The sequence below is a fragment of the Anabrus simplex genome, chromosome 10 (assembly GCF_040414725.1).
Source record: "Anabrus simplex isolate iqAnaSimp1 chromosome 10, ASM4041472v1, whole genome shotgun sequence".
NCBI lineage: Eukaryota > Metazoa > Arthropoda > Insecta > Orthoptera > Tettigoniidae > Anabrus > Anabrus simplex.
The window spans coordinates 124,303,803-124,375,891 of record NC_090274.1 but is presented as its reverse complement, the minus strand read 5'-3'; the positions used below and the strand labels follow the sequence as shown (position 1 = coordinate 124,375,891).

The following is a 72,089-nucleotide window of genomic DNA, read 5'->3' as shown; positions in this document are numbered from 1 at the left end:
TCGCCCATCTTCCAGTTGCCGAAACACCAAGGTGGATTCAGGCCTGTCATGGATTACAGGGCTTTGAACCGCAAGGTGCTGTTACAATCCCTGCCCCTTCCGGATCTTCATTCTTGTTTTTCATGGTTTCGCAAAGCGAAATTCTTTACCATCATAGACCTTAACGAGGCATATAATCCAATTCCTCTAGTGGAAGAATTCAAGCATCTAACGGCTTTAGCCACGGATTATAATCTGTATGAATACAACCGCGTGTCCTTTGTGTTCCCCACGGGTGCAGCTATTTATACTAGACTGATAGATAGGGTCTTCTCTGACATCAAATGTGAATACCTGTATCACTACCTCGATGATCTCGTCGTGTTTTCAGAGACCTTCGAAGAGCACTTAGATTATCCGAAGGAAGTTCTCAATCGACTTCGTAAGGCTGGGTTAACTGTTGTTAAATTGTCTAAGGTAGCTTTTGCTAAGCCTTCTTTGTCTTTCTAAAGACATATTTTATCGCCCAATGGTTTTTCCATAGACCATTTCAGAACACAGGCTACCCGTGAATTCAAACCCCCTAAGGATATCAAAGTAATCGCTAGATTCATAGGCATGGTGAATTTCTTCAGGAAATTTATTCCAAAATTCGCTAACAGGGCAGCACCCCTGAACCTACTGGGCAGGCAAGGTGTCAAATTTAAATGGGGGTCGTCGCAGCAAGCCGCTTTTGAAGACCTTAAATTAGCTCTTTTTAATGCCCCTGTATTGGATATGTCTGATTTCTCCAAGAAATTCATTGTCCAAACTGACGCCTCTTCATCTGCTCTTACTGATGTCCTTCTTCAGGAAACGGAACTCGGAAGTTGGCCATCGCCTATGCGTCTAGGACTTTATTGGCTCAAGGAGCCAAGTATTCTATCTACGAATTAGAGGGTTTGGCGGTCTTGTTTGCTCTGGATAAGTTCCGCCTTTATCTGGAACATGTCCATTTTGAATTACTGATAGATAACCAAGCCTTAAGTTGGGTTTTAGCTAGGCCTCGTCGTACGGGATGCATCGCCCGCTGGGCTATCAGCATCTCTTCTTTCCAATTCAACGTGCGACACATTAGAGGAACAGAAAATGTATTCGCAGACGGACTAAGCCGCATGTTTTTCATTGAGGTTGAGACCAGTGAACAGGAAGTTAGTTCTTTTCTTCCCACGCCCATACTCTCGAGTATTAATGCTATTCTGACTGATGCCCCTACGTTATTTTGGGATATTGAGAAATATCAGCGTGAAGGTCCAATGCTGGCCGCAATAATGGAAACCCTTTCTTCTCGGGAACATGTTGTCCCTTATGCATTGAGGAACGGGGTTTGTGTTGCTCATCTAGGCACGATCAGAAGATGAAAGTTGTAGTTCCAGCTGTTCTTGTACCCATGATCTTCAAATAATATCATGAGGCCCCATTAGAAGGGCATCTACGTATGCACAAAACAAGGGAAAGATATCAGAGAGATGTTCATTTGGAAGAGTATGGACGGTGAAATCCGAGAAATAGTTAAAGCTTGTAAATATTGCTTGCTTAGTAAGCCCACCTTGTCTACTAAGCTAGGACTATTGTCATCCAACCAGACATCTCACCCCATGGAACGTTTATACATATACTACGTTGGATCCTTCCCCCATTTAAAAGGGAGCGCAAATAAATTTATTCTGTATGCGTAGATAGCTTCACTAGATTTTCATGTTTTTCCGACAAAGGTGACCACCGCTCAGTCTACAATTTCTTGTCTTCATACTATTTTCGCTTCTTTTGTTCCCTGTCAATATATTGTTCCTGATAATGCTAAGGCTTTCACATCTAACTTGTTCCGAAAATTCTGTCCATTTCACATGTTACAACTTCTGCTTATTACCCTCAACCATCTCTGGCTGAGCGGGTCAATCATAATCTTCGATCGGCGTTGATTGCTTTTCATCATGAAGATCATTCCAGGTGGGATACTTCGTTGCATAAGTTATATTTTCTTTAAATTCGGGTGTTCATGAGTCACACTAGTTCACTCCTGCCATTCCAGGTGGGACACTTCGTTACATAAGTTATATTTTCTTTAAATTCGGGTGTTCATGAGTCACACTAGTTCACTCCTGCCATTCCAGGTGGGATACTTCGTTGCATAAGTTATATTTTCTTTAAATTCGGGTGTTCATGAGTCACACTAGTTCACTCCTGCCATTCCAGGTGGGATACTTCGTTACATAAGTTATATTTTCTTTAAATTCGGGTGTTCATGAGTCACACTAGTTCACTCCTGCCATTCCAGGTGGGATACTTCGTTACATAAGTTATATTTTCTTTAAATTCGGGTGTTCATGAGTCACACTAGTTCACTCCTGCCTCTCTCACGCCGCTGTCTGATCTTTGGTCACTCAATGACATATTACCTGAGGCAAGAGATCCTGGTAATATCAGAGACCTAAGGAAGAAGGCGAGAAGTAATCTTAAATCTTCTCATGAAAAGGTTAGAGAGAGATATTAACGTGGACGGAGGTAGGAGATCAAGTTATAGTTAAGAACTTTGTTCCGGCAGGCAAGCTAGCCCCAGGTTTAATAGGCCATGTATTATTTTGAACTTTTTATCTCCTGTCAGTCTTCTGGTCAGCAACGCAGCCACAGGGAGAATATTGAGGGTGCATATCTGTCAAATTAAACCCGTTTTAATTTCTTAATTTGCTACATTGGCTACTAAATCATGGCAGTTATAAAAGGTTATATATAGTTTTTTAGCAGTCTTGAATGTAAATAGCTCATTAGGTAAAGTATAACGTTAAATATGGTGGCCTTCTGCCCAACTAGTAAATTTAATGTTTCACCTCTTATTGATTCTACCTATCAACAAATATTCCCCTCGAATTGGACTTATGTTCCTTTCTGCCATTACCTTACCCACCACCTCCAACACCAAGCCTGCAATCACACACTCATCCTTTATGCAGCCCGCCTTATCCGAAACGTAGAAATGCACAACTCTTACTCTCCACACAACAATTTCTGTCGTCAAATAAATTACTGTTCCAGTGCCCTCTCTGACATCGGCAGCCAAGTTGTAACATCAGGCGAGCTATGCCGGCGTGGGGTAAGGGCGCACTCCGCTCTGGCCAAGCTTCCTTCATAACGGCGTGCTGGAGCACCATCTTTTCCGGAGAGAGCTGAGGTGCGGTAATCCATCCGCCTACCCATCTTGGAACAGTACCTCTACATCTGGTCTGCGGCGAGCTTCATCATGGCTACCCCTCTCATGATTTCGGGAGATGTGTATCTGAGGGTACTTGCGGGGTCCGATGGATGCCACCCTGGTATCGGTCGTGATGGACGATCCTACTGTCGAATCTGAACTGTATATCCCAGATTTCCACGACTACAAGAAGACCTCAAGACTTGTTTTCAACGTAATTTCTTAACAATGAACTTTTCCAAAAAATGTCCGTCACAGCTTAATTTTTTCCTCTAACAAGTAAATTTCAACTTAAACTGTGAGCAGAGACCTTAGGGGAGGGGTCTGTACCGCGAGGGTACACTCCCCCCAATGCATTCAAACCAAGCGCCTTTTGAACTGACATCTTTCTCCTAAAACTTGAAACAACTAGTGCAAATAGTTGGGAAGTTGGTTAACAGGTGTCACTACTAAAGTTATAGAGTGATGTGTTATTTTATGGTTTCCTAAACTGACTGGATTTCTTTTGTTTTTGGTGTATCACAGTTGTCAACATCTCGATCTCTTTCCGCCAACATTCAAAGTAATAAATTAGAAATTATTTTGTATTTAGTTTCAAACAAATCACGGTTTTCACGTACATATTTAATTGGCCTAAAGAACTGGGGGTGCTTCGGGCATTAGTGCAGATCTCTCTCGAACCTTTCTCTCGGGTATAAAAGCTTGCAATTCTTGATCATCGTCGAGGGTACTGAGTGTGTGCCAATCGCAGAGGCGGTGGCGTTTCGCCCTTCATCGAGCAGTCCAGCGCAATAAGGTAATAGCAGCCATGTACTAACTAGGTGACAGCTTCTGAAAGCTAACCCGAGGGGAAAGTTTCCTGTCCTTCAGAATGTAACTTTAATTTCCAATCTTCAATAATGTAAATTTCATTTTCCAATGTAAATTTCAAAACCAGCCTAGAGCTTTGAGGCTCTTTCCATTGTTGTAGTAGTGTTATTTAAATTCTGTAAAAGGAAGTGGGAGATCTTTCTCCATGACACTTGAGTGTACGGAGCAATGGTGCTCCAGTAACTTTTGTAATAATCGTGAGCTTCAAGCTCAGAGGTTCTATTAACAAATTATGTTGGTTTTCTGATTTCTCCTACCTTGTACCTAAACTATGTTGGTTTTCTGATTTCTCCTACCTTGTACCTAAACTATTGTACCTGAAATCTTGTGCCGTGACTTAGCGACTTGCTTGTTCATGTTTTGACTTTTAAAAAGGAAGATAAAAGAAATGTAACTTTAATTCTGAAGCTATTTATAAATCTATTGGTTTTAGTAGATAGACCCATTCACACTCGCACCCTCCTTCACTTCCCTGTTCCACGAAAGTTCCGTAACATACAGTATTACAGGATTGCATATTGCCGGGAAGTAGGGAGGATTGCGAGTACTGTATTTCATTCACTTGTATACCTGGCAATATGATAATCTTCACTTTATTTATTTATTTATTTATTTATTTATTTATTTATTTATTTATTTATTTATTTATTTATTTATTTATTTATTTATTTATTTATTTATTTATTTATTCATTTATTTATTTATTTATTTATTTATTCACGAAGCACAAGATACAGCTACACTGAGCAAATTTCACTTGCACTGTCAACAGACTATTTAACAAACGTAAACTTTCATTATAAAATATAACAAACATAACAAAATATAACAAGATCAGGTACACATCCTGCTAATAACTGTCCAAATCGAAAACCATGAGAATGTCCATGTTCATAGCTAAGTCGTCGTGGGTCAAGATGGCGGTATAATCCCTTCACATCAACTTATCTTTAAGATACTATTTACACACCTCTCGAATACAGTTTTATTTGATGCTATAACAAGCTCTTGTCTCCTATTAATATTGTTAAAGTGTGTTGGGAGGCGGATTAGGAAAGATCGTTGAAGTATTGAGTGCTGAGTGTGGGGAATGTGGAGAAGGTCTTTGGTTCTGCTGGAGCGGGAAGGAACGCGGAGAGAGAAGAGTGAGACAAGATGTTCCGAGCGGTAATTTCCATTTAAGATCTCGTGGAGGAAACTCAGGTCAGCTACCTGTCGCCTGATGTGCAGCGGTGACACATTAATTGCCATCAATACCTGCTGCGTAGACAGATTTCTGAGCTTGGGGTTTCTGTTCCTTACAATTGCAGCAAAGAACTACACTGCTCTGTGTAACTGCTTAGTATTGGAGGGAGCGGCTGTTGTCCAAATCGGACAGCAGTAGTTTAAGAGAGGTTGAACGATCGTGAGGAAGAAGTGACGAAGAGAAGTGGGGTCAGAAATTTTTGTGAAGCGATAGAGAATGCCTAGTAATTTCATAGCCTTGGTGGTATATGTTTCTATATGGGTCTTAAATTGTAATCTTGTATCGAATATTACACCTAGGTCACGCTGTTGCGTAACCGCGGTGATGGGCTTGTCGAGTAGGTAATATGATGTCGGTAGAAGAGATTTACGTAGTGTTATGGTCATGTGGCTACATTTTTGTGGATTGGGGATACGTTTCCAAGTACAGCACCAGTTCGAGAGGGCATTAAGTGAGGACTGTAGCAGGGCTGCACCTGCTGGATTCCTGATCTCCCTAAATATCTTGCAGTCGTCAGCAAAGAGTAGGGTAGTCGCTGTTTCGTTGAGTTCGGACGGCAGATCGTCCATAAACAAAGAAAACAGCAAGGGGCCAAGAGTACTGCCTTGTGGGACACCGGAGGTGACTGGTAACCATGAGGATGAAGTGCCTGATATTACCACTCTCTGCCAACGGTTATATAGGAAGCCAGCAAGAAGGGTCAGAAGACTGCCATGTATATTAAATCGTTCGGAGAGTTTATGGAGCAACAGAGTATGGTCTACAGAATGGAAAGCTTTCGAAATGTCTACGTAGCAGATATCCAGCTGTGATTTAGCTGCAATGGCGTGTGATGCAAAGCTATGCAGAGTGGCGAGGTTTGTTAGACAAGAGCCACCTGGTAGAGTACCATGCTGCTTGGTTGAGGTATACGGCAAAGAGTATGGATAAACTTTCTTATGATATGGAATGACAGTTACGCCTCTATAGAAGAAAAATGACAGAGAGCCTAAAAAAAATGAGCAACCATGCCAGGATATTGCAGGATGTAGGGTACGGTACTGCAGGCAACCATTCGTATTAACATTGACAATCAAACCACTATGAGAATTAATAACTGAATGTAGTATTGGTTCCAAGCAGTTACGGAGGTTAGTAGAGTCTGTAATCTTTATGTGATGTGCGTTATAAACATGAACCAAGTGAGTGCCTATGCAGTTTGGGTCACTTGGCTGTCCGCTTCCGTTCGGGATATGGTGTATTTGAGCCCCATTCTCACCAGCTCTGAAGGTAGTTTTTCCGCAGTTTCCAATTCTTACGTGTGCCGATGACCTAGATGTTAGTCCCCTTTAAGCAAAAAAGTCATCATAATCATCATCATCATCGTCGTCATCCAGTTTCCACTCTAGACAAATGCTGGGCTGTTCCTTAATAAATGCCATGGTCTCATCCTTCACACTCTTAGACTTTTCCTATCCTAACTTCGTTATAAAGACCTGTTGTGTTGTAAAGTAAATTGTGGAAAAGTAAGTAATAATAATGTTGAGTCATTAAGTTTAGGCTATAAAATGACGGATGGATTGAGTTGAGTGAATATGTATGGAGCTTGCTTATTATTCCAATGATTTGTTCATTATGGTAGGTGGTTTGATTCTAATATCCTGGTGTTGGAGAAGAGATTCAGATAAAAGGTACAATCTAGTGTAACGTATTCACTATTGTGCTTGTCATTTTTAAAATTCTGAGCAATATTTTGATCACTGAAGTGGGGGAAGGCAGGAGCTGTGGCAGGAACACATATTGGGAAAAATAAAGTGGTAGGTCAGTGTGGCGGGAGGGAGGAACTGGAAGATGACACAAAAAGAAACTCAAGATCCTCATAATAATAGGCTCTCATGTTTTCCTTGTACTGTTACGTCCATTTCTTCCTGGATTCTGTATATGTGCGGTACCCAACATCATCAGGACATACAATCAGAGGAGACCATTTTCAAATATAATCAAAGGAAAGTAATGTCTTATATCAGAGATATTGTTGGGCATTTAATCTTTGACATGAATGCACACCATAAACTTCTAAGTAGTTGCTTGATGTTAAATAAGTTATCACTAAACTCTACCTGTAATTGGCAGTTACAAACTAGTTACAAATTGATCTTATCAGTCATGGATGGTCTAACTTTCCAACAGACTATATATTTTTATCATCTCTTTGAGTTCAGGAACATGTGTCGAGTTTTAATGAGATATAAGATGGACTCCATGCATCTAGATGCTGCGTTTTTAATCGTTTCAAATGGATGTTCTACTACCATTCGCCTCCTTTCATTACACGTTATATTACTTCAGGTAACGATATCGTTTATCCACCTTTTTTCTTTATGTTATCATGGTTATTGATATCTCTTGTTTACCCCACAGTATCCATGAAATATGATTCTCTGTGCTTAATGTGTTCGGGCTCCTTTTAAATCTACTCTGGAGTTTCTACGAATTGTTATTTCCTTTACTCTGACCTTTGATGCGTAGAAGTATAATTTTTTGAGGGTGAGTGACGGATTGTTGTAAAAATAAGGGATATAAAAGAAGAGAGGTGTGATGTACGGGAGTGGAGATGAGTTGAGTAGGTGAAATTAGTAACTTTTGGAAAATTAGACCACCTTTCAGTGAACTGTGTGGATTGTGTCGTGTTTGTTTGGGGATAATCTGAATGTAAGCGCACGCTTATAAGCGGTTCAACTGATTGTAATATAATTCGATTTGGAAGGATGGTATACCGTCGCAGTGACACTGTTGATACATCTCTGTGAAAGGGGAATTACGTATGTATAATTTTCATATTGATTATCTTTCCCTACTTTCAAATTCATTTACTTTCTCCATTTTTCATTTTATTAATTCAATAAATGTTTTCATTTGTAATATGTTGAATTTCTTGGAATTTTGTTATGAAAACTAGTCTCTTGATATTTCTCTCCCAAGGGGCTCATCTCAAGGTCAAGGCTTATAAATTGAGGCCTTTCCCAGTCGCGATCCGGGCCTCAGTTTTAGCTAATGATGTTATATTATGCACGGTGAACAGGACTTTGTGCTTGGGGGTGTGGCTAAAATGGTACGGTAGTAGTTGCGCGGTTAGACTGGGCAATCTCATTCGAATGAAATTCCGAAGAAGTAGAGCTGTGGATGGAAATGTATTCTGGGTATGTTAAATCACTCCCGATTAACTCCAATCTCCATGTGTGATGTTGTCACCTCCTAGTTTAAATTTTGGGTATGCCTACTGAGTTACGTAGTTCCGTTATCCTTTGCGTGTCTATTGCTACTGAAATTTCGTCCTAATTATGGAAGGAGATAATGGCTTGAATATGGGCGGTGAGAATGAAATTTTTGGTGGAGATATCTCCACAAAGGAAAATAAATGGGTCATGAATTAGATGAATTTAACACGTCTTCCGTATCTGGTAGTGAGAGTGCTAGATATCTTGAAGCGAGAGATACGATTGCCGGTGGTGAAAATACCCTCGTTGAAAAACGCGTTAACTCTGATTCACAAATTACTAGTCCATTTAGCGACCGTATTCCTAATATTAACCCAGTTTTGACATTGTCCGTAAATGGAAGCTGAATTTCTCGGGGGAAGGTAATAGTTCTAGCATTATTAAGTTCTTAGGACGGGTTGAAGATATTGCCGAATGTAGCTCCTTATCTCCTGCTCTGTTCGTAACGGTCATCCCTGGAATGCTGGATGGGCCGGCGTTGAAATGGTTCAGATTAGCAAAAGCGAATATCCAGTCCTGAGGAGATTTTGTTTGGGAAATAAAACTGAGATTTGGTTTGTCCTATATGGACTACTGCTTGAAACAGGAAATTTTCAGAAGAACTCAAGCAGGAGGAGAGAACATTGACGACTATACCACTGGAATTTTAACGCTATTCAACCGCTTGTGTATCAAGGCCTCCGAATCGGTAGTATTTAATCAGTTTCATCGAAACCTGGTCCCCGATAAAAAAACTTGACATAAAAAAATCACAGGTTGAGAGCGTGAAAGAAATCACTAGTTTGGATCGCGAGTTTGAGACAACCGTTTATGATAATAAATTGTAACGTCCGCCTCCCGCGCCCTCTGATTGTTCGTTACCCGACGTCATTGTCAAAAACTGTCTCCTTTGGTGCGATTCCTTCTTCAACCCGTTCTCCTGAAAGTTCCGATCGTAAGTTGAAATTCGTCCTCCTACTCGTCGCACTATTAATGCCGTCCAAAATTCTAATTTAATTGTTGATAAGAAGACTGATGTAGCGGAATGTTGGAATTGTGGGAAATTAGGTCACGTCTCTAAGTATAGTTGGTCTAAGTTTTCCTTAAATTGTTATAAATGTGGCCTAAATGGCGCCAAGCACAATGTATGTCCTAGGTGCAATTCTCAGCAGGGAATCTAAATCCAAGCAGGCGTGATGGCCCATCGTTAGCGCCTGATAGGGATGTGTGTAAAATATTTGGAATCTTCCCTCGTCTGCAACCTGGGGCAAATATCTTTGTGTATCGCTTTGTTAGGTACTGGATCTTATAGTTCCTTCATGAAGCAATCTATTGTGAGTGGTGTGAATTTGAAATACCTCCGAGATAGTGAGGACTCAGGGCAATTTATGTCAGCTAATGACCTTCACCTTTCCTTTTCCTTGTACTTCGTATTCGTGCTCCTTTTAAATCTACTCCGAAAGTTCTACGAATAATTATTTCCTTTAGTCTGCTCTTTGATGCGTAGGAGTATAGTTTTATTTGGGGGGGGGGGGGGTGACGAATTGTTGTACAAATAAGAGATATAGAAGAAGAGAGGTGTGACACATGGGAGTGGAGATCAATTGAGTAGGTGAAATTAACAACAGTTGGAAAATTAGACCACCTTTTAATGAACTGTGTGGATTGCGTCGTGTTTGTGTGGGGATAATCTGAATGTAATCGCCCGTTTATAAGCGTTTCAACTGATTGTAAAATAATTCGATTCTGAATGATGGTATACCGTCACAATGACACTGTTGCCACATCTCTGTAAAAGGGGAATTACGTATGTATAAATTTCATATTGATAATCTTTCCCTATTTTCAAATTCATTTACTTTCTCCATTTCGTCATTCTATTAATTCAATAAATGTTCCCTTGTTATTTGTTGAATTTCTTGATATTTTGTTTTGAAAGTTAGTCTCTTGGTATTTTCTGCCGAGAGGCCTCAGTTTTTAGCCAATGGTGTTATATTATGCACGGTGAACAGGAATTTGTGCGTGCGGGGTGTGGCTCAAAACTCACTTGTTCATGATGTAAACTACACGTTTGAAGCTCTGACAAAATAGGGTCTTGAGTCCACTTATGAGGCATATTATCCCAGATCTTCTTTACAACATTCGCAGCTATATTAACAAAAAATGCCTTTGGTAATGCATTCAAATCTTCTTGGGTAAAAGTGTTTAGTTTCTTTTTGCATGCATACAACGTTACGATAGCCCATTCAACTGCACGACATGCACTGCAACACAACCAATCAAAGAGCATGCACGCAATCCGTAAAGACTGTTTAATTGTTCCTCCACTATGCTCCTTGTAAAGAGTTTTCGATCATGAATGCCTATTTGTTAAGAGCAGATCTTGTTTTTTTTAAGGGTTATGAAAGAAGGAATGGTTGCGTGAGTATCTACCATCAACGTGTGAAATTATCGACTTGCATGAATCAGAATGTCCATGATTTAAGATAGGAAGCGATAAGGTATTCCTTTATCTTCCCACTTTTTCTTCTCATCTTCAAGTGCCATATCCGGTTGCCCAGACGCCGGCGATTACTCTGGAGAAAGTTTTTCTGTTTTCTGCTACACGGAAGAGTCCCTCATTTCTCTCAATACCGGTCCACTGCTTGATGTTGTGTAACGATGTTATCTCTGGTCTGCCAACTCGCCGTTTGCCCTCTATTTTACCTTGGAGAATGAGTTTTATGAGGCCATATTTTGTTTCCTCTTAATATGTGGCCTGGATAAGCTGGTTTGCGAACTTTTATAGTTGTTATTAGTTCTTGCTTCGCCCTAGCTCTCCTTAGGACTTCATCGTTTGTTATCATATCTATCCAGGGTATTCTAAGCATTCTTCTGTGCAACCACATTTCAAAGGCGGCAAGTGGTTTGATACTTGTTACTTTTAAGGTCCATGTTTCTGCTCCACTGCAGACCTAAATTTGGCGCCCACAACCCAGTGCAATCCAACACAGCCCTCTCTTTAAACACAAATTTGTTGCCGTTTATTTTGAAACCTTGTACATTAACTATGAATGTTCTTGGCATGATGGAATGAAGCGCTCTACTCTCTATCACAGTATCTCAGAGACTTTAAAAATTCACAGTCATACTATCTATAAAGGCTTGAGTTTACTAGAGAGTGGCCTTGATAAAGAACAAGTCTAAACATGCATAACCATGTCGACGTCATCGCTGCATGTTAAGAGCAGAATAATCTTAGTATCGCACGAGCTCAGTCCCGTAGGAGACGTAAAGCCTTAAGCACAAGATCACGTCGTCATGGTTATACATGTTTAGACTTGGTCGTTACTGTCAGATGGAGACATAATGCAATGACCTGACCTCTTAGGCCCCCTCCAAGATGGTATTGGGAAGGGTGTATGTCTAGAAGGGCAGTTAGCGTAAAAACTATAATACTCTGAGGTTAGGCCCCGTCTAAGGTAGTGTCGGGGAAGGGGGATGTCGCGAAGGGCTCTTGTTCAAAATCCGCGCCAAAGAAGTGCACGTGGCTAGGACCTGTCAAAATGGCAGCTGTCATCTTGACGGCTGTTTAAGATGTTATGATGGCAGCAGTGAGGTTAGGGCTTTTCAAGATGGCAGCAGTGAGTTTAGCCACGTTTACTTGTTCCAAATCCGCACCAAACAAGTGCACGTGGTTAGGACTTGTCATGATGGCAGCTGTCATCTTGACAGTTGTTACGAAGGCGGCAGTGAGGTACGTTCTTTTTTCCAAAAGTTAGGTTAGGTTCGGTCAAGATGAAAGCTGTCACCTTGACATCTGTTCAAATTCCGCTCCCAGGTTGTTATGATAGCAGCAATGAGGTCAGGACCGGTTAGGATTGCAGCAATGAGGTAAGGACCGGTTAGGATAGCAGCAGTGAGGTTAGGCACGTTTAAAATTCCGCACCAAACAAGTGCACGTGGTTAGGACCTGTCAAGATTGCAGCTCACATCTTGACAGCTGTTTAAACCCGCGTCTCACGTAGTTAAGATTGCAGCAGTGAGGTTAGTTCCGTTCACTTGTTCACAAAAAGTAAGGTTAGGACCTATCAAGGTGGCAGCATTGCGGATAGCGACGTTCTCTTGTCCAAAAAATTGGGGTTAGGGGCTGTCAAGATGACAGCCATCAAAAGCACGTGCTTTTGTTTACAAACAAGGCCACGTGCTCGTGATGTCACGGTTACGTGATCATGACGTCATTGGGTCACTGACCTCGGGTGCTGACCCAGCAGAAATAATGCTGGCGCCAATGAAGCGTAACAGCCAACTTGTATGCTAGACAACCTATGAGCGTAGTGGCAATAATTGGTGGTGTACGCTTCTGATTCCCATTCGTCTCCCGTCTCTCGGTACATAGGTACGCACACCATGTATATTTTGTCTTATGGTCTGAGTGTATTGGTTGGTGTTCGTTGCCCCAGATGACTTTTGATTTCTATCCATGTTCTGTAGTTAGTTGGAGATAAGTGAATTTTACCGGTTGTGTATGTATTCCATCAAAAAACGACGCACTGGTTATAAATTTGTGAGGAGACCTATTCGCTATTTCTGGTTCACTTTCGAAGTGGTTGGCTTGTTGTTATTTAATGTCCGAATCAATTTGTTTTGTTCTGTGCATATGGGACATAATTGCGGCTGTTTGTGCAGGTTTATTCTGTGGATTGTGCTGTATCTCTTAAGATTTTCTACATCGGGTAATTGCAGTTTCTTACGTTTTACGCCGTGTTCAAAGGATTCTAAGTCTTCTACATCTCCGTAAGTACTTTATATCGTACTTTACGTGACAGGAAATAAGGTACCTAAGCTGTATTGTTCAGTTCGCATTTAAACATAAAAGATTAGCGGCAGATAAATTTGTTTTTCAGCCGACTGTAGGCTGTCTACATTAAATATATCTCACCTACAATTCTTAGTGATAATACATGCAAATTTGTTCCAACATGGTACCGAATTGATTCTGAATAGCCTGCTCATGCGCAGTAGTATACACTGGCACCAAAAAGTATTGGCACACCTACCACTATATACAAATTCCTCACAAATAAAGGTGATGCTAAGACACCAACATATTTATTGAAATGTACAGTTCTAAATATAAGGTTCTTCGACTATAATTAGTTTCTCGCAACAAAAATAATTGTTTACAAAACAAAATCAGTTGCTCTACCCATCATAAAAGTATTGGCACACCTGTAAACAAATGAAGTTAAAGTCTGTGTAATTCACGTAACTCAAGTCTAGTAGCCTGTGTGCATACCGTTGACACTGATGACAGCTTGTAGACGTCTTGGCATGGAGGGAACCATGTTGCGAGTTATCTCTCCTGAGACCCAACAACTCGGTCTGAAATTCGTGCTTCCCTGTAGAATGACACTTTCAAAGTTTTGTCTCCAAGTGATTCCAATGATGCTCAATTGGGGTAAGTCAGGGCTCTGTGTGGAGTGAAAACTCTTCTTGGTGCATTATAATATACCATTCCTGCTTTCGTAGCGTGGTATGTTTCGGGTCGTCTTAATGAAAGTAAAAGATGCCATCAAGACCCAGTTTCTGTGCACTGCTACATAAGTGGCCTCGCAACACATCGGTATATATACGATGATACATGACACCTTCAATAATTGCCAAGTCACCAACACCACAAGTTCCCATGTATCCCCAAACCACTATGCTTCTTCCCACATGTTTTACTGTACGTAAGGGATTTTGTGATTGGAGCTCTGTATTTGGTTTGCACTACACTTTTACATCTCCATCAGATCCAAACAAGTTAAACTTGGATTCGTCAGAAAATGTCACACAATTTTAAAATTCGATTGACATATTCTTTGGCGAACTGGAGGTGTTTCCTATGGTTAACTTCCAAAATAAATGGTTTATTTCTGGAAGATCTCCCATAATATATCAGCTGCATTCAAAACATTCCTAATAGTTTGGGGACGGACCTGTTTGTTGGACGTTGACTGGATATCCGATACAATTGACACTGCATTTCAAAGGACGCTTTTTTTTGCGAGACGAACTATGCTTCGATGTTCCCTACATGTAAGAACACTTGGACATCAAGATCTGCGGTTATTATCTGTTGTACCAGTCTATTGGAACGTCTTGATGATTGCCCACACTGTTGAATAAGTAACAGAAAGTTCTTTACCAATTCCACGGTAACTTTTGACCTGCGAATGCAATAAAACAGCCTTTGTTTTAGACGACATGGAATGCTCCTTCGCCCTCGGATTCATCGTGATTAGTGAATGACCCATACACTGGCGTTACACAAGCGACTGAACTGCTTGTCAACTCCGGTTTCACAAATCTAGTAGATGCAGCGCTGTCTGTAAAGCTCAATAACGGATGACATACAGTGTGCCAATACTTTTTTTGAGCAGGAGAAAACCCTAATTTAATAGATTACATGTGTTTATGTTGTGTGTAGAAAAGAGTTTATACAAATTATTTCCTTTATTGAGTAAGGGTTAGTTGTGAAATGAAATGGCGTATGGTTTTTGGTGCCAGGAGTGTCCGAAGACAAGTTCGGCTCGCCAGATGCAGGTCTTTTGATATGACTCCCGTAGGCGACCTGCGCGTCATGATAAGGATGAAATGATGATGAAGACGGCACAAACACCCAGCCCCCGTGCCAGCGAAGTTAACCAATTAAGGTTAAAATTCCAGACCCTGCCGGGAATCAAACCAGGGACCCCTGTGACCAAAGGCCAGCATGCTAACCATTTAGCCATGGAGCCAGACAGGGTTAGTGGTACACATACAATGTTCCTAATATTTATACAATTGTGTTATGTGCCAAAAGGTGTCTGTGCCAATACTTTTTTGGTGCCAGTGTACATGCTGTTTAAAAAGAAATTCAGAACTGCTTCTGAACTGTGAGTTCTGAATTTATGCTGTTCTAACTAAATTCAGAACCATTTCAGGAGCCAATGCGCGTTGAATACCAGAGACTGCATGTTGTATACATGCACATTTGATTCGACCAGTAAATGGTGTAACTAAATGCAGTACTTCTCATTGGAATAGTGAGCTCTTCCATCATCCTTTGTTTAATGTTTTGTAACAATTCGTAGATGGCATTGATACAGTTCACAAATACCATTTACTGATTCCATCAAACCATTATTAACAGTCAGTTCTGGAAGCATTCTGATTCATGTATGCTCATTAAGATAATATTGAAGGTGTTCATAGCCAGTTCGGAATGTTTGGTTGTAACATAGTAGTTTATAGCCAGTTCGGGACTGTTGTAACAAAGGAGTTCATAACCAGTTCGAAACTGTTTGTTGTAATGGACATACAGTATATATTGTAGCATAATCAATAATGGTTGCAACTTTTTGGATAAAGTTGCCAATGAATACCTGGCTATCCTCTGTCAAGTAATTTGTTTTATCAGTAAGGAATCTGGCTAAACTGCTACTGAATACAACTTGTTGTATGGTAGCTGTTAAAGCGGCTGCTAGCCCAGGTGATTACTGTACGTCGAGAGACAAACTAAGGCTATATCTGTATAAGAAACTGGCTTATTAAAATACATAAGGCACAGGGATTACCCCCAATTGTTTTTAACATCCAGGATGATTTACATAATTTGTAAGTGTTATGAATAAGACTGGGCTCTCCACTTTCCATCCGAGTGTTTGTGGATTGAAAACAAAAATGAATGTACTATATCAGAACATTCCTAATGGTGACTTTCAAATTTTATATTGTGTCTGAATCACCGCTAGACTCTAGTGTAGAGAGAGTGAGGTTTATATTGAGCAGTACAAAATAGAGCTAGCGGGGGGCAGGGCGCGGGGATTGTGTCTTCACAGTGGCTAAAAGTGTATCACTTGCCCTGCAAATTCAGCAAGAAATGAATAGTTTGAATGTTTGTTTGTAGTATTTCTTTGTTTTTTTGTTACTTTTGTCTTTACGTTGCAATGACACAGATAAGACTTATGATAATGATGGGATAGAAAAGGGCGAGGAGTGTGAAGGAATAATTAAAAATAGGAGAGGATTTCCACCAATCAATACTTATTTATTGCATATATTAAACTACAGGACTGGTTTCGACCTCATATACAAGGTCATCTTCAGCTGAACCATACATATTTATATAATGAAGCTTTGATTAAGATTGTGTTGTTAAAGGAATGCTATATGATGATGATGTACATTTAGTCACATACAGATGGGGCACGTCTTAGCATGAACTGGCGAATATGTCATTCTGTACAATATTGCAACTGTATGTCTAAAATATTATGTTGAAGGTCTTAAAATTAGTGTATAAAATATGTCTTTACTTAAACTAAGTTAGTTTATGTTTAAGTAAAGACATATTTTATACGCTAATTTTAAGACCTTCAACATAATATTTTAGACATACAGTTGCAATATTGTACAGAATGACATATCCGCCAGTTCACGCTAAGACGTGCCCCATTTGTATGTGACTAAATGTACATCATCATCATATAGCATTCCTTTAACAACACAATCTTAATCAAAGCTTCATTATATAAATATGTATGGTTCAGCTGAAGATGACCTTGTATATGAGGTTGAAACCGGTCCTGTAGTTTAATATATGCAATAAATAAGTATTGATTGGAGGAAATCCTCTCCTATTTTTAATTGTGCAATTCGTCAATACGGAAATGAAGATTATAGATTACGAGTGTGAAGGAAGTCGCAGCTCTAGAGGCAGTTTTCTGTGTTTTCCCATTTTCACACCAAAGAAATGCTGGGACTCTACCTTACTCAAGGCCACAGTTACTTGCTTCCCATTCCTAGCCATAATGCCTTAAGTCCTATCTTGGTCAATGTGATGTAAACAAGTCATAAAATGGAAGGTAGGTTCATCAAACCAGTCATTAGACTCCCAGTGTAGTGGGCGATATGCAAGTTGCATAGCCACACTCTCTACATAAGGGGTGTGCAAGTTAATCCCATTGTGTGGGTGTGGGATGTTCTTTCAGTGAAAATGTTTATCCTTTGAGGTTCATTTTCCAGGTAAAACTGGAGGTCCTGTGTCTATGAACACAATATCAACAGTCACCTAAAACTACAGACTTGACTACAATATAGCAATAATAGTGTTTGTTGCTCATGTTTCTGTGCAAGGTCTGTGGAGATCATCTACATCCCAAAACCGTCTAAACCTTCTCACGCTATTTAAAATGGACTTGGAAGTAAAGATAAAAGAGGAACCAATTTGCTTAGAGGAAACTTCAAATACTTCATGCGTAAGTATAATTCCAGGTAACTTTATAGTGATTACAATTAAACCTTTAGCAGTCATCTGAGTTCAACTGGTTACATAACTCTACCTTTATCTGATGTTCAGGAGATACATGAGTATCTTGCTGTCTGTTCTAAAAGGCACATATATATTTGTTTACTGATCTCAGATTGACTAAGTATATTTTTTATGATTAAATAAAAGCAGAATTTACATGTATGCACCTTTTATTTGGCACAGCATGTTCTGAAAGCTGAAGAAGTGGGTTTCTCTTCATCTCTCTTTGCTTTGTAGCTTATGTCAGGAAAAATGGCAGTCTGAGTAGCTCAGGTTGTGGATGGCTCACCTGCTGGTTTCAACTTGGCATATTTAATCCTTTACCATCCTGATTGTATTAAAGGTGCTCAAATACATTAGCCTCTTGCAGGAACAATTTCTGTCATCTTAGTGTTTCAGAACCTTTAAGGCTAGTTTGCATGACATAGAATCAATAAGTGTTAGGCTGGTGAGCGGGTAGTCTTCGTACGCTTTGATAATTTACAGTAAGAAGAGCTAATAATAATTCCAGCCCTACACCAACATAGAAAGGTTCCATCTGACATGATATAATGAATTACACTTTTATTTCTTAGGAAGTGAAATAATTCAATGGTAAACCAGTTCATTCTAAAAAGTGTTCTGAGAATAACAAGGCAAAAATATAAACTTTGGCAGTATGATAATTAATTTTTTTACCGAGCTCGATAGCTGCAGTCGCTTAAGTGCGGCCAGTATCCAGTATTCGGGAGATAGTAGGTTCGAACCCCACTGTTGGCAGCCCTGAAAATGGTTTTTCGTGGTTTCCCATTTTCACACCAGGCAAATGCTGGAGCTGTACCTTAATTAAGGCCACGGCCGCTTCCTTCCCACTCCTAGCCCTTTCCTCTCCCATCGTCGCCATAAGACCTATCTGTGTCGGTGCGACGTAAAACAACTAGCAAAAAAAAAAGTTAATTTTTAATAGGCCTACGTTTAAGTGGGCAACAGAAAAAACAGTAGCAAGAAATATTTTATCACTGATCGATTTTTGTAAGGAAACAATCTTACATTTTAATACCTGTTTTAAAGTGTTACATAACATATGAATAACCAGTTGAACTTTCTATAAATGTTTTAAACCGGGCGAATTGGCCCTGCGGTTAGGGGCGCACGGCTGTGTGCTTGCATCTAAGAGATAATGGGTTTGAATCTCACTGTCGGATTCCTGAAGATGGTTTTCTGTGATTTTCCATTTTCATACCAGGAGAATGCTGGGGTTGTACCTTAATTAAGGCCATGGCCGCTTCCTTCCAACTCCTAGCCCTTTCCTATCCCATTATCGCCATAAGACCTATCTGTGCCAGTGCGATGTGAAGCCAATAGCAAAAAAAATTTCTAAAGTGTTCCATTACGACAAACATTATAAAAAATGGTCATTATGTGTGTATGTGTTATAAATAATAGTATATATTGATGATGTCTTTTGTGTAGATGAATTATGTTAGACCATAAAGTGTGGGGAATATTGATTTGTGTTGTAGAAATCGCTGATGAAGTGAGTTGTGTCTCTCGAAACATGTACTAGTGAAATAATTGTACAATATTAGAAACTGATTATATATTGACTGCGCAGACCAAATCGTCACCCGTAGTGGATGCTGGATGTCATTCATTGTTATTGGAAATATTGGATAGTTGTTGGTATTGGAACCTTGTATTCATTATTTTTCCCCACACTGATTATTTTCAGTGTAAATTAACTGAACAAGTCATATTCTGTAAAGAATGAGCCTCTTTATCTTACCTACAAGGCCCCAGTGAGATTTCCAATGAGTTTGAGTAATGAGTACCTGAAACATAGTGCTGATTCTGGATCCTATCAGTGGTACAGACATTTTTCTCATTAGGTAAAACTACTACGGTGACATTTAGGTTACCGTACTGTTTATGATAAAATTACTGATTGTGACTGGTTGCTTCTTTTTTGCCTAAAATCATGAAGGTATTGAGTCCATTAATGCAATATTGATAATTCTATATTGTCCTCTTTGGCACCAACAGATTTAAATTAACGTTTATATGGGGACATTGCTCAATATTGATTTTTACTCATCTTTTCTCCTGATTGAAAAGATTTTGTAACATTGATGGTCAACCTTGATAATTGGATTTTCCACTGTCACAATACTCTTAAGGCTTCCTAAAGTGTTGCTTTTGAGATTGCACAGAGGGAAAAATCTAGAAGAGAAGAATAATTATTCCCTGTTAGGGAAGGAATTTACAGCTCTCATGTGGATAATGAGATTTTGAGGTACTCCATTGAAATGAAAATTCACCTTAAACTGCACTGAAAAACCAATTAATGGCAAAAGAGTAGACCACCTCCTTTTCTTCCATGATATTACAACACTGGTATCACCTAACCTGATTGTGTGGCTGTAGGTACTGCAACAACTTTATTTATTATATTTTCTTAATACTCTTTGTTCGGGCCATTGACCTATAGAGATCTTTTGCCCCTTCTTGCAACATGTGATATGAACCTGTGCATAATTGGAATGGAGGAAGTGTACAGTGTTCAATGTGAGGTAAGGATGACACAAGCACCCAGTCCCCAGGCCAGGGATATTGATTGTACAAATAAAAACCCCTAACCCAGCTGGGAATCGAATCTGGGGCTGCCAGTTGACAGGTGGATGCGTTGCCCCCTAAACCACTGGGCCAGCTTTATTAATGTTCTGTGAAATCTAGCACAACTGAAGGAATGTTATAACAACCTTCTGATTGTTACCTTTTGAGAAACAAATTCCTGCAGGATTTCATTAATTTAGATTGGGATCAAGTCTAGAGGTTTATGTTCATGTGATAAAAGAATTGTAGTAAATATTAGTTCAACTACTGAGCTATCTCTAAGACCTCTTCATGGGTGAAGTGCCGTGGCATGGTTACAGACCACCCAGCTAACATAACCTAGTTATGCACTAATTACATACTGAAAAACTGTTAAGTTGAATGATCAATCATCATTTTCAGTATAATTACATCGGAGTTTAAATGTTTAGTGGTTTTGAATGATGTCACAAACCTGTATGGAACTCCACAGCAATGGAATAGTAATCCCTGGTATTGAGTGATTATGAATGAGAAGTAGAACACAAGAAGTTCAAAATCCTCTGTTGTTTTATTCAGTTTAAAAATACTAAAATATTTATATATTGCAGTTACTGTTACCCGTCTGTTAATATGAATGCCATGAGGGGAATAAATGACAATTTTTCATATCCATTATAGTGCACAGTATTCCGCACCTAGCCACTCATTCCTGGTACCTTGCTGACAAAATGTCTAGGGAAAACACTGCACTACTTAGAGAAAAACAGGCTCGTAGAACAGGATAAATTGACATGGAAAGCTGCATCATTCTAGTCCATGGACTGATAATCCATGCATATTAGTAATGACTGCAATAGTAATAACTGTAATAGTAATGACTGTAATCTATATGAAAAATTTGTAACAACTGTGTATCTGTATATTGATTATTTTGGCAGCATTCTCTTTTAATTATCCATTTCAAGTGTAGTAATGATCCCTAAATATTTTTTAGCTTAGGGGGTCTTGCCTTTATTTTTGTTGTCGTTTGAGCTCTTGTTACTGAAAAACTACCGGATGTATTTGAACACACATTTAGAGTCTTCTTATCCATGGATAGTTTTTAGGTTCAGTATTATTTTAACATCTGTGAATTGAATGGGGATTTATGTGAAGACTGAAACAGTGATTTTACACTCCCAATAATGTACGTGGCCAACTGTATTTGAAATCTACCAACCTCACTGGAAATCTATTTGTAAAACTTTCTGCTCATTCACACTATTTTGATAGGAGGATTCATGAGGGAGATATCTTTTCAGGCTGCCTTACAGTCTTAATTCCTAAAGCACAGAGCCTGTGAGAAACTTTCTTTCTACCTCAGAGGAACTTCACATTTCTTGTAAATTACTTAGATTTAATCAGTTTTTATATTCAAATGAAGCAGTAGACGTGCTGTCATAATACCACTCTGAGGAGTGATGAGTCAGACTGTTCATGAGAGTGAAAGCTACTGGGACAGTCGTCAGCATTCTCCTTCGCAGTTGCAGAAATCACTGATGTGGAGTAGTCACCTCACCTGACAATGTTTTCAACTACACAAATCTTCAAACTCTTTCGCACGATACACTCCCAGCACCCATGTTAATGGCCAGTCGATCCAGTTCTTCCCATCAGCTGCAACCAGCACCACATCCCCTTCTCCAGTGTTTATAGACATCTTATTCTGCATCAGGATCAACTGACTTAGGTCTCTTCTCAAAATCTTGTTGCAGCTGTAGTAAAAATCAAAATCTCCTTGATAAGTTCACAGAATCCAGTTGATCTAGATCTAGTATTGCCAAGCAGACATCGTCTTGCAAAATACTTGAAGTTGAAAGTTGGAGGAGATCATCGTGCTTCTCAGGCAACTAGGTAAGAGGACGGGAATTAACGACGGCATCACACTCGCACAGTATTGTCATCATCTCTTCGCAACACAGTGTAGCTGTCCCAAGGACACATCTCAAATTTCTCTTTACTATCTGAATCAGAATTTGCCACCAACCAACACACCAGCCTGCTGCATTGTGGATTATTTTTCTGTGTGGTTTTAGTTGACACTTCAAAACAAATTATCTGTAACAGTGAAATTTGTTCCATTGTTTTTGTAAACACTTTTGGTCTTTCTCATCGAGTGATGAACTGTCAAAAACTCAGTAAAAATTCATTCATTATGAAATTGATGCCCAGTTCCAAGTGCACTGCTCTATACACAGCAAATCTAAAGAGCATAATCCACCCCTTCCTCTTTACTTTCAGTATCAAGAGCATCTTTTGTTCTGTTTTCTGGTAGAGTTCCAGAATCAGCATCCACCTTCTTAGCTTTGTGCCATTTTTCATCTTGCACACCTTGACAGCATGATCTGGCCTATCCTTCGTCCTTGTATAACCGAAAATATTTCATGTAAGTTCAGCAGTAACATGTGAGTGCCAACATGTAATATTCTATCACCCACTGGCCTCTCAACCTGAACAGAACAGAGGGAATAAGTTCAATTAAGTTTGGACCTTTGTCATGCAGTCATTCAGTGACAACTCCCTTTTCCTTTTACTGGATACGTTGAATATGGGCCTAATTCACATCGTCGCACTGTCCCTAAATACACCCCGATGAGGTAGAATGTAACTTTTACCTCTAGACCCTTCATAATGTCTCTCTTCAACAATAAAATCTTTAGCCCATTCTGGCAGTACAGCATCACACTCATCAAATTAATTCTCACGAATATAGAACACAGTCCTTTTTCTGCAAAATTGCTGTGTCATATATTAATTGCAATCCCTATTGTTTCTCAACTCTTGTGTCAAGAAGGCAATGATGTTGGTGAAATTATTCTTAAGGAATTGGAAAGGATGGTAGATAAACTCCATTGTGGTAAAGCAGCAGGAATAAATGAAATTAGACCTGACATGGTGAAGTATATTGGGAAGGACGGGTTGAAATGCCTTCATAAAATAAGATTATCATGGAGTGTTAGTAAGGTACCTTCAGATTGGATGAAAGCTGTATTTGCACCTACCTATAAGCAAGCAAAGAAGAAGGATTGCAACAATTATCAAGGTATCTTAATAATCAAGTATGCCAGGCAAGATGTTTACTGGCATCTTGGAAGGGAGGTAAGGTCAGTAGTTCAGAGGAAGTAGGATGAAAAGCAGTGTGGTATCAGACCATAACGGGACTGTCAGGATCAGATTTTCTATATTTGCCAGAATTTTGAAAAATCTTTGTTGTTCGTACTCTACATAGATCATATGCTATAAGGTATAAATTGGCAGGAAGGGATTCAGTAAGGTGAAAAAGTAGTGAGCCACCTGGCATATGTTAATGGCAGGTGTTGCCTAAAGCCTTGGAACTTGAAAATAGGTGCAATGAGTATGGTATGAATGTTAGCTTTGCTAAGACTAAATTGATGTCAGTAGGTAAGATATCCACAGATTGGGGATACGAAGTTGGAACAGGTAGATAATTTAAAATATTTAGGATGTGTGTACTCCCAGGCTGGTAGTATAGTAAGTGAACTTGAATCAAGCTAATTCAGTCTGCTCACAGTTGCAATCAACAGTATTCTGGAATATTGAAGTCAGTTCCTGGACGAAACTATCTTTACATAGGTGTTTTTTCAGACCTACTTTGCTGTACGGGAGTGAAAGCTCGGTGGGCGCAATATAACTTATTTGCAACTTAGAAGTAACAGACATGAAAGTAGCATGAATGTTTGCTGGTAAAAACAGGTGGGAACAATGGCAGGAGGGTACATGTTATGAAGATATAAAGGAACTCAATGGATTTAGAGCTGTGGTCATGAGCGAATCGTGGTGGGGTAATGTGAGGCGAATGGAGCAGGATAGGTTACCTAGGAGAATGATGGAGTCGGTCATGGAGGGTAAGAGGAATACAAGGAGACCAAGGCGATGATGATTAGACTCAGTTTCTAATGATTTAAAGATAAGAAACATGGAACTAGTTAGAAATAGGGGATTCTTGTGGTGATTTGTACATTCAGAGAGGGTTGCAGACTGAACACCAAAAGGAATAATGGTTTGTAATGAATATGTATGTATGTATGTATGTATCCATTCCTTTAACAGGACATTTCGTAATGTGCTCATGGATAACAATTGCGTTAGCGCGGTGTCCATGTTTGCCACTATTGGCAGCATGGTCTGAAGTTATCTGGAAGATTTCTCTGTTCTTTATGCAGTACAAAATACTACATGCATTCTTACATACAATCATCAGTTTATTGCCTTATTACATGATATACAAAAATGCTACCTGATTTGAGTGTTAGTTCACTTTTAGTTCACCTCCTTGATGGTGATTTTTGATCAGTCAGCCCCATTAAGGAAGAGTCTTGCTATTGGAATAAGAATGAAACAAAGTTTTCAAGGAATGGTCTTTCTCATCTTAATTTAGCCATTCAGAATATTGATGATAATAATAATAATAATAATAATAATAATAATAATTGTGGCCTGTAGCAGATTTTTTGAACTGACACCTATAGAACAACATGCCTGTCTAAGCAGTGAGGCAAAGAACAATGAATGTGTCATATCTTCCGTACTGTGCATCTCAACCGTGATGATAAGACAAGGATGTGTTTCATGTAGACTCATTACACTGCACCAATCCACATGTGTCAGTGCTTGTGCACTACAAGTTAATTATACCTTTATAGGACTCTATTGGATCCTCATATTCAATACAAGATACGAATTGCATTAGTGCAGTGTCCATGATTTTCCCTATTGGTAGATTGGCCTGAAGTTATCAGTGAAGTTACCCGGAAGTTAGTGTTGATTAGGAGGTTGTAGTAAAGTCTTGTAGGTGTATAATTCAGTACTGCCAGTATGGATATGAAGCTGATAGGTATTATTTAACACTGCAAAAGATGCAAATACTGCACATATTTAATTGATTTAGTGGTATATTTGCACACTATTAAGTTAAAAGACGATGTATGATATTAAAATAAGAAATATAAATTTTACATTCCTACTTAATTATAATTGGTACCAGTTTCGACCGTTATTCCTGCCAATCACGAAATAAGTATAAAAGATAATGCACAGGTAAATAAAATGTGCAATTCAAATAATGGCAGTGCCGTTCTGCACATATGTCTTTCTATTCAAGAACTTGCTCCGTACTACATTTACGTATTTGATCTATGATTTCTTTATAATTTTGGGAGTATCAACACGCAGTGCTGATCCCTAAAGTTATATAGTGCCTCACGAACTGCAACTAAAAATACATATTTGATCCTAGACTTCTTCATAACATTGAATTTCCAATACACAGTGCTCCATAAAGTGTTTTAGTGCTTCTTAGACAGCATCTGACAGAATTTTTAAAACTTCACATTGTGTAAGGTAGTTTCCCATACCTTTGCTCTTCCAGCCAGACAGTGCTGTTACATACCAGTCTCTCACATTCACTGAACTGTACACACAGGCCAGCTATTTTAGACCTTTTCCTATAGGATCTGGCAGTATTAGGAATGGCGTGACCCATACTCCTCACATCTCAGACACTTTCATATCGTAAGAGCTAAGGATGAGACTGAGACCTGAAATACAAGTGACGAACTTGTTCTGGGCCAAACCAGAAGACAACAGGCATTGAGCACACAGTATCTCACCAGAAATGGACTAGGGCAGGCCACCCCGTAAGGAAGTCAAAAGCCCTAAACAACATGAACCATAACCTTTGTAGATAACCTATGGGAAACCACGGAAAACCATCTTCAGGGCTGCCAACACTGGGTTCGATCCACTATTTCCCGAATATAAGCTCACAGGTGTATGACCCTAACCGCGTGGCCACTTGCTCTATATAGATATATTGTTCATTGTGACAGGACTTCATATGAATTGAGAAGCAAAAGTTCAGACTGTTGTCTCAAGAATGCCAGCCCTATGTTCAGCATACGGCTGCCCTAATCACTGTAACTAATCCAAGGATACCTTTTGTTTTAACTAAGTGTTACTGCTTTTGCAATTCCTGTTTGATATTAAACCCATTTTAATGTTCGACCAGGGGAAGTACTGTGAAACAGAGTTATTATTCATTTTATCATGTTTCTGATTTCCTTTTTAAAGACCATGGAATTAACACAACAACGGGTTGTGAGGATGAAAATAGACGAATTGTATCCCACCCACTGTATCCCACCCAATACGGTCTTTTATGCTGTGCACACTTCGAAGTTAAGTACATGTATCAAATGACCAGTGGCTACTACTGTCAAACATGACATGGTTCTAAGCATTTTATTTTCCCTCACATTTGCAAACAATGAAAATAGAGGGCTCACTGCCAATAAAACATAACTGCGAAAACCCACCAGAGGCAACCTGTTAAAATTAAAGTATATAAATTGGGGACTATTAAGTAGTTTTAAATTATCTTTCCCTAACAATTTGCTGCTCCTATTTATCATGCAATTTAAAATTGTAGTAATCGGGGTGACATTGTTTTAACGTTGTTTTAATTTTATTTTTTTAATCACCTAACCTATGACTACAGGTTTTGTCCCATCCCTAAGAAATTAAAGCAGCAATTGGTGCAGGCTACCAGGAATAGCAAAGCACACAAAGAGAAACAGGAGGAAAGTCTTCCATCACCAAGAAATCATTGAAGGTCTTCACAAGAAACATAATGATTCAGGTCTCAATGTTCACGGTAGCTATTTCCAAGGGGTGATCCAAGACCTTGTCAGACTTCAGGCCAACCCAACCATGCGATGATATCCCCAGTATCCCTCAGGAAATTTTTACACCACCACATCTTCAAAATCTTTGTCACTGGGCAGAGTTTTTAAAAGAAAGGAAAAGTTAGGGCTATTTCACAATCGACCCTCGGAACTTAGATGTTTAATGAAATGGCTGTTAAGAAGAACTTGCTGCGGGACAATAAACAGTTTTGTGTCATGTTGACTTAGGTCCGGGATATTTAGACACTGGTGAGTATGAAGTGGTTAAGGAGATATTAGACTTTATGGTTGATACACTGAATAGTAGTTCAAAAATACCAATCAGTGGCAGGCTCATACAAGAAAATTATATAGTCAGCAGCTGTGTGGGATTGTGACTAAAAGCCTTAGGAATGAAGGTTGTTGGAGTGAACTCCCAGTGTTCTTTTCCCCATCCTGCAGAGTTTGAGCAAAAGGCATTAACTTTCCTTGATACTGCTCACAATATAAAAATTGCAATTAATTCCCTAGGAGAAAAGCAGGTTCTCATAAAAGGTGGTGCTCCAGACCAAGAAAATATTATTGAGGTGGAATACCTGGAAGAACTAGGTGAAAGGCCTGCACACTGGTTATAGATTAAGGAGAAAATATAAACATAAACATTTCCTTAGGTGCATGAACCTTCAGTAATTCTGTGGCTAATACCCATAAATTTTGCAGTGATCTGGGTCTTGAAGTGTTTACTCATTGTGGAAGTAGCATTTAGTTTGCAATGTTCCTAAATCTTCTGTTGGATTTAATTAATTCATGCCATCTTAAATGTAACCAAACCAAGGCTGCCAACAGATATTCCAACAAGGCCAAAATCTGTACTGAAATTGAAAAATGCATAAGTTATGCTAATAATAGTATGTTAACTGAGAGTTCGTCCCTCTGTAACTCTAAGAAAATAACTGCAATGAATGTTATTTCTGATTTGTTAAGAGTGCAAGGTTTTGCAGAAAGATATGTCTGGGGAGACGATTCTGTACTAAGATACCTCCTCACATGGAGTTTAAGCCGGGATCACCTAGAATTCATCCTCTCATGTGTGAGGAACAAGGATATAAAATTCTTGTCAACTCAAAGCTGCATACAGGAAGTTCCTCAATGGTCATATTGTCCGGCTCCATGGCTAAATGGTTAACGTGCAGCCTTTGGTCACAGGGGCCCAGGTTCGATTCACGGCAGTGTTGGGAATTTTAACCATAATTGGCTAATTTCACTGACACTGGGGCTGGGTGTCTTCATCATCATTTCATTATCATCAAGACGTGCAGGTCACCTACAGGTGTCAAATCAATGACCTGCATCTGGCGAGCTGAACTTGTCCTCGGACACACCCAACACTAAATGCCATACATCATTTCATTTTCTTTTACTGGTCAGATCGACGCACCTTTTAATTCTAATATGTGTCTTTGAAAGGAAGTGTTTTATTGAACCCTGGTCTTGTACAGACAATGCAACAAGAAATTGATTTTGACAGACTTGGTCAAGATATAGTCACCAATTATGAACGCCTTTCTTTATATAGTGAATATGTCGATTATGTTGCAAGCAGTGTGTAAAATATTAAGAGAAAACTATTTCATAGTGTTCTGTATTGAGGTGAGTTCACTATTAGCCCAAGTTAAAATAAGATATATGATGGTTCAACCTTTCAATACTATTAAAAAATATTTTTTAAAAATATTCCTACTTAATTATAATTGGGACCGGTTTTGACCATTATTCTTAGTCACCATCAGTCGGTCACAAATAAATATAAACGAAAATGCACAGGTAAACCAAATGTGAAGTTTAAATAATTATTTCAGTTGCTGTTTGTGAAGCACTAAAACATTTTAGGGAGCACTGTGTGTTGAAATTTCAGCCGATCACTAACAGGTATAAAAGTCGCACAGGTAAACAAAATGTGAATTTAAAAAAAATTCCATCAGATGTTGTCCAACAAGCACCACAACACTTTAGGGACCGATGTGTGTTGGAAATTCAATGTTATGAAGAAGTCTAGGATGAAATACATATTTTTAGTTGCAGTTCGTGAGGCACTATATAACTTTAGGGATTAGCACTGCGTGTTGATAGTTCCAAAATTATGAAGAAGTCGTGGATCAAATACGTAAATGTAGTACGGAGCAACTTCTTGAAGAGTAGTAAGACACGTGTGGATCATCACTGTGCTTCATGAACTAGAACTAAAAATACATATTTGATCCTAGACTTCTTCATAACATTGAATTTCCAACACACAGTGCTCCACAAAGTGGTTTAGTGCTTCACAAACAGCAACTGAAGGAATTATTTAAATTTCACATTTTATTTACCTGTGCGTTTTCTTTTATACTTATTTGTGATCGGCTGATGATGACCAAGAATAATGGTCGAAACCAGTGCCAGTTATAATTAAGTAGGAATGTAAAAATGATGTTTCTTATTTTAATAGTAATGAAAGGTTAAACCATCATATATCTTCTTTTAACTTAATACTTAACTCATCTCAATACAGAACACGATGAAATCCTTATCTCGTAATATTTTACATACTGCTTGCAATATAATCAACATATTCACTATATAAAGAAAGGTCTACATAATTGGTGAATTAATCTTGATCAAGTGTGTCAGAATCAATTTCTTGTTGAATTGTCTGTACAAGGCCATGGTTCAATCAAGCATTACTGGTACCTTTCAAAAACATGTATTAGAATTACAAGATGGGTCGATCTGACCAGTGAAAGAAAGAAATGGTTATGGCTTTTAGTGTTGGGAGTGTCCAAGGATAAGTTTGGCTCACCAGATGCAGGTCTTTTAATTTGACACCCGTACGCAACCTGCGCATCTTGATGAGGGTGAAATGATGAAGACGACACATACACCCAGCCCCTGTGTCAGCAAGGTTAGCCAATTATGGTTAAAATTCCTGACCCTGCCGGGAATCAAACTGATGCCCCTGTGACCAAATGCCAGCACACTAATCATTTAACCATGGAGCCGGACAATATGACCATTGGGACACTTCCTGTATGCAGCTTTGAGTTGACCAGAATTTTATATCCATCTCTGTTCTTCACACATGAGAGGATGAATTCCAGGTGATCTTGGCTTAAATTGTATGTGAGGAAGTATCTTAGTAAAGAATCCTTTTGCCAGACATATGTTTCTGCAAGACCTTGCACACTTAACAAATTAGAAATGATACCATTCATTGCACTTATTTTCATAGAGTTACAGTGAGACAAACCATCAGTTAATATTATTAGGATAACTTATGCATTTTTCAATATCAGAACAGATTTTGGCCTGATTGGAATATCTGTTTGCAGCCTTGGTATGCTTACAAATAAGATGACATGAATTTATTAAATCAAGTGCAACATTTAGGAACATTGCATACTGAATGGTACTTTCACAATCAGTAAACACTTCAAGACCCAGATCACTTCAAAATTTATGGGTATTTGCCACAGAATTACTGAAGGTTTATGCATGTAAAGAAATGTTTATCTTCTCTCTCACCCACTCTAAATTCTTTCTCCATAATCTATAACCAGTGTGCAGGCCTTTCACTTGCTGTAATAGTACCTAGTTCTTCCAGGTATTTCACCTCAATAATATTTTCTTGGTCTGAATCACTACCATCTCTGAGAACCTGCTTTTCTGCTAGGGAATTAATTGCAAGGTTTATATTGTGAGTAGTATCAAGGGAAGTTAATGACTATTGCTAAAACTCTGATGGGTGTGGAAAAGAACACAGGGAATTCAGTCCAACATTCTTCATTCCTAAAGGCGATTAGTCACAATCCCATCACAGTTGCTGACCATATGATAATTTGTATGAGCCCTCCACTCACCTGTATGTTTGAGCTCCTGTTCAGTGTTGCAACCATGAAGCCTAATACTTCCATGGCCACTTCATACTCACCAGTGTCTAAATATCCCTGACCTAAGTCAACATAGACACAAAACTTTTATTGTCCTGCACCAAGTTCTTCTAAACAGCCGTTTCATTAAACATCGAAGTTCCAAGGATTGATTGTGAAAGAGCCCTAACTTTTTCTTTCTTTAAAAAGTCTCCTCTGTAAAACCTGGTCTGCCATCAATAGATGTTGCCCAGTGACAAAGATTCTTAATATGTGGTGGTGTAAATATTTCTTGAGGTACTGGTAACAATAGGGATACTGGGGATATCGATGAAGGTTTGTGTTGGCCTGAAGCCTGACAAGGTCTTGGTTCACCTCTTGGGAATAGCTACCCGGAACTTTGAGACCTGAATCATTATGTTTCTTCTGAAGGCGTTCAATGATATCTTGCTAATGGAAGACTTCCCTCCTGTTCTTCTTTATATGCTTTACTATGATTTCAGCTGATTTGTTTGCTGGTAGCCTGCACCAGTTGCTGCTTTAATTTCTTAGGGATGGGACAAAAGTTGTAGTTTTGTTCATAGGTTTGGTGATTTAAAAAAATAAAATAAAATATTTTTAAAACATTGTCGCCCAGATCACTCCAGTTTTAAATTGCGTGATAAATAGGAGCAGCATCTCTAAATTCAGGTTTCTTGATGATAAAGTTATACCTCGGCCGATGTCACGCGGAAATACAGGAGATTCCACTTTTGGGACGTGAAAGGTCATTGAGTTGGGTCACAGAATCGTATCGTTGGCTCTAACTTGATTCTACTGACGTAAGAAGACGATTGCTAATTAATGTCTTAATTTGGGCTATCATATTGACATACCTTATACTATCAAATGAGAACACCGATAATATAACTTGTCATGTAAGGATTTTCCGTTTAATGACTAAAGAATATTTAAAATAACAACTACAGTGCTAAGAAAATAAAAAAAGCAACACAAATGGATGTTGGAAATGATTGAATGTTACCGGTACGTTAATTAAAAGGAAACAATTTTATCTTCTGACTCTTGTCAATATTTCGTTCACAACATCAATGACGACTTCAAATTAATGATAAAAATTAAAAGAAAATCCATATCACAATGCTGAAGGCTTGAATTTTAATTAAGTCCATCATTCACCACATTCATCTTCAATCTGATGGATAAAAAGTTCATAAATTCTTGTTGGCTTGGCATATCTATTCACTGACCTCAAATAAATGTCTCAAGATCCCGTTATTATGTTTTCATCGCCTAATTCATTAAAAATCTATCTAACAACTTGAATGCACCGGTAACCTATGCTCATAATTATCATTCAGGCCAAGAATATGATCGAATAACATAAGACAACATCGTAATCCTTCAAACAATAACATTGAGAAAATAAGAAATGAAATTGGTCTATTCTGAGCTCCATCGGCATCTACACCTAAATAATGAACATTTGAAAACATGCTAATCACCAACTACAATGGTTTCAAAACTACGATGACTCTGCAGCACGGGTGTCTTCCGTGAAATCAACCTGTAAAACTACATCAGCTCTAAGCGTCAAGAAATTCAGCTAGCAAGAAAAATTAATCTACTCACCATATATAAATGAATATCATACATTCTATTTGTGACATGGTTCTCAACTATGTTGTGTCATTAACTCGTGAAGATCTTATATCACTCCAGCATTCTGCGCAATCACATATACTGTATTTAATATATTTTAGACGATCTTACTACCAGTTTTCTCGAAATGTCATTGTAAATATCGCCTTATGCCTAAGTAATTACCATTCATTACAGCAAAATCAATTTCATACGCATGACTAAATCAATCTCCACTACAGTAAATCTCATCAGGACCTCTACATCGCATCATTCTATAAAATGCTTAATCCCAATAACACATTCACGACGATCCATATAACGTTGAGCATTTTCATATTTCGACCACCCTGTCACAATAAACCTCTCATCATATTACACACAAGTCATGCTCAAGGAATTTTCATTTCATTAAAAAATATACTCAGGCACTTCACATTACGAAGACTATACATTTTAACACCATTATTAACACAATATCATCGCAACAACATCATAATTACATTACATTACATTACAATTACACTCGCGAACACTACGCTTAACATAAAAATATGATCGCAGATGACTCTAAATCACGCACATGTTATTACCGATTTCTTCTAATATATATTCGAACCATAAATTAAACTGTAATTTCTTCATAATGACACTATCTTAACACGGGTATTATCCATGCCTAAATCTGTCTGCATAACATTTACTAGCGACCGCTTAGATTCACACGACATAGCGTACGATATATCATAATTCAGGATCATTCACGACACAACTTCCAACATTCTTACCCATCGTAAGGCAATGATTGACGAATAAAATGGTTTCCTTCAGGTTGTGTAATTTGGCATGTCACAAATTTGACATTGTAAAACATACTACTCTACTTAAAAGCAGCTACATAGCAGGATAATAAGACATTGACTTTGAGTACTCATCATTCGTTGGCTTCAGGAAGAAGACACCTCTCATCCTCCAGTATTGGTATACTATCCGTTCGTATCTATCCCAGTTTTCGTCAGGTCAGTTGAGACCGTATACTGTAACTTAGCAAGACATGCTGGGATTCATCAGCATCTCATAGTCATCTCCAATAGTACTTGGCGTAATGATACCTGAAACTCGTAATAAGTTATTAGTATAGAGTTACTCGCATTGATATCATTCACAATATTCTTGTACAACACTCGCCTTAATGTTCTGAGAGAACCAGATACGTATCTCGTTTCTTTAGAAATGTTATTTTTACAGGTGACAATATTGTATTACAATCTAGCTTCACTTCTAATCTGCTTCCTATGCGTGTGCAACACTTCTAATACCCTCAGTGTTTTCAGCAGAACTGTAAACTTATCTTATTTCGAAACAAAACCTAATACTAGATTACAATAATAACAGACAGTTTGCTTTTAAAAGACTTCTCCATATTTCCTAGCTTTCCATATGTCTTTGACAATTAAACACCTGAATTCTTGATACAGAGTACTCTTATATAATCATTTAGGTCGGCAAAGGAATTAATTTAATAATTCGTCACATAATATTTCGGTTACCATTCGACTATTTCATCACCAGTCTCAATTATCGAATCGTATCGGACTAGATAGGCAAGGTATGGTCATCATGTACAGATTGAACTTAGCCCATTTAATCCAACTCATTCCATGGCCTCCTATACATTTCTGTCATTGATATTCTCGCCATTTATTTACATTTATTAAAATTTACTTGAATAAACTGTGATATTTACTTAATTCTGTATTTCGTGCCACGACATATTAATATCCACCTAACTTAACGAGATTCCACGGGATTCAGAACTTATCATTTTTGCCGATACCTTCAATCCGTTGCCTGTTGTTCGTATAGTTGAGCGAGTTATTTGGGTTTCTGTCACACTTGGACGTGCAGTAATCGGACATACGATTGTGTTGTGAACAGCCAAGCTCATGGGGAGGAGGAAAATGGTGTTGGTGAAATCATGCTTGAGGAAGTGGAAAGGATGGTAAATAAACTCCATTGTCATAAAGCAGGTGGAATAGATGAAATTAGACCTGAAATGGTGAAGTATAGTGGGAAGGCAGGGATGAAATGGCTTCATATAGTAGTAAAATTAGCATGGAGTGTTGGTAAGGTACCTTCAGATTGGGCAAAAGCAGTAATTTCACCTATCTATAAGCAAGGGGACAGGAAGGATTGCAACAACTATCGAGGTATCACATCGATTAGTATACCAGGCAAAGTATTCACTGGCATCTTGGGAGGATGTAATCAGTCGTTGAGAGGAAGTTGGATGAAAACCAGTGTGACTTCAGACCACAGAGAAGCTGTCAGGATCAGATTTTCAGTATGCGCCAGCTAATTGGAAAATGTTACGAGAAGAATAGGCAGTTGTGTTTATGTTTCGTAGATATAGAGAAAGCATATGACAGGGTACCGAGGGAAAAGATGTTGGCCATACTGGGGGACTATGGAATAAAAGGTAGATTATTAAAAGCAAACAAAGGCATTTATGTTGACAATTGGGCTTCAGTGAGAATTGATGGTAGAATGAGTTCATGATTCAGGGTACTTACAGGGGTTAGACAAGGCTGTAATCTTTCACTTTTGCTGTTCGTAGTTGACATGGATCATCTTCTGAAAGGTATAAAATGGCAGGGAGGGATTCAGTTAGGTGGAAATATAATAAGCAGTCTGGCCTGCGCTGCCGACTTGGTCTTAATGGCAGATTGTGCCGAAATATCTTGGAACTTGAAAATAGGTGCAATGAGTATGGTATGAAAATTAGCCTTTTGAAGACTAAGTTAATGTCAGTAGGTAAGAAATTCAACAGAATTGAATGTCAGATTGGTGATACAAAGCAAGAACAGGTCGGTAATTTCAAGTCGTGTGTTCTCCCAGGATGGTAATATAGTGAGAGAGATGGAATCAAGCTAATGCTGTGAGCTCGCAGTTGCGATCAACAGTATTCTGTAAGAAGGAAGTCAGCTCCCAGACGAAACTATCCTTACATCGGTCTGTTTTCAGATCAGCATTGCCTTACGGAAGCGAAAGCTGGGTGGACTCAGGATATCTTATTCATAAGTGAGAAGTAACAGACATGAAAGTAGCAAGAATGATTGCTGGTAAAAACAGGTGTGAACAATGGCAGGAGGGTACTTGGAATGAGGAGATACAGGCTGATTTAGGAATGAACTCGATGGATGAAGCTGTACGCATAAAACGGCTTCGGTGGTGGGGTCATGTGAGGCGAATGGAGGAGGATAGGTTACCTGGGAGAATAATGGACTCTGCTATGGAGGGTAAGAGAAGTAGAGGTAGACCAAGACGACGATGGTTAGACTCGGTTTCTAACGATTTAAAGATAAGAAGTATAGGACTAAATGAGGCCACAACACTAGTTGCAAATCGAGGATTGTGGCGACGTTTAGTAAATTCACAGAGGTTTGCAGACTGAATGCTGAAAGGCATAACAGGCTATAATAAAAATGTATGTATGTTATTTCACCATAAGCTTTTAATGTCTTGGCCGACTCCAGTCCAACATTCATTGGATGGTTATCTTACTTAAAACTATTTAATAGCTCCCACTGTATATACTTTAATTTTAACAGGTTGCCTGTGGTGGGTTTTCTTGGTTATGTTTTATTGGCAGTGAGCACTCTGTTTGCTTTGTTTGCAGATTCGAGGGAAAATAAAATGCTTAGAACCATCTCATGTCTGCCACTGGTCATTTGATACAGGTACTTCGAAGTACTTAATTTTCAAGTGTGCAGAGCATAAATGGCTGTATTGGGTGGAATAAAATTTGTCTCTTTTCATTCCCTCAACCAGTTGTTGAGTTAATTCCTTGGACTTTAAAAAGGAAATTAGAAACATGATCAAATGTATAACAACTCTGTCTCACAGTACTTCCTTTGTTTAAACACTGAAATGAGTTTAATATCAAACAGGAATTGCAAAAGCAATGTCAGTTATAATTCAGTAACACTTAGTTGAAACAAAAGTTAACCTTGGGTTAGTTACACTGATTAGTGCAGCCATATGCTGAACATAGAGCTGGCATTCTTGAGACAACAATCTGACCTTTTGCCTCTCAATACATAAGAAGTCCTGTAACAATGCACAATATATCTATATTGAGCAAGTGGCCATGCAGTTAGGGTCATACATCTGTGAGCTTGTATACAGTAAATAGTGGGTCGAACCCATATTGGCAGCCAAGAAGAGGGTTTTCCGTGGTTTCCTGCTTTCATGCCAGGAAAATGCTGGGGCTGTGTCTTAATTAGGGCCACGGTCACTTCCTTTCCACATTTAGCCCTTTCCTGTCCCATCGTCACGAAAAGACCTATCTGTGTTGGTGCAACGTAAGGCAAGCTGCAATATCCCTGTCGGCTGACCTTATGTACTCGTGCCTTCACAAGGAGCACTGTATGATATTGTAGATAACCTATAGGTTATGGTTCATGTTGTTTAGGGCTTATGACTTCCATATGAGGTGGCTTGCCCTAATCCATTTCTGGTGAGATACTGTGTGCTCAATACCTGTTGTATTCTGGATTGGTTCAGAACAAGTTTGTCACTTTCATTTTGGGTCTAACTCTCATCCATAGCTCTTACGATATGAAAGTGACTGACATATGAGCAGTATGGGTAACACCATTGCTAATACAGCCAGATCCTATAGGAAAATGTGGGAAAAAGCTGGTCTGTGTGTGCAGTTCAGTGAACATGAGAGGACTGGTATGTAACAGCACTGTCTGGCTGGAAGAGGAAAGCAATGGAAAACTACCTTAGTCTTAATTTCCTTAGTTTGCCTCCTCAGTGACACCTAGCTCTCTATGGCAGCTGATGGCAGAGCTATTGAGGATCCTCCCTGCCCTCAGACTGATCACTTCATATACAAGAGAAAATATGGAAGATACATTTTCCAGCTGAGTTTTATTTGCTGGTACAGGATGTCAAAGATAACAGTGATATATTCATGAACTTTTTAATGTTTCAGAATTGGTTTGTTTATAATGAGCAGAATATTTGTAAGTATGTCAGTACATTTTCCTGATCATTTGGTGTTATTTTGGAAGGTTTTATATTATATAATTGTTCTACTCTTCAAAAATAACTCTGATCATACAAACAGATCATTCCTCCACTCCTGAAGGTCTCTTAGTTGTCATGTTTTTATGGATACGTGACATTTAGATTTTATGAAAAATGATAATGAAGATTTGAAACTGAAACTGTCTCATTTACTAGGAAATGATGAATTGTTAAGTGCACTCGTATATAAATACATTTCCAAATGTGTCTGAAAAATTAGCCTAATATATTAACTTATCCACAGGACAATTACAAGATTATATTTGAAGAGATGCACTTGAAAGAAGAACCAAAATCAGAGTTGGCAGTGGCAGGAGAAACACAGGTGAACACATTTGAAATAATCTAATATTTTGATGACATTTTTCTGATAATGAAAATTGTAACAAACTGCTGAATAGGCTTCATTGAGCAACTCCTCATTTTAAAGCAGACATTTTGGAGATCCTTTTAAAGATCTATAGTGAGTTTTCCAATATTTTGAAATGATTTTCGTATTTTCTTCATGTAGTGTGAAATTTTATGCTAGGTATTATATAGCAGCAATTATTGTTCAAAGTCTCTCCACTGCATGGCCTCTGGTTGCTGGTTTCTTCATTGTTACTGCTACCTTATCCTAACCAGATTTAGGCTATGAGCATGGCTATCTTCCTTTTGTCACGTGCTAAAGTGTTCCAACACATTTCTTCAAATTATTGATCCCAGATGTCCGTCTTCTTCTAAGTCCTCTTTTGCCTAAATTTTTTCCTCAAAGTATTACTTGTGACAGACTGTCCTTTTTAGGAGTCCTCATAATGTGATACATGTATTTCAGCCACTTGAGTTAAATTATCTTGATAAGCTGAGCTCGACAGCTCATTGTGTGGAGTACCCTACTGTCGGCAGCCCTGAAGATGGTTTTTATAGTTTTCCATTTTCATATAATTAATATGCTGGGGCTGTACCTTAATTGAGGCCATGGCCGCTTCCTTTCTACTCCTAGCCATTTCCTATCATTTTATTGGCAAAAGACCTGTCTCCGTTGGTGCAAAATGAAAATAATCCACAGGAATTACACAATTTGTCATTATATATCCACATCATGAAATTTTGGATTCTATTTTCTGATGGTAATAAAATGTATAGGGCTCTACAGTATTTAGTAGGGTGTAGAGGACACAGCACTTTGTTATTCTCGTTTTGCGCTTTATTGTGAGATTGTCTGAGGATAGGAGTTGCCACATGCTTATGAAGATGGACTCTGCTTTCTCTATCCAGCATTTGATTTCAGCACAATTGTCCTATGTTACTCCCTAGATTTACCATATCTTTTACCCTGTCTGCCTGTATGTTGTACATCAGAAAGCTTTCTGATGGTGTAGGTTTCTTTTTTACATTGCTTTTGTTGTGTTGAGGACAAAGTTACATTCTTTCGGTACAGCTTTTGCAAATTGTGGAGAACACTCATTTATGTGCAGGACAGGAAGTGCTCTGTAATGGAACGTGACAAGAAGTAAGTTCGAGCATACATAGGAGAGTATAAGTAAGGGTATTTTACAAATGCATGCCGTATGAAACAAACAATCTCATTGTAAATTATAGTATTCCTGTTAAGAAGCCTTTCACAAATCATTCCAATAATTACACACATAACTGCAAGTCACGCATAACTCAGTGTGTTAATCAGTTGATAGAAGATTATGGATTATTCTCTGTCACTATATTTAGGTACACTAAATCTCTTAGAGAATGTCCCTCCCATTGTTTCATCATATTCTGTATCCATGCCTATTTCACTTCTGCTGGCAGAACTGTGGTTTAATTACAACTTTCCCTTGCGGTTTCGGTAGAGGACACAGACTTTCACATGGCTGAGGTTCTCACGAACTCTCAATCTTTGTGGTTTCCCGTAATGATGCCATTATTTCGATCAGCATTTCAGCTTGTGGCTCATACAATTTAGCCCATGTCTCATCCAGCATAACGATATTGCATAAGAACGCCTCTCCTTTGTACTTACAGTACTCCAAATGATTACGAGCAGCATCGTATTGTAATAATTTCTGCATTTCCCTGGAATCACGAAGAACCAATTTTGATGAAATTTTTCATGCCCAGAGTGCCTTCTAATAAGAAGCACAGTCGTATTCGCTAACCCGGTGTCTTGGGCCAGCTCACATATCATATGGTATCGACCAGATTCCATTAACACTTCTCCGTCACTGACACTAGGATGACCTGGCTGACACACATCTGCCACTTATTGTTGTCCCTTGTTAAAGACTTTGCCCACCGTGCCCCTGTCCTGTAAGGCTATGCAGTTTCACTGCAAGCTTCTAGCCAGCTAACCCTAGGCTGTGTTCAATATGCCAGTTTGCATGCATGTGATGTGAGGTAAGGTAGGTATACAAGTAACGTGTGTTGTCAGTGACATTATTAGATTCCATTTCATGGTGTCTCATCAGCAGTGTTGTCACTCTTAAAGTTTTAACCATCTTATCTCCCGTACTCCAGTTTGCTAGAGCTAATTAAACATTATTTCTGTTTTCATCCACGTGTGGCCTACGTAATCTTCATATGACCATTCCATTGAAAGTATTTTATCGATATATCTGGAGAATCGCCTGTTGCCAGCATGTTTCTTCTCATGAAGTTAATATAGATTGTTGTTTAAAGCTTTGATGTTGTGAACAAATGGGATTGCCTTTCCGGTATAAACTTGTACATTAATGTTAATATGATTTTACATGTGCTTCGTGGCATATCCATAGATGCAGCCGTACCTAACGTGACACATCTGAGAATAATTGAGCCTTGAGATTTTCCAGGGAAGTGTAACCCATGTGCTTTGGATCCTTGATTTTTTTGGCAACATTTGCTACTCAGGAAAATGGGAGTTTCTTCTCTTTTTCTGGATGTTAATTCCAAAATATATGCATTAGTTATGATCCTTCAACTGTCATTAGTAAGGTTTTGATTGATGAATTGACTTGAATATTGCTCTGTTGATGAAACAGTCAATGACATTTAACTAAATTGAATCCTTTCACCTTTGTTAGAACAGTGGAAGGTTCACTTGTGAGGAAGTAAAGTATAAGGTTTCTCTCTTTCAAAATCCCAAGAGATAACATTAATCTAACATTGCATACAAAGTCAAGTGTAGACTACTTCACTTGAATGGTATTTAAAAAAAAAAAGGTTAGGCTGTTCTGGTCATTCTTAGAAAATATACCAGGTGACTTGAAACTCTCTGAAGAGAGTCCTTTTAAGACCAAATCAAAACGTGTGGCTCTAGAGCTCTGATGAGCATTACACTCTGAAGCCACCCCTGATCAGCCTGGTGGCCTGCAGTTTATAAGTCACTGTGTGCTGAGTAAGACAAATTATCTTGGCCATTATTCTTGGCTTTTTGGACTAAGGACTCTACCTCTCTATCAATTAACAACTTCATTGTTCTCATACAGCCTGACTGGAGCAGCAACTAGCCATCAGAGTCTGATAATAATCTCTGACTTGTCCAAGAATCAGTTGTGGGACTTCTGGGAATGTGGGGTACTTTCTATTCATAGAAAACACGGCCAGCATTTTGCTTTAAAATCTGAATGTAAATGTTGTAGGTCTATATTAATAAAGCCTTCAGATTGTCTAGAGTCAACGAAAAGTCCAACAACTGACTATTTGTTGTACAAACTTGAACATGGTAGGCAAGAGGTAGACCTTTCTCAGGTTAAAATCCAATGTATGTCTATATGACTTTCAGAGTCAGCTGTGGGAACACAAGAAAGAAACAAGTGACCAGTCATATAAGAACACATAATTGGATGAACACGATGACAGAATGTTGTAGGAACAGGAGAAAAATGTGCAGAGATTATTGTTGTCCTTCAATTTGTCTGCTTCTTTTGCTCTCCCTTGGTTTGCTGTCCTGTTTATCTTATTATGATTTCGTTTTCTTGTTCCTGTTCTTCATATAATTTTGACTCGACACATGTTGGCTTGTTCCCTTTTTACATTGGGAGAATAAATTGATATTTTTATTGTGCAACTATGCAATTTATTTTATCAGCTGTTATGTCTATTTATAAACTTTTTCTCTAGTTACATGTTTACATTTCTTACTTTGTTTTGCATATTTATTCCTTACAGCCTACCATCAATATTAAGAATGAAGTAACTGTAGATGAACCCCCAGAACGTCAGTTGGTCGCTTGTTTCAAAGAAGAAGACAAGTAAGTACTGTTTAGCTTAATTAGATTTTACACATCTAACCCTTGACAATATGGAATTTGCTATTTGTATGTTCAGTAGCTCCCTCTGCATACAAGAGGTGGAGTGAAGCCCTTGATATCCCAATATATTGGGATAAAGGCGAGCACAGGTCCATCCGTATCATTCTCGAATTCTGTCTCCTGTACTTCACTCATGATGCAAATTTGTTGGTTTGATCATGGCTCGTGAGAAGATTCCACAAAATCAAAATAAGTCAGCCTGTAGTATCTAGTGATCAGCAGGCCGCCTTGTTGTCACCAGTCGGTATCTGAGCCAGTACGATGATTATTATCATCCTAGTTCTTTTCTCCATATTGTAATAGGTGTTTTGGGGTGTCTGGTTGACCATGACTTAGCAGCTGGCCATTCTTACAACATCACCAGTCCTAAGAATCAACCTGCTGTGTGTTAGGTACTGTATTCTGTCCCCTTTGATACGTCTTTACATCTTTATGATTCTTATTTCCAAACCCCTATTTCTTTCATTAGTGACTCTTCGTAAATACCTTCTTTCTGTGATATCGATATAATTACAGTCGCCTTTAGTGGCTTGTTATGTTTCAAAGCCATTAAATATAATGGCTCGTATGATGGCATAGTAGATTTTTATCTTGGTGTTATTAGGTACATATTTTTTAATGTTGTTACAGGTGGAAGAAAAACATCAAAAACCTGCCTGGAATTTTTCTTATATTTGAAGGCCTGATTATTGGCAGTTGGATGACCATGTTCTGATGTACTCAATTTGCTTTCCTTACTCAGAATTTGTTCTGACCTTTGAAAATTTGACCTTGGGATCCATTGGCTGAAAATCCAGCAATGAACCACAGTGGCTGGTGTTATATTCCATCATCTGTATTTTGCTTTTCCTTCTGCACTTCTGTCACCTAATCTAAACACTGCTCTATGAGATATGTAAATATCTAAAGGTCAAGTCTTTATTGCTCTTCAGCATATAACGTGGCCTCCTGTTGCTCTTTCACAACCTTTGTTCTTACATCTGACTGTGTAAGTAGTAGCTGATTTCTGCACAGTCAGTGGTAATGTATGGTAGAAATGCAAAACACCACTCACTCACTCACTCACTCACTCACTCACTCACTCACTCACTCATCACTATATTCCGAGAACTGTCAAATCATTAAAGCTGAAATAAGGCCATGCGTAACCGGTAAGCATCCTATTTGAGAAATGCATCCTGGTACGGTTAAATTAAGAGAGTAAATAAAAGCAAAAGTGGGGTTGATTCAGAGCAAGAGGTTGGCCTTGGCAAGCTGAGTGTTCAGGCAGGTAGAAAATATATTCTGTGATAGGAATGTTGGCAACACTGCCTCTTGTCTGGTTGTGTTGGATGGAATTGGAGGATTTAAATGTTTAGTTTTGCAAGAATGCTCTTCTTAAATAGCTAAATCTGCAGCTCATCACAACAAAATAACCAGAAGATAGTTCAAGATGGTGGCAAGCAGCTTGGTAGTGATACAAGTTCTCTGAACTTGTGTCGTGTTTTTAATGGTATAAAGCGTAATGACACCTGCAAAATTAGTATTAAAATACTCCTTGACAAACAGAGAATTGTACGCAGATTTAGAAATTAATAAGTGCTTATCAGTAGTATCTTAATTCTTGGGTATATTGTAGACCTGAAGGTCTACAGTCCACCGTAGGAATGGGTATCGGTCATCTGGGGGTCTGAAGGGTTGCCGGAGGGAGCAAATTTGCCAAACCGCCCATATCATTTCCCCACCTTGTGATGTGTTCAGTTTCTCTTTGTGGAGATGTGGAATTGAACTGAGGACCAAACTCAGAAGTCTCATTCAAATGCCTGTTGAACGTTTGTAATTCTAATCATCATGCCAATCAGCTATTCATGACATGTACATGATTAATACATCTCCACTGTAGAAATTTAACTCAGGGATACAGACATGGCCATGTTGGAAATGTAGTTCTCAATCTCAGAATAAATTTTGAACATGACATCAAGCAGTGTAAATAATGATGTTAGCAACTCAGAATATTGGATTGCAGATAACAGGACAGTTAGTGTGTTTTACAGCCTGAAATATGTGAAGTGTAAACAGGCCATTCTACCACTCTTGCTGCTGTAGACCCACCAATTTTGTGCAGTAGTGAATCCTGGCTGAATTTGTCAATCTATGACATAGTGGTACCTCAGTCACACATAGTATTTAGGAAACCTCAGGGGAGGATCACTTATGGCTATGAAACACGAATTCAACCATGTGCACTTTAAGCTCCTAGAAAGAAATGCAGAATTTGTTTTGGTAGAAATCATATGCCCTGGAAGCAAGTTCCCTTGGGTTCCGTGTACCGAGCTCCAACTCTACTGGTGACATCAATGAGGAATTACTACTTTCTCTAAGCCATGTACAAAGTTTACAGCATTGATTCAAAAGTATCTAGAAAGCTGGTGATTTTATTTTGGGAAGTTCTAGCAGCATGATCGCCCTCACCTCCTGCCTCATTCCATCAGTCCATTAGTAGCGACTTTCGTTGTAGAATTCTACAACGCGTTCCTTAAACAACTGATTACTGAACCAACCTGTATAATGAAAACTCTTGTCCTTACTAACCCTCCATCCTCAGTACTGGAAACAGCAGTAATTCCCTGTTCCTCCGGACACCTAGCAGTTACAGCTACTACAAAATATACAAAAAACTAGTAGTAAAGAAATATATTAGAGTAGTCTATTACTACAAAAAACTAGCTGGAACTGCTATTGTAAACTTTAAGAAGCCAGCTACCCATCGTTACCAAGAAGAACAATCCATAGATCACAAAAGAAGTAGTCAAAATGATGTGCAAAGGAATATGCTTCACAGGAAATGAAAACAGGATACAAGCAATCTTATGTGGGACAACTATATATGTCTGACGAAAACCACCTAGAAACTCACCCACAAAGCATAGAAAAACTACATAAACCAAGTAAATAACAACAGCAGAGACATTTGTTTATACCTTAATATGGCAAATCAGCACAAAGTGCATTCTACTCTAATGACAATAGTGGCCCCCCTCGAGGCCATTGCCTCAACATTCAGTGAGTAATTTAAAGGGGGCAATAATGAGCGAGGAAAAGTACAAATACATACCCAAACGCAGCTAAGCCATTACCACTCTCCCTGTCCATCCTTCACTTCACAGAGATCAAGGTAATTAATAGCCTTCAAAATACTGCTTCCAACCTTGACAACATACCTCCAGTTATCTTTAGTGTAATGTGCAGAAGCATTAGCTCCCTCGAAGCTGACTTTGGGACAAAATTTCGGCTACACATTCTACTAATGAGACTAGGGACATTGTGTAAGCCTAACGCATATGATTTACTAATATAGGGGATCTTTGGGACTTGGTGCTGGACTAGGAAGAAGATGGTGGATACACATTTTGCTAATGGGTCTTGGGTGATGGTGTAACTTTTAATACTGACCGGGGCATAATGGAAGGCAACCTGAGGGATTCAGGGTTAAACTTTTAGTTCTGTATAAGATAATGAGTATAAATTGGATGCCGTTATGCATCAGTAGACTAAGCGCCATTTGATGAAAATTGAGATTTTAGCGCCATCTTGTAGAGGAAGGCTTGAACTATTTATAAAAAATTCCCCACTGCATTACAAGAGGCCGTTAGTTGTTAGTAAACAGAAAACCTAAGCGACAAAGCGGAAATCAGTAAAAACGTAAATTGCATCAGTAGACTATGCGACTTTCCAGTCTGCATCATTGGATCAAGCGCCACATTCCTCACATTGCGCGCGGATGACAGCGTGGGAGCCCGCATTTTCGATAGTGCTGACATTTTTACGTGGTGATACATTGAGTGGTTTATCAAGTGACGAAATTCAGCGATGTATCAAGTACTTCCAAAAGTAAGGAGAAGGACAATGTTACTAATGCAGCTTGCTAAGAAGGTTGCGTCTGAGAATCATTCTCTAGAATCTGATGGTGAATCTCAGGAAGTAAATCTAAATAAGTCAAGACAGGGACGACCACGGGAAAGTAGAGTTCCATTTCACCAGGCATTAATACCTCTGTGGCCAAAAGGAAACCCTATCTCTGAAGCCAAACTAAGAGACTTTGGTTCGCTGATGCACCTAATACCTACAGATGCCAAACAATTTTACCAGAATCTTCAAGCAGATTCTCAGATCGTGGATGACGTAGATGAATTTAATGGAGATCCTGATTTCGAGATTGAATGAACTGAGAGCAACAATCTTATTACCTGTCCAGTGATTTGTGTGTATTTATGGGAGAAAATATCTTTAATCACATTTTCTGTCTCAAGCAGAACAAAACTTACCCATAGGCTTAAAAATATCACGTCAATACTGTACTCTCAGAATATAATAGGCCTATCGTGAAGGAAAATCCATTAAAAATTGTATAGACTAGAATGGCTCATGTCTTACCATTTGTATTTGACTCAAATAAGTTGAAATTCCTAAAATCAGTAAGTCGTTATAGCAACGACTTTAGAGAATAGCTTCCCTTCTAGAATTTCTCCATCTAAAACTTGAATAATGTACCGGAGTTGTGGCGCGGCTCGTGGTGGTTCAAGCACTTAGCGGGCATTTTCAGACAGTAGGAGATTCAGTTTTTAATCATGGCTGCCACCACGTTGTATTTTTTTGAAGTTTTACTCAGTAGATACTCAACAGTTAGGGGTTATTGGTGTAGCATCGTGATACATTATTCGCACTTGAGAAAAACCTTAAATTGCATCAGTAGACTAAGCGCCATTTCTTGAAGAAAATCTATGTAGTGCGATTATAAAAATGTTGAAATTTGGTGAGAAGGTACAATCTATTATCCTACAACACCAGTAATACCATATTTAGTAAAATTATGTTCGCCCGAATTTACACATAGAACCAAATTTAAACGCGATTATCTCGCAACCAACTTTTGGCGCTTGGTCTAGTGATGCATAACGGCATCCAATTGTTTATATGGGACGAGGGATGTGGTGTAAGGCCTAACACATTTGAATTGCCTATATGGATGTAATGGAGGTCGATCTCAGAGCTGAGCTACCACAGAGTCACTCACTTGTTGATTTTAACTTTTTGAGCTTATAGATTTGAGCTTTTGAGACTTCTAATTGCATACCGTAATGTTTACATCACTTAGAGATGAAAGCGTTGGCTTCAGAATTTAAAGAATGTGTTGAAAGGTAGCTGTCAACTCAGTGTAGACTAACTTAGGAGGTGAGTGCTCCACTGTCATCAGCCTAAAGGATCACTGGACAGAGGTGATGTTGAAACATTGTAGACTAACTTAGGTTGAGTAGCTTAGTTGGCAGAGCACTAGCTTTTTGAGTTTTGAAGTACTGCATGGCCTAGGAATGATAGTCAGAAGTGAACTTTAAAACTTAGTAGCATTATGTTTATTTATTTATTTATTTATTATATGTGGCACCAGCAGAGACACACTCCAATCATAGGTTGCTTTTACAAATTATTTGATACAAATCACACAGAAATACCAAAAAGAGGAAATTATGGAAATACTATGCAAATGAGGTGATGAAATGGATGAAGCAGTATCTCATATACAGAAGTCTATTACTACATTTCAAAAATAAATTTCAACCAAATCATGTAAATAATGTACATATAAACGAATCACTTTGATGTGTACAATTCTTTTAATATATTTACATATCTGTCATATTCATACACATAGTCAATATCTATATGATATTTATTAATTAAGTTATTGTATGTTTCACACATTTTGACAAATGGAGAGTTCTCAAAAGTACAGTTTTGGAGACTGGAGTTATGAACAATTGTCAAAATCTTAAATATCCTTTTCTAGCCTTACAGATGAAGCAAAGTATTATCTTCAATTAATGCATTAATAATCTTATAGAGATAAATTTGTTGAGTTATTACATGCCTACTGGCTAGCGATACATATTTAAATTCATTCAACAAAAATTCACAAGAAACATAATTTCTAAAAGAGGCTGTCTTATATTTTTAAATAAAGATATCTTAAAATGCATTTTTGCACTCTTTCAACTTTATTTTGATAATATTTATAACATGGAGACCAAGTTATACATGAATACTGAAGTTTTAATCGGACAATACTATTGAACAAGAAGGTGAGTGCATATGTGTTAGTGAAACCTCTTGAATTTCTAATTAAAAAACCCAATTTCTTATAGGAATCATTAACCAGGTATTAATATACTCCATCAAAAATAAATTTCATGTATCAATTACCCCTAAGTCATTAATAGAGTGAACAACTTTGAATTCTTCGTTATTAATTTTATATTTATTATTCATTGTATTTATTTGTATTAAGTCACAAACAGTTTTCAATGCTCCATGCGTTTAAATAGTCTAAATCGCATTGTAGTTTCAACATATCATCAACACTTTTAATCTCTTGCTAAAGTTTCACATCATTAGCATTTAATATACCTTGAGAAAATGTAATTCTCGTGGGAAAATCGTTAACATATAAAATAAAGGATAAAGGACCGAGGTTAGACCCTTGTGGTACATCAGAAGTAACATTGTAGGCATAAGACTCAGGTTGATGATAGCAAATATTGTTTTCTTGCACTAAGGTGGAAGCAGTTTTAACCAAGGATGGGTCAGACCAAAATATGACAATTTTCCTAAAATGCCATGATCTTATTTACAAAGGAGAAAAATTGAATGTATCCTCCTAATTCAATACAAAAACATAATTCCATTATTAGGTGAAGCAATAAAATTCAAAATGTTTCAGCGTATTTGAGCCATCTTCAGTGAAATAAGAGTAGGGGGTTAAAGTAATTATGTAATACAAGCGAAAAATGTCATGCTACCCACCAACCATCAGGTTGAGGAGAATGCGAGAGAGAGAGAGAGAGAGAGAGAGAGAGAGAGAGAGAAATGTGCTAAAACATAATGAAGGAACAAATGAAGGGCAAAAGGGACATGGCAGAAGTAAAACAATAAAAATATACCGTGCAATATTTACATTTAGGAGGTGCAATAAATAACTCGCTGAGAGAATGTCAGTGAACAAAATATAACTGAGTCCAAAAAGTGTGCTAGCCTCAGAAGAAAACAAATGATGCAGACGGAAACGAACAATAAGTGCTTGTGTTCAGGTTGTGGACCCCTTAGTCTAAAATTTTTTGTTTGATAACAATCCAAAGAACAGAATGAATACACTGTGTTGAAAATTCAGGCTGACTGTGTGTTTATATTGTTAGAAATGCCAACACCATGTATGGTTAAAAGGGGAGTGAAAAACTTGAGAAACCTAGTTTGAGAGGAGACAATGTGCCAGATGAAATGCATGTGATAAGTGATGGGAAAATGCCGTTGAATTAAATTTTTTTAGAATATCAGCATTCTCAATTTCTTCTCAATTTAGTGGCCCCATTCTCAATTATTGTTTCCAGTGTGGGCTAGGTAATGTACTGATCTAATTTGTCGAAAGCTTTAGAAAAATCTGTGTATATTACGTCGAGCTGTCCTTGATTATTCAAAACGGCATACACGTATTCTATAGATTTTAATAGATTAGTCATAGAGTATCTACCTGGCATAAAACCATGCTGTTTAATGTGTATACCGACTCTCACATGATTAAATATGTGCGTGTACATTATTTGCTCAAATATTTAGCTGGTGCACATAAAATAAAAACAGGGCAATTGTGTTCAGTATTTTTACTGTCCCCACATTTAAAAACAGGACATGCATTCGCTATCTTCCGTAGTTTTGGAAATGTTTGTGTTTTTATCACAATGTTATATAAGGCTTGTAAGGGGAAATCCAACACATGCGAACATGCTTCCAGTAGGTACAGCGGTATTCCATCAACACCACATGACCTTTTAGGTTTTAATTTTTTAATAGCTAACATATATTCCTTTGCATCCACGAATTCTAAAGATAACGGATAATTAACGTATAAAACAGATGTGTCAGGAATATCTTAGTTTGGTGGAGGTTTCGAATATAGCGATTCAAAAAAGGTTGCAAAGCCATCGGCTATACTTCTGTTATTACGAAGTAAGATCTTGTTAAAATTTTGCCCTGTTGCAGACTTTCTTTGGTATTGCTTTTGCATTTCGTATAGCTCCAGAAGTGATTGACATCACTTTTGATCTTCCCTTCTAGTCTACAAATATAATATGCTTTATTGATCATATATTTTGTTACTCTCCTTATCTGGCTAAATATTACCCTAGTATACTCCGAACATTTCCCCTGCTTTATATGGATTTCCTGCAGTTTCAGGTTATTTATTATGTCTTTAGAAAACCATGGAGGATATTTTTTCTTTGTGTGAACATTCTTCATTGGCACCGTTGCACAAAATACGGAGTGTACCTGAGCATAAAAATACTCAACAGCCTGGTCAGCGTTTGTAATTTCTACAATCATAGACCAATCCATTTGCTCAAATATTTTATACAGTTGAAAGAATTTAGCCCCTCTAAAGTCAAATAACTGCTTAGATTGTTTAGGTTGTTGTGACACATGGCTATGCTCTCTGTTTAATAGTAGTGTGACCACAATTGCAGGATGAGAACTATCCTCCATAACTAAGGGGTACTCATCTCTATATACTGTTAATGTGCTAACATTGGTAATTATAAGATCAAGTGTATTTCCATTTGCATTAAGAATATTATTGACCAAGTGCAACTGATAGAAGGACATAAATTCAGCTAAGGATGTATATGCAAGTCAAAAATTTACAAGATTACTTTGCTCACCAGTAATTAATGGCAAATTAAAGTCACCAGGTAAAATAAGATCTAAATTTAAAAGGTCCTTATTAACTTCAAACAATCCATAGAAGTCCAAATATGTTGCCAATTTGGTTGCAGGTGGAATATACACTGACTTTATTACATAACTCTGACCATTAAATATAAATTTTACACAAACTGCTACTGTAGAACCTTTAACAGATATTAATGCCACTCCTCCTTTCTCTGTACCTCTACGATCCATCCTTTACACATTAAAATCCCTACTAAACAGTTCACTGTTAGCAACATGAGATTGCAGCCATGTTTCTGTAATCAACATAATATCGTATTCTGATTCACTATTGATAACATAAAACTCCAAAATCTTACTGTTTAACCCTCTTGCATTCTGGTAGTAAATAGTATTTACATTAAAATTATTTTTTCTGAAAATACAAAAGCTACACATTTTCATTTAATCCATTCACATCGTCAAGGGTTTTTAGATTAAACACCTGCCGATCACCCTCTCGTTTTGGAATTTAATGTTACCTCCATGATCTAGCCATAGAAAAGCATCTTGCGTTTTTAAATGAGTCATTTTTGACACTGCGGTGTGCAAAATTCACTACAGTGGCACCTGAAGCTTGATGCAATTGCCTCTTCAACGTATGGCATGCATCAGTGGATTCATTCTTGAACTCTACATGCTTAACAATTTCATAAACATCCTCATTATCTCATTCAGAATGCATAACATTTCAACAGTGTTACAACGACCGTACTGATAGACTTCATCTAACTGAATTTGTGTGTCTTTTAATTGCTTCTTAACATTAAATATTCAGCTCTCAATTTCTCAATTTTCTCCATGCACTGATTTATTACTTCCGACTGTTTTTAATAAATGTTGCCTTCTCATCCAACTTTACGTGAGCTAACTCCAAACTTTTGCCTAACTTTCGCTCCACCTCTACACTCGATTTCCTAACCTCTGCAATTTGTTCCTTGATGATGTTTGTTGTTTTAAGGGGCCTAACATCGAAGGTCATCGGCCCCAATTTGTTCCTTCACCTTAAGTAAGTGCTGATAGATGTCCTCAATTGTTGGTGTTGTTGCTAGTTCCTAGCCATGTACACTATATTTTTTGTCTTTCCTTTTCACAACGAGTACACCTCCAGACTTGATTTTGAGATTTTAAAAAATTTAATTCAACGTCTCAACACAGTAGCAAATATACCCGTGCTTCACTACGGTATTCCGTATTGTATACAGATATCAAAGTAAATTACTGTACATGAAGTGAATAAGAATTTTTAAATTGCATGTCTCTTGCGTTATCCGAGAAAAAGCATAGGGAGGTCCGCAGCCGTTGTTTCCAATGTAAAGTGCCAGTTGCGAAGTTGTCATGAAAACGACAGGTTCACTTGTCTACCGCAGTTCACTATGCATAACATAAGTCACATTTTGATGGGTAAATTTGTTTACAATCGGGGCACCCTTGCAAGGGGGCACCTGTACCTAATGAAAAAGAGAATCAGGTAAAAGCGTTTCGAAAAAATGCACGCTCCCTTGCCTTCTGCTAGTCAAATAGAGAAGGGAATTATTCATTTCAATGGTACACAGGCATTGGAGGAGGACCCCATTCCTACTGCCTGTTAAAGTTGATTTGGGGAGTACTGATTACTACAGCAGACGCACTCCCGCTTACAGTCACTATTGATTTGTAAAGTATTAATTACTATGTCAGACTCACCCCTTCTAGATCACTACAATTCGACTTAAATGAATAAATATAGGTCGACATACGGATGCATATGCATGTTTACCTTCTTTTACAGAATAACTGCTGCTAAACGGTGCATCATATCGAAAAACGGAGTGTACGAAAAGACGCCTCTGGCCTCATTTGGTGACGTAAATGGCTGGCCCCATGATATTTCCTCGTATCTTATCTACTTAACGTTAAGATTATTTTAGAAACGTTGAATTGGATGAAATTTGTGTAAGGTTTTCACACAGTGAATTACTTTTCAGGTACTTATGCGACAGATTGAAACATAGAATTTGGCTCACATATGGCTACTGGGTGGGCTATTATTCAAGTAGAATTTGATGATCCCATCTTTCCTATAAGTGAATCAAACCATCAATTATACGTGTACACAGTGCAAAATTGAGGTAAATCCAGAAATGGAGCCAAATTTAACATGTAACGGATAGAGATTCGACAAAATGTCATAGGACGAAAGTTGTAGATCACTCCAAATTGAACCGAGATTGTGCCATCCGTTTTCTTATACGACTCACCGTTTAACCACGAAATACCTCGAAACGAATGTCTGCACCGTCATTAAAATTGCTTCCATATTTCGATATTTTCCGGGAGTAAAACAAATGAAATGTTTAAACATCTCGTAAACTTCCCGTCAGTTACAGGCTAAAAGCTATAATTTTGCCAAATGTCAATTTTTTAACTCGTCTGGGAGATTGTGCTGCCATCTTGACATGGGGGAGTGGTTAAATGTTATGACTTTCAGGAAACTATTAAGCCCATGAGACCTATAGGTTATTGTCCCGGATAAATATCACCGACTGTGTTCTCATGCAGATTTGAAACTCCCAGCGTGTCCCCCTCGGAAAAGTTTGAGAATTTTGGATTTTTCTAGGGATCCTGAAGTCATCAGCTTGTCTGGTACCAAGTTTTAACTTTCTAAGATGCCTAGAATGGTCTCATCAATTCGCGTCTGTTTTCACTTTGTGCCTTAATATGTATAACACAGTATATATATACATCGCGCAAAACTGAATTCCATTTATTAATATGGATTATATTTCACCCGCTTCCCTAGTGGTTCTAGGGGCGTCTTACTCCCACAGTATGTTTTCCAGGTAGTAAGTCATACTGGAAAATACACACGTCCATTATCTCGGTCATCGTGACAGTTTATTTTTTCACCCTTTCTCACCCCTCTGCGAAACGAGGCTGAAGATAGACTTAAAAATCTGGAGTGTCACTATTCATCTCAGCGACCCCGAAAAGTATGGATTCGACGGTACTTTCGATGATATTTATATCTCAGCCCCTCGCCCCCCTGCCCCTGAGGGTTCCTAGGGGTGTATTACCCCGACGTGGTTTGCCTCCTGATTATAAAAATCCGGAGTTTCACTATTTATCTCAGCGACACCCAAAACTATGGATTCGACACTATTTTATAATATTTTTATATATTACATCCCAATCGCCCCCACCCGGAAGGGGCTGAACTTGGACACAATATCCGGATTGTCACTATTGATTTCAGCGAGCCCGAAGAGTATGGATTCGACACTACTTTCGATGATTTTAATATCTCACCCTATCGCCCCTCCCCCCGCCCCTAGGGGTTCCTGGGCTGCCCCACGTATTTTGACTCCTGGTACTAAAAGTTCGGAGTGTACAATTTACCTCGGCGACCCCGCAAACTATGTGTTTGACCTTATTTTTGTTTAATTTTAGATATCACTCCCCCCTCGCCCCACCCCGAAAGGTGGCTGAACTTGGACTTTAAAAAATTCATCTTAGCGACCCCAACAAGTATGGATTCAACACTATTTTCGTTAATTTGTGTATATGACCCCCTACACCCCGCCCGTAAGGTTTCCTGGGCTGTCTTACCCCACGTGGTTTATCTCCTAATACTAAAAATCAGTAGTGTACAATTCACCTCGGCGACCCCAAAAAGTATGGATTCGACACTATTTCGTTTAATTTAATTTATCGCTCCCCCCTCGCCCCCCATCCGAAAGGGAGCTGAACTTTGACTTTTAAAAAATCGGAATTTCACTATTCATCTCAGCGACCCCAAAAACTCTGGATTCGAGAGTTTTTCGATTATTGTTATTTCTTGTACCCTTGACCCCCACCCCTAAGGGAGCTACGGATGGCTTACCCCCACAGTATTCGTCTGCAGATAGTAAGCCGTAAGTGTACCTGTTTAGTTGAAATTGCTCCATTGGTTTAGGAGGAAAAGCGTCATTTACACACATGCATACATTCATTTTCATGTATAGTAAGTTAAGATGAGATTTGCAATGGAACCAAACTTGACAGTTACTACCCTGAATCATACAATTTATACCTTGCCTAGAAACAGCCTTCTGACATGCTACACAAGAGCTTACGGTGGTGAAGAATTGTATCATGATCGGTATAGAAATCGATTGTGTAGGCTCAGGGTAACTGCACCCCACTATTCCTTGGAAAGATGTTCAAGTTGGTAGCACTTCACCTCAGTGTTTATATATGCAGATTCTTCCTCAAATGACTTAAACACGACCGATAATACATCACTAATTAAGATCTAATAACAATCTAATACGTACATCAGTTCTTCATACCTTAGTAATCCAGCAGCACACACTTTCACTTCATCATTCAAACTAGGCACAACCAAGACCACAAAATATTGGGGAGGACTACCATCACACACCCACTACTCAGCCATTGCCATGTTGCCATATCTAGTTTGTATGGACTAGCTTAGACTGAAGAAATGTCTACCTTAATTAAGGCCACGGCCATTTCCTTGCCATTCCTAGGCCGTTCCTATCCCATCGTCGCCTTAACACATATCTGTATAGGTGCGACGTAAAGCAAATAGCAGTAGATACATATATTGCTTTTGCATCTGGATACTGTCTTTGATTTTGTTGTCATAATCGTAAACTTTAATAACTTTTGGTTTTCTGTTTTCTAGATTTGGGAACGTTGCATTATTGACTGGAGGTCCATTGGTTACAAGTAAAAGTAGATGCAAGATATTGAAAGATCGAAGTAAGGTAATGTGCATTTTGCCTACTCGCATTGAATGCAACCTATGTATGTTCTCTGACTCTGATCTAAGGCTAATCCATTCCGTTACCGAAAGGGCATTCCGTTGTTATGATTCTTGTTTACAGATTTTACAGAAATCGCATCTTCAGCGACAACTGATTACACATACTGGGGAGCGTCTACATTCTTGTATGCAATGCCGCAAGAAGTTTTCACTGAAGACGCAACTGCGGACACACCTGATAAAACATGCTGGTAAGCGTTCTCTTCCCTGTGATCAATGTGGTAAAACATTCCGTAGCGTTTCGATTCTTCGGCGCCACCTACTTACACATACTGGTGAGCGTCCACATTCCTGTATGCAATGCGGTATGAAGTTTCCACAGAAGACGCAACTTCAACAACACCTCATGAAACATACTGGAGAGCGTTCTCTTCCCTGTGATCAATGTGGTAAAACATTCTGTAACAGTGGGAATCTTCGGCGTCACCTGGTTACACACACTACTCTGCGACGGATCTCCTGTGAGGATTGTGGGAAGAACTTCGGCCACTCGTGGAGTCTCCGGAGACATATTGTTTCCCATACTGGAGAGCGTCAACATTCCTGTATTGAATGTTGTAAGAAGTTCTCTTATAAGTCGGATCTCCGTAATCATCTGCTTACGCATACCACTGAGCGTCCGTTTTCTTGTGATGAATGTGGCAAGAAATTTTCGTACAGGTCAAATCTTCGTAATCACCTGCTTATACATAGTAATGAGCGGCGGTATTCCTGTGATGAATGTGGGTCTATGTTTGCTCGAAAGTCGAGTCTTAGGGAACACCTGGTAAGACATGCTAGTAAACGTCCATATTCTTGTAATCAATGTTGCTCTAAGTTCGCTCACAAGTGCAGTCTTCGGAATCATCTGTTTTCACATACTGGCGAGCATCCATATTTCTGTAATCAATGTGATAAGAAGTTCTCTCAGAAGTGGAATCTTCGGCGTCACGTGGTTATGCATACCAATGACAGTCTGCGTTCTGGTAATTAATCTGCGAAGAATATATCTGATATGGAAGTTCCTTGACAACAGACGCTGACTCATACTGGGTGCGTCGACGTTCTAGAAATATAGCGATAATTAATTTTATTACCCTTCCTGTCTTCGGAAACATAAGGTTGAATTGCAGCTATCCCACATTTTTGAAAACTATGCATGTAACAGTTTTGCTAAAAAATCTGAGTTGCCTTGCTTATATATATTTTACTTGAGTGCAGAAAATCATCGGTTATTAGACGCGTCCGCATCAATGTGTTCCGTGTGGTATTATTTAAACCATATCTAACACATTTTTTCTACTAATGGATAGCGCCCACATTGCCGTAATGAATGTGTTAAGAAGTTTCTTGAAGATTGCTAACTAGATCTACGATATCATACACACACACACACACACTGTCATTCATCTGCATAACTGAAAACAAATTATCAAATGAAATAAAATACTAAAGTGCCTCCTTCTGGGCGCCATTTGTAAGATAAAGTTAATAATGGTGTGCATTGGAGTTTTGCTGCATAATATATCTATCTCAATGCAAGAATTGTGTCCCTGTTGTGGTTTCTGTCGAGTGTTTTTGACTAACTTTGTTGTTCTGACGTAGCGTTGGTGTTTTCTAGTAATTTTACGATATTATTTGCTGTTATTAGCAGTATATTTTGAAGGTTTTACGCCATAACTGGCAGCCATTTTGGAATTGCTAGAATGGCTCCGTAGATAACACTAGGTAGAAAGGCAATTTATTATATATACGTCTATAAGTCCTTTCCCAGTCAGCCATCTTGTAGGATTTTAAATACTTGCCAAAGAAAGCACGATTCATATACGAACTCTTCACTACGTATCCGGCGTTCCTTGGACCACAGAATCTGCATTATTTACTTACGTCTCTGCCGTATCTAAGTAAACGATCTTAAAAACGTGCAAACCAGCAGCGTCTGTACTGCAGCGGAGCGGCCGCGTATGGCGTTTGTGCTCCGTATTAGGGGCGGCCTAAATATTACCTGGCAGTAGGTATCAAATGCCCTCAACGACAGGCTGAGCGACCAGCTGTTTGAGGTACACTTCGTCCCATCTATGGCTATGTCTTCTCGAAATTCGGAACATGCTGGGGCATTCCCCCTAAGCTACGTGCGCCACTTGTGTCCGTGTGACGTGAGAAATGTGCACGGGTTACCTGCCTATGGACGGGGTAGGTTAAAGAAGTCAGTCCGGCAAGAGTAAGATTTCTTACACGAAATATTGGAACGTTGACAGGCCGACGTCGTGAGCTAGCAGAAATGTTGAAGAACAGGCATGTTGGTATTACCTGCATACAAGAGACCATGTGGAGAGGTTCCAAGTCGAAAGGGATAGGAGATGTTTACAAACTGATCTATCATGGTACCAACACAACATAGAATGGTGTGGCAATAGTGCTTGGCCTTTGCTACCGCAACAACATCACAAGTGTCGTCAGAGTGTCTCATAGGTTCATGTCTTGTCAAGATTGATTTAACATCAATAACTGCCCATATCATATCTTGCTATGCACCTCAAACTGGATGCACGGAGAATGAGAAGAATGAGTTCTGTAAGTCTTGACGCCGATCTTGGAACATTTCCTCCAGATGAGTTCATTTTCCTGTGGGGGAGACTTAAACGGACATGTCTGATCTCAGCGGGATGAATATGGGCGATGTCATGGAGGATAATATGGTTTTGGCACGCGATATGATGAGGAATGTCTTATACCCGATTGTGCAGAGGCTCATGACCTAGTTGTGAGCAACACATATTTCAAGAAAGGGATAAGACATCTAGCTACATATATCAGTGGAGGTCATGCTACTCAGATCGATTACTGGATTGATCGACAAAAGACCTGATGATGGTAATGGATACCAAAGTGATTCCATATAACAGCATTGCCCCACAACAGCGCTTGCTTGTCCTGGATATTCGAAAAAGTGCCGAACGTCCTGAGGCACCTAAAACTGGACCTGAACGTATCACGTGGTGGAAAATGAATGTCCACAAGAATGAAATTAAGACAGCTTTAACCAACTTCTCAGGGAAACCTGACCAGTCAGTTGAGGACGTGCTGGAAAATGCTGCAAAACCGATACATCAGGCAGCAACAGTAACTGTGGGAAAAACAAACTCCGGGAGAAAAATCATTGATAAACAGACCTGGTGGTGGGATGATTAAGTCCAAAAAGCAATCAAGGAGAAAAAGGTAGCCTTTAATACGTGGTGGAGGACACGCCTGGACACTGACCTTCACAGGGCGAGGAGAAACAGCAGAAGAAGTGGGGGAAGCAGGGGAAATGTTGTATAGGGTGGAGCTAACTGAGGAGTGGGTTTGTGATAGGCTAGGGCAAACAGAACGAAAAGTAGGGGGAATCTTGCGTAGGGTGGAGCTAATTGAGAGGAGGTGTGTTGGATGTTCTTCTGGGTCCGTCTTGATGGCCTTTCTAGATGAATCTAATTTGGTAGCCTGTTCTAACAATATATTGATATTCTCCGTTATTTCGTTCATATTCTGGCTGGGGTTTTGTTTCCGATCAATCTCAATATAGATATTTTCAACAATATTTATTAATTTACCTTTGTTTAACGTTCATAGAATGGGCAAGTCCCTTTCTATTGATGTAAAATTGTGTTTATATTCAGTCATATGAAGACTCATTCTGAGTACTTCCTATGTATTTAGCATTAATATGTTCTTGCTATCTTACTAAGAAATTACGTCCTGTTCGCCCAACGTATTAATTGGCACCATTTGTGCATTTAAGCCTATATATCCCGTTATTGGTCCGCTGTAATTTCCTAGCTCCTCCCAGAATGAAGAAATAATATGGCCAAATTTAAAGATGACATGAGAGATGAAACGAAAATATTAAAATGTAGCGTATTCCCCATTCTGCTCAGCCTGTACTTACAATATGAGGCATTTGAGTTAAAGCTGACTTGCATTACACAGAACATTAGAGTAAAATCACGCAAAACTGTTCATTAACTTCTGAATATTCAGTTGTCTTTAAAAAAGTACGACTCAAGGGTCCAGAAAATTTGTATGACAAAGATCGATTATGGAAATTATCCATAACCTATAACGTGCCTGGAAACATCTGGAGTTTTAATTAACATAATTGAGGAAGTAGTGAAAAAATAACACGACACCGTAGATGACAATTTTTTAAATGTTGTGCAATGAGGTCAATTAAGAGACAAACTCTTAAATTACGGTCATGGATCTCTCACTTTCATAAAAGTAATCGCAGTATGAATCTTGTTTTGTTGTTAACACGTCAGATTTCGTCTGATAAATTACGTACGTACGTAGTTATAAATCGTAATTCCTAGCCATGATAGAGACGATTACAGTGACACAGCTATGAATTAGAGGGCCATGTGTACGGGGACCGCGATAATAAGTTATAAGTGTACTTTATCCAGATATTTCTCCTACTTGCAAGTCTTTTGGAGGGCACTCCCGAGTTCACTACAGCCATTATAGAACACCCAAGTCTCAGTTAACCTGGAATGTTCAGGAATGCTGTCAAGTGATGACTAACTGAGGACGAGTAATTGAACATTCGATATTTTGCAGTGGTGTTATGGATTTTCAGTCAACGTATGTGTTGCCACACGAGGAATCTTCAAATGAGAGAACGTACTGTTTTGACTCAGCATTGGATATGGTATTATTTATAGGCTGTTTTATATTTAATTAAGAATTTTGTCTGATTTGCTCGCATAAGGGACATGTTATGAAGCATTTATGTATTAAGCTTTACTATTTAGTTTGGGGTAGCTTTGGGTTGTTGTTGCTTATCAATCCACCACTGCGAGTTAATAAGAGTTTTAATTCAAATATATCAGGTAACAACAAAACAGACCACTCCATCCCACTATAACAGCTAAGAATGCAATGAGATTATGAATAAACGTTTGTATTTTCCTTTCAACACTGTTTAATATTTTGCCAGGCTTAATGGCTCAGACTGTTAAGTTGCTCGCCTTCTGACTCTACTTGGTAGGTTAGATCCTGGATCAGACCGGTGGTATTTGAAGGAGTTCAGTTACGTCAGCCTCGTAGATTTACTGCCACGAAAATACACTTTGCCCCATGGATTAGCACTGGGTGTACTCTACACTCAGGGTCTTAACAGGTTCTTGTTGTTGTGGGGCTATTTCAGAGAGTCGCAGGTCTCTGTGTGCGGCTCAGCTAGCTAATGTGTCCATATGAATACGTGTCGCGTCTGTGGTAGGAAAATCGGATTCGGAATCATATCGGGCGGCCTGATTTCTGAATCTCTGTATTGAGGTTTTCAGTTCGTTGCTGTTCAGTCTGTATTATCTACTTTTATAATTTGTGACATGCATGCAACGACCATGACTTTGTTTTGTGTTAGAGTTACTCATATTTCAATATGACCTTGAGGTTTCCATTAAATGTACAAGTAAGGTTGCTTACATCTATTGTATAATGGAAGGATGGAGATATTCTGGATGGGATTCTATTTAATAATTAAAGTAATCCTACCTAACTAAGACGAAACCAAAGCGTGATCCTAAATTTAGACATTTGGAATCATTGATAATGACACAAAGACGGTTGACGTAATTCAATTAATTTAGAGCTATTTCAACATATTTGCAGAGATCTTGAATTAATTAATCTTCGTTTTCCAAGATCTATTCGAAATTACGAACACATGTTTACATTTATTCATTAATATACCTAAACCTTGAAATTAATAATTATTTCGAGATCTCGTTTTTAACCTGTTCTGTTTGAATGTATCATCTATATGATCATATTCTTTTTATTTCCATTGTTTTGGGTGCCTTTCTTTTTGTTTTGTTTTGCTCTGATACCAGGTTTACATTAGGAGAAGTTCAATTTTACTTGCGTCAAGTCCAGCTAATAATAATGCCCCTTTTTATGTGATACCTATCCTAACTAAAATCAATAATCATCACCATCGTAGCTAACTTATTCTGTCCTGATGAGGCTCATCTTGACGCAACAATAGCTACACGCCCATCCTCGCACATACCTTCGAGGATCGTATTAACTTAATGCTACTGCACAAAATGAATAACCAGAAACAACACATATAAGAACAAGAAATATGTACACTCAAATGTCAACAAAACATCACATGATATCCCCACTACTTAAACTACTATGCCCATGAAGTAAAACACCTAACCTAACCGATATCATGGCATGTGTCCTCGTAGTCATGTGCGTGGCAGGCTTTCCACACGCCGCAAGCGTATCGTCGTAATACCAACTGAAAATCCTGATAACTGAACGTAAATTCCGAATATCGCATCCGAAGTGCCGTGATAATCGATTGAACAACCGTGGCCGACATCGCATCGCAGTTAATAATCATCAGCATCACCATCTTAGCCTACAATTACATATGAACATTACAATCTTAGCATTCACTCATGTATGAGTATTAAAACCATAACATTCACTTACACCTGGGTATTACAATCTCAGCAGTAGCTTGTACATGAACATCGCACCTCCATTTAATTTATTTAACTTCACAGTAACATAACACAGTTAAATAGCACTCTCTACATAACGAAAGTAGGACGAATTTTCATTATCACATCTCAACTTGTTGTATAATTCTCATGACGCAGCACTTTTCACTATTTCAATCACTAAACCTCACGTGAGCTCGCCCACGCATCAATAGCATATCACGATATCACCCCACACTATATTATTATATTATTTATCAACACAATAACTATCACCATCGCAGGCACTTAATACACATGGCACTCACATAATTATTATTATTATTATTATTATTATTATTATTATTATTATTATTATTATTATTATTATTATTATTATTATTATTATTATTATATATTTCACGTCGGCTCACATTAGTATCATCACTCGTAACTTCACTACATTTATATCACTTACCTGCAGAACATCTTTATTGATACCTCGATATGCCGTTGCGTCATAACCATTCTCGTAATTATAGTAAACCTGCTGCAATCGTCATTCGAAGAACAACGTACCCTGGAATTTACAACGTTCGCGGTCTCCGTTCTTATGTTACATCAGGTATCCATTTGCCTGCGTTACCTGTGTTAACTTCACAATAAGTATGCTGATTTTATGCTAGTGCACGTTACATATGCACACATGAGCACGTGTCTTTCAGTAATTACGATACCACAACATAATACGAACAATGCCAAAGTCGCCTACTGACATAATTAGTCGTTCGCTCACATGATACCATAGCATTTCGAATACCGTGTCGCCAGACGCGTATATGAATTTCTATAGGCCAAATAACATAATATCACGTCGCTCATTGTGCAATTACTCGTACGTCTTGAACTACTTCAGGACATGTACTGTACATTCACTATTATCTACATTGAGGATACTAGTAAATAAAATAGAATGCAAATAAGTGCTGCATAAAATAAAATGCAAAAAGGACATTATTATTAAAATAATGGGCAATTACTGACTTGGATGGCCAGGGTATTGGGAAGCACTTGGCCATTGTTATCCTTCCTCGTAACCACTCCATCATCTCAGCTGGACACGCCTATGACTGTTTAGCTCTCCATATTCTCTTCTGTACTTGTATTTCCTGAGTATCTTTCTGACATTGTTATTTTACATCCTTGCAGATCACACCTGAAAAAAAGCTAACGTTAGATTATTCAATACACACACAATCACTATAGAACCAAAAATGCATATACTTCCAGTTGTATGTAAATGTTTACGATATATCGACAATTTCTATTATGTATCGCGTTGCTTCCCTTGTAATGGCTTTGCCTTGTACGACTGTAAGTATTTCGTTGTTATTTCACACTATTTGCATTCATTTACTGCGTACATATCACCTAATAACTTCTTTTCGCATTCAATTTCTAGTTTCTGTGTATCAAATTCACACTACCATTACATCGACACTAACAATGAACAATGACCAGGCTTTGTATATCCAAAGCCTACTAGATACTAGAAGGCCTGGAGAGAAAGCCAATTTCTTGCATTAAAAGCGAGGTAATAGTTTTTCTCTTTTCCACCGCTAGGTTCGCGTTTATGTTCTGTTCTTTGGAACGAATTCTACGATTACATGTGTTACAGCAACATGTTTTATGAGAAGAAATAACATATTAAACTTCATTTTATAAGGTAAGGCCTTATCTAACGGGAAATGTGAAGAGTTTTGACGTTTTATTATTTATTTGGTCTCACGATTTGCAATATATGGTTGGTTGCTGAGATGCATTTAACATTTGTTTAGTTATGTTCTTCCAAATTACCGTGGATGTGGTGGTGGTGATTATTGTTTTAAGAGGAAGTACAACTAGGCATCTATCCTCTATATAACACTAACCAGAGAGAACAAACTGAAAGGGTCCCTACACGTGGAAAAATGAAAGTATCGGCCAAAGGAGGACAAGGGCCACTAAGGGCGTGAAAATGAAAGACTCCCTAGCCCTCGGAAACCTAATAGCGTCGGAGTCAGCAAAGAACTAGAGTTGACCAAGGAAGGTCGGAGATGATAGATGAAAGTGTGGAGCTTGTCACGAGTAAGTGGAAGAAATGCCAGGACTCAGCTAAAGGCCCCGTGGTCGCCAACTCACGCTCCAGATTTCAGAGGCCAATTACCGTCAAGTTTCTCTTTCCATTCTGGAGGTTAAGGTGGTTTATTTTTGTTTGCCTAACTACCAGGGGCGTATTCTCCTTGAATGCAAGGCATTCACTGCATGCGTTATGATAACACAAAGAACTGTCTGATGTACGATTTTAGGTTGTTTTAAGTCAAATATCAACGATTTCATCTCTCAGAAGTTCAAAAGGTCCGCGCAACTGTACTAGTTCCGTTGCTTGATTACGTGTGGTGCTGGTGTAGTCTCGCCGTCTACTCCTCTCTAGGAAGAAAGAGACAGCATGGCGGAGTTAAGGATGCAAGGCATTCAATCTTAAAATTGGATTCGGTGGCAGACGTAGTTCTGAAACCCTCCGAACGATGTCGCTGCAATTGAAACTTGGTCAGAATTTGTCACCCCATACCCGTGCTACCCTCTGCCATCTGTTAGCAACTTGGAGAAAGTCGACATGTTTACAGCGAACGGGACCCTCAGATTATCCCCCAGCGAGAACCCAACGTGACGAAACTGACCAATGCCACTGAGGTGACTTTCCTCCAGTGCTTCAGTTGTGGCTAACTAGTGAGTTAATTCATTGTGTGTTTTGCTGATTAGTGACTTCATTCTGTGTGTGCTGTTCCTGTGCTATTCGTCGTTTTCGGTCTCTTATTATATTTTGCGCTTATTGTGGTATTAACGATGGGTGAGTCTAAAACGGATATAATTGTAAATCAGTTTACTGGCCGTTCGTTTGATGGAAAGATTCAAATAGTTCAAGCCGGGAGACATCTACCTTCCCTCGTATATTTCTTCTTTACCGGGCGAGTTGGCCGTGCGTGTAGAGGCGCGCGGCTGTGAGCTTGCATCCGGGAGATAGTAGGTTCGAATCCCACTATCGGCAGCCCTGAAGATGGTTTTCCGTGGTTTCCCATTTTTACACCAGGCAAATGCTGGGGCTGTACCTTAATTAAGGCCACGGCCGTTTCCTTCCAACTCCTAGGCCTTTCCTATCCCATCGTCGCCATAAGACCTATCTGTGTAGGTGCGACGTAAAGCCCGTAGGTAAAAAGTTCTTCTTCTCCTTCTTCTGAATCTGCTTACCCTCCAGGACTCAGCGAGGGATCCCACCTGTACCGCCTCAAGGGCAGTGTCCTGGAGCTTCAGACTCTGCGTCGGGGACAAAACTGGGGAGGATGACCAGTACCTCGCCCAGGCGGCCTCACCTGCTATGCTGAACAGGGGCCTTGCGGGGGATGGGAATATTGGAAGGGATAGACAAGGAAGAGGGAAGGAAGCGGCCGTGGCCTGAAGTTAGGTACCATCTCGGCATTTGCCTGGAGAAGTGGGAAACCACGGAAAACCACTTCCAGAATGGCTGAGGTGGGAATCGGACCCACCTCTACTCAGTTGACCACCCGAGGCTGAGTGAACCCCGTTCCAGCCCTCGTACCACTTTTCAAATTTCGTGGGAGAGCCGGGAATCGAACCCGGACCTCCGGGGGTGGCAGCTAATCACACTAACCACTACACGACAGAGGCGGACTCTGGTAAATTTAAAAATAGAAAACAAGAATTGTGTACGCACGTTCAATCCAGGAACTTACAGTAAAACTGTTTGGCTCGAGTTCACTTACATGTAATTAGGGTGAGTAGAATTGAAATTTACTTAATACATTGTGTTAACTGCATGGTTACTAGTTGCATGCCTCAGTGGAGATTCCAGGATACGCCACTGCTAACTGCACATCTGACACAGCGAAGAAATATACACAAATATAAATGTTCATCTTTTTCCTAAAGATCCGAGTTTACTGGAGAAGTGGAGGCTTGCTATTTCTCGACGGGACAGCAGAAAAGTATCTCGTCGGTCTCCTATTGATAACTCCAGAATATGTAACTTGCACTTTGTTGAATAAGATTACAGTGTAAGTACTATGAGGGAAATTCTGCTCCCCGACAAAGTGCCGACGCAAATTCGTCTTCTTAAAAATGTATTAATATTTACAACGCGGACGTTTGGATATCTCGGAAAATATGACTTTGTTCGAAAGTTGAAATTCCTTACCGCTCCAAAGTTTAAAGAGACGTTTCAATGCCACAACTGTGAAAAAGCGCACATCACATACGTTATAATTACACAATTTTTCAGGCCTGTTCTTGATAATAATGCAAAGAAAGTGACTAATGACTGATTTATTAAACAAATTTAAGAGCAAGCCTCTGAGCAGAAAAGTGTTGAATTATAGAAATAGGGAAAAATCGGGTGTGTATTTCTATTCAGGCCTATTACCCTATTCTTTATTCTTGTGTGATAAACAAGTGCATAATGAAAGAAATCTATCAAGTGTAGTGTGTCCTAATTGTTTTATATGTTTATATCTGAGTCACACCGGGCATAATGATAATAAAATGTATTATTTCGCGTTATTGTATGAATCTTCAATATAAGGATAGACAGAACATGTGAAAAACAGAACATAAACGCGATCCAAGTGGCCATTGCCTGAACTACTTTGTTCGCCCAGAAATGCGTCGGTTTGTCCAGGCCTTGTATTATAGCGTAGGCAACGGTATATCTTCCTTTCGTTTTAAAACAAGACATGGAATAACAGAACTACACACTAGATATGGAAGTGTATTTAACGTACGTACTTACATCTATCGATACCTATATGTCGCCACCATCCTTATTAAGAACTATCGATGTTTTACATTGCATGGCATTACCCTGTATATACGATCTTTGGTTTCGTCTTAATTCTAACATTATTTACAAGTATTTACACGTCTTTCCGCTCAAAGATTAAAGCAAAGTCACTCTCTTCACGACCATGTGACTGGGCGAATAATATTTCTAATAGTTTCAATACAAACCGTATTCAACGTTTGCATTTCAGTTCTCGCCTAGACTGTCCCGGCGCCATGTTTCCGGACCTCGTGCTTGCTGTTTTCACTCGCGCTGTGGCGCATGTTTCACATGGAAACGGCACATTGACCCCCGCGACCGAATAAAAATTATGTGAGTAATTTTTATTCTTGTTCAGTATCATACTAATGTGTCGTTTTCATGTCCTTCTGTCCGTTTTCCTTTGGTTTGTCATATCAATCGTTGTGCGATTTCCTGGCTAGACGTCATTTTCTTCCTTGGTCTCGCTGCTGTCCGACAAGTCTGCATCAGGTTCTATCTTCGGCGTCTCCTCGCATGGTTCGCCAGTTCGGCTCTCCTCTTCCTTCCAGATGTAGTATTGTTTGAGGTTACTTGCGTTGTACGTGGCTTCGTTGGCACCGTCCAAGCGTCTTATTCTGTAGGCGTTGTTGTATGCTTTGGTAATGACGTACGGACCGTCAAACAATGGTGCAAATTTTGCGTAGAATCCGACGACTGGGTTTGAGCTTTTGGGTTTTCTCACTAGCACCAGTTCCCCTTCTCGCAGTGGTGAGTGGAATTGATGATGTCGTACTCTCCTTGTTCGTCTCTCTGCTTGCTTTTTCAAGTTTTCACTGACTTGACGTTTACGTTCCGTGGACGTTAGCTGGTCATCGTGCGGGTAACACAGTATCTCGTCCCTTGGTGGACTTGGATGTCTGTTGAAGTGTACCACGCTGGGAATGTTGCCTGTGGATTCGTGCACTGTATCGTTTACGCTGCTGAGCATTATGGGGACCATCTTCGCCCATTGCCAGTGATGTTGTGGACAGTAGATGCGACAAAACTCCGCAATCTCTCGCATTAGTCGTTCAGCTGGATTTGCTTGTGGATGTCTGATTGAGTTGAATACGTGTCGTATCCCCATGTCGTCTAACGCTTTGTGGAATTCTGCGGCCGTGAACTGCGGACCGTGATCAGTTAGCAGGAATTTTGGTTTTCCTATGTTGACGATGATGTGCCTCTCCAGGCCTCGGATGATGGATTTGGCGTTTGCTTTCCTAAATGGACACATGTCAATGAAATTGGAGAATACGTCCATGGCTACGATGATGTATTTGTTCCATTTAGCGGATTTCGGCAAAAGTCCGTACAGATCAACTGCCATTAGCTCTAGCGGTTCATTTGGTTGAATTGGGATAGGTGTTTGTTCCATCGTGAACGGATTGTGTTTTGCCTTCTGGCATATGTCGCAGGTCTTTAGGGTTTTCCATATGTCGTTCTTCATTTTGTCCCATGTGAAGGTCTCGCGCATGGTCGTATGCACCTTGTCAACTCCTGCATGTCCGGCATGCCGATGTGTTAACCACACCACATTCTTGTGATATTCCTTCGGTAGTACTATCCTTGCTCTGGTGTGTTCTTGATCGATGTATCGACGCAGTTATCCCTTCTTCATCGTGTATCGATCTAGTACTTTGTTCAGCATAGGGTTCCGTTGACGCTAGTCTCCCGAGCTTCGCTCCAGTTGATTGACAATGACCCCAAGGTAAGGACCTATTCTTTGTGCTGTGCTCAACTCTTTGAGTTTATCCATGATGTCGGTGTCTTTAGGATCGTTTTCGAGGCTGAAGATCTTGACCTCGTCGTCACATGGATTTCGACTCAATATGTCGGCTAGGATTTTCGACTTTCCACTGCAGAGTTCAATGTTGATATTGAATTGTTGCATGAACAGAATCCACCGCGATATTCTCTCGCTAGATAGAGTAGACTTGAGCATGAATGTCAACGCCTTGCGGTCGGTTCGGATTACGATTGGGTATCCGTAGATGATTTTGCGCCACTGCTGTAGTGCTTGTACTACCGACAGCATTTCTAGCTCAGTGATGGCGTAGGTATTCTCTTTTATCATCCTCAGCGTCCTTCTCTTGATATAGGATTGCCCCTATGCCCGTCAACGACGCATCCGTCTGGATTATGTAGTCCAGTTCGAAGTTTGGGTATCCCAGCTTGATCGAGTTGTGCAGCAGCTCCTTGACGTCCGTGAAGGCTGCTTCACATCCGTCGTCCCATTTCCATTTGTTGTTCTTTTTCAGCAGGTCGTACGGCGGTGCCATGACTTGCGTATCCTGGACAGTCGTCTGCGAAGAATTGACATATGCCAATGAATTGGCGTACGTGCTTTATTTTTGTGGGCCTTGGAAAGTTGCTAATCGCTTGAATCTTGGTTGGATTCGGTCTCACTCCTTCGCCATCGATTAAGTGACCAACGAAGAGTATCTCCGATTGGCAGAATCTGGACTTGTCGAGATTAATTTTGAAGCCAGCTGTGGATAGGTTGTCTAAAACTTTTCCAGCTTGATTAGATGTTCTTCAAAGCTGTTTGTGGCCAGTATGAGGACGTGTACATAGCGAATGCAGAATCCTTTCACCTCTGAAGTCAGGTTTTCGTCTAAAGCTGTAATCAATGCGGAACCAGTGGTCTTAATTCCGAAGGGTAGTGGCTTGAATACGTACGTGTGGTTGTTAAACATGAAGCCTGTGAGCAGTCTTGACTTGTACTCTAGCGTGATGTGATGGTACGAAGATGTGAAGTCCATGCTCGCGAAATATCGGTTGCCTTGAAATGATCGAGTGATCTCCGTGATGTTCGGAACTTGGTCATTTTCGGGCAATATTCTCTCGTTTATTGCTCTTGCATCCAGGCATATCCTTAAGGATCTGTTGGGCTTCTTCACTACCACCAGTGGGTTTACGAACGGTGTGGGTCTCTTTGATACTATCTCGTTCGTTTCCATCTCCTCGGTGATTTTGGCTACTTCGCCGAAGTATTTGTTTAGGATGGGATATGGTTTCTTCTTAAATGGACACCAGTCAGTCACCTTCAACTTGTACTCATTCATTCATTCATATCCTAAAGGCAAGGCCTTGTCGCTGCAACCACATTTGCCTCTCATCTGCTGAACGTTTTAGATCAACATACATTTCCAAATTCAGCCTGTCCATCACGGAATCCAGATACTTCTTCCTCGGCCTTCCTCTTCCCTTCTTACCCAGAACTTTTCCTCCCAGCAGAGTCGTGAGGAATGTGTTATGTCGAAGTGTGTGGCCAAGGCATTTGGTTTGCCTCTTTTCTACAGTGTTGATCAATTCCCTTGTTTCGTTTATTTTCTTAAGGACCCTATTGTTTGACTTTTTCTCTGTCCAACTAATTTTCAGCATCCTCCTCCATATCCACATTTCCATTGCTTCCAGGCGTTTTATATCCTGTTTTGCTAAGACCCATGTTTCGCTACCATACAACAAAACACTCCACATAAGCATTTTGGCAAATTCTGTCCTAATTTTAATGTTAATGTTCTTGCTTCTCAAAAGCTGTTTCTTGTTACTGAAGGCTTGTTTAACTTGAGCAATCCTCCTCCTGATTTCTGTGGTGCACCTGTTGTCCTGAGTGATAATGCTTGCCAAGTAGCAAAATTGACTTACTTGTTGTACATTTTCATCGCCTACCTTAATGATTATTGGTATTTCCTCAGTTGACTTCTTGACAACTAATACTTTTGTTTTCGAGGTGTTCAGTTTCAATTTTGATTCTTGTAGTGTTGATGTTAAAACTCGTAGCATTTTACTTATTTCCCTCTCTGAATATGCAATTAATGTAATGTCATCGGCAAACCTTATACAGTGGATTTGTTGTCTGTTAATTTTCATTCCTTTGGTTTTCTGCTTCAGTTTTGATATGGCCTCCTCAATGAACATGTTGAACAAAAATGGAGATAGCGCACAACCTTGTCTCACTCCCCTTCTAATGGATGCTGTCTTAACATTACCATTGATTTCTATTGTTGTGCTTTGATTTTTGTACAGGAGTAAAATGAGTCTTCTGTCCCTTCAGTCCAGTCCTATATTCTCCATGTTCCTAAAGAGTTGTTTCCAGTTTACTTCGTCAAAGGCTTTCTCTATATCCACAAATGCAATGTATGTTTTCCTGTTAACACTTAGTCTTCTTTCTAGAATAGTTCTTAATGCTAGAAGAGCTTCTCTTGTTCCCTTCCCTGTTGTAAAACCAAACTGATCCTGCGATGTATATTGTTCAATTTTCTTTTTAATCCTGTTCTTAATTACATTGAGCAGTATTTTGGATGCGTGTGATAGCAGTGTTAGTGTTCTATAATTGGAACAGTCAGTAGCATTTCCTATCTTTGGTAAGGTAACTGTCCTACTTTTAGTAAAGTCTCCAGGAATATCACCATTGTAATAGCATTTCGCAATGATGTTATACAGTTGTTTCATTCTTTCTCCTATTCCCTTGAGAAGTTCTGCTGGTATGTCGTCCGGTCCGGTTGCTTTCTTGTCCTTTAATTGTTTTAATGCTAGGTCAAATTTTTCCCATGTGATTATTGGGCATATATTGTCTTCTTCCACCATCTGTTCAGGTTCAAGATAGTCGTTGCCGTTACTTCTTCATCCCAGTACAGGTCTTCAAGATATTCCTTCCAGCGTTCTGCGATATCTTCACTATCGATAAGTAGTTTCCCATTCTCAACCTTTATAACTGAACTTCTTGTTTAGGGTTTATATTGGAGTGATTTGATCATGCCATATGCTCTATCTGTTCTTCCTCTTATTATATCATTCTCTATAGTCTGCGTAATTTCCTTCATCCATGTTTCTTTTGCCTCCCTACATTTTGTCACAATGAGATTCTTTGTTTTTCTGTACTGATCCTGATGCTGTGTTTATCTTCCTATACTGGTTTCGTTTCTGAATGAGGTCTAATATCTCTTCAGTAATCCATGGTTTTCTTGGCTCTAGTATTCTATTACCTAAAGTTCTGTGTGCTATCTCAGAGATTCCTTGTTTCATCATTTCCCAGTCCATCTCAC

At 39.0% G+C, this 72,089-nt stretch overlaps 1 protein-coding gene across 1 annotated transcript; it reads left to right on the top strand.

The window, feature by feature from the left end:
- The first annotated feature begins 17,731 nt into the window (after positions 1-17,731).
- LOC137502364 (uncharacterized) lies at positions 17,732-55,887 on the top strand. Its single transcript, XM_068229376.1, has 5 exons — positions 17,732-17,826; positions 38,063-38,143; positions 41,944-42,026; positions 55,552-55,628; positions 55,754-55,887. Exons 1-5 carry the CDS (start codon positions 17,761-17,763, stop codon positions 55,885-55,887), a joined length of 441 nt encoding a protein of 146 aa, XP_068085477.1. The 5' UTR covers positions 17,732-17,760.
- Positions 55,888-72,089: the final 16,202 nt, after the last annotated feature.

Excerpts from the sequence above, each read along its gene's own strand:
- LOC137502364 (XM_068229376.1), top strand. The coding sequence starts at position 17,761 with ATGGACTTGGAAGTAAAGATAAAAGAGGAACCAATTTGCTTAGAGGAA. Across the intron at positions 38,144-41,943 it reads CAGTGGCAGGAGAAACACAG|CCTACCATCAATATTAAGAA; the intron begins GTGAACACATTT and ends TATTCCTTACAG. Across the intron at positions 55,629-55,753 it reads CAAGATATTGAAAGATCGAA|ATTTTACAGAAATCGCATCT; the intron begins GTAAGGTAATGT and ends TCTTGTTTACAG.